This window comes from Ipomoea triloba, chromosome 14, assembly GCF_003576645.1.
Source record: "Ipomoea triloba cultivar NCNSP0323 chromosome 14, ASM357664v1".
NCBI classification, from domain to species: Eukaryota; Viridiplantae; Streptophyta; class Magnoliopsida; order Solanales; family Convolvulaceae; genus Ipomoea; species Ipomoea triloba.
In genome coordinates, this window is record NC_044929.1 from 495,807 (window position 1) to 556,754 (window position 60,948).

Below are 60,948 nucleotides of genomic sequence, written 5' to 3' on the forward strand. Positions count from 1 at the left end.
CAGTTTGTGAGCTCTGCATTGAAGGAACAAAGCTTGGAGTTTGAACTTCTGCATCCCGTGCTGATTAAACGCCGTGTAATACCATGTTTCCCTGCAGCGGGAGAGAAAGCCCGAACACTCGAGGAGGAGGATTTGGTTCCCGCTGCCCTGATAAAGTGCAAGCCTATCGAGACTGATTCTGTTGTCTTCACGGGTCTCTCCAACGAACTGCTTGTGATCAGTGAACCCCTCGTGAGTGAAAATGCAGTGGCGCCGTAGTGAGTCGATCAAAACTCGATTGAAAAACCGGGTTTTATTGAAGAAGCTATAGAGTTTATTACAAAAAGTACTGAGTGGTTGAAAGGTATATGATCTGATGACATGAGGATGGCAATCCCTTTATGAACTTTTATAGTTGACTTTTCATACTTTTTCCTTCTTTCATAAGTTGTTTCAACCATAGATCAAATGTACAGTTTAATTGCTTGATGCCTCCTTTTGGAATCAAAGTGAAACTTTTACTAAATCATCCTATTTTTTGTTGTATGAATTTACTTTCCACTTATCACCTAGCACTCTAACAGTGTTGTAAAATTCCCGCCTAGGCATCTATTAATCGACGCTTAGGAGTTAGGCGTCGGTTGGTTGCCTAATGTATCATATCACCATAATTGGTGGTCAAGGTGGCCGGCCGATTAGGCTGTCTAAGCATCGCCTAGGTTGCTTAGGCGTTTACCGACTAGACTGACAAGGCACCGATTAGGCCGCCTAGTCGGCCGATTAGCTATTGTTCTTTTTTAATGGGTTATTTCACTCAAAATAACGTCTTTTTGAATGATATAATCCTAAATTGTTCAAATTCGAGATTTTTTAGGTTAATATTTAATATTTTAACATTAATTATTAAAGTATTAAATAGTTTATAAGTATTAATCTTAAAAAAATTTAAACATATTTTTAAAAAATAAAAAATAAAATAAAATAAAATAATACACGAAACATGTGATACCGATTAATCGCCGCCTATGCGCCCTAGGTGCTAGGCCCTCCGGGGGCCTATCGTGTTTGTTACACGTTTCGAGTCATGCTTAAGGATTTTCATGCTTAAAAACAGGACAAAAACAATACGTCTCTATTACTGAACCAACATACACACATATATATACAGAGAGTTAAATGTATGAACTCTTTCAGGTTCATTTACATATATTTGTTAAAAGAAAGTAAAAATTTATTTGAGAAAATCAAGAAGACTAATGGCACTTTCCTTTAAGTTGGTGGCCATTATCTTTCTCTTATCTGCACTGCTTTCTTCTGCTGCTGGTATTTTTATTTTTTTTTCATTTTACAAAGTTCTTGATTAATGATTTTATTTTATTTCAGTGATTTACATTATATTCAAAAGTGTTTCATATATATATATATATATATATATATACACATACATACAGATGTTGTGGGCTTAAAAGTTGAAGGGTCGGTATGCCCTCCGCCATCAGTACAGAGCACCAGGTTCCTGGGACAATGTGAGGACGAGGCTAAATGCGGCGAGGCGTGCAAGAAGCAGGGCAAAACTACAGGCCTATGTTCAAAGCATGTATGTTGTTGCAAATAAGTGCTAATTAAGTCATTAATAATAAGCATATAAAGCTTGTGAAATTGTATCATTTCGATCTTCACAGAATAATATTTATCGTAAAAATAAAATAATAGATTTCTCAACTAACCAAACATTCGAATACAATCCTTTATGTAATTTTACGATCAATTCAATCTGAACAATAAAATATTATTTGTATTCTATTTCTTTTCTATTACATTATAGCCATATTTATATTCTTTGTATTTATCAAAATATAATTTCGTTTTACCTCTTATTTCAAAACCATTAATCATCCCAAATCCACAGTTAGTATTAGTCCGCATTTTTACTTCAGAGGTTATTCTTACATGAAACATCTCTCTCAATCCAACACTAATACAAGTCAATTAATTAATGATGAGAATTAGAGTAATTCCAAGAGAGGGCATTGTCTCTTGGGGGGCCATAATCTTAACTCTTTCGTGGAATCTTCAAAGATTCTTCCATTGATAGATATTCTCTACAAAGCATGTGATCAGCTTAGCATCTAGCAAAATTATCCACAAAAATTTATTTTTTGTCGTCCCATATCCAACGAACACCATTATTTTCCAACTCTTTAATTTCCAGAGAAATACTACAAATAAAATTAAAGATATAAGTAATCAACAAAATTTACATGTATTTAAGATGTATATATATTTGTAGGATTCTAATTAATATTTCCTTGTAGTGAGATTTTGTGTGTACATATTTACTAATCAAAGAAATTCTTTATTTTCTAAAAAAAAATTAATTAGAAAAAGAAAAATAGAAATGTATTTACTTGTATATTTCTTAAAATTGAAATTAGATAATGGAGAATGAAATACTAATGCTCATATAAAATTTGAAAAAAAAAAAGAAAAAGAACTAAACAAAATAAAAAAAAATGGAAAATAGATATGTTTTATTGTCAAATAATCAAACATGACAACACGACAGGCGAATAACAATAGTTGCAGTATAAAAAGACAATGTAGTAATCAAAGTGCTTATCCAATTCATTGGCCATACGACCACAAGGGAATAAGTGATTTCTTTCTGGCTCAATTTTATTTTTTGATGTGGCAAAAGATAATAAATTATCTTTATTTTGTAAAATATTAACACAAAAGTTTCGAGTGAGAGAGTAAAAGTAAGGAATAGAACTTGACAATCCAAGTAGTATTTTTATTTACTTGACCTAAAGCTATAAATGATTTATCTTAACAAGAAATTTGTAATCATGTCATTGTCACATTATATGTTAATTTCATTTTTATCATGATTACGTCACATTATTTTTGTCACATCAAATATCTTTATTTTTTTGGTAGTATATGTTTAATATAATGTTAACTCTAATTAAAATGAGGAAAGTAATTGTGATGGCATCAAGAATAAATTTAATTAAAATGTTATTGTTAAGAATTGTATACTTTGCCCACAATGATTTTTATACTTGGTAGCATCACAAAGTCCATAGTATTTGCACAAATTCACAATTTTTGGCTTTTTATTAATAGATTAACCTTTGTCAGAGCTTATTTAGGACCTTATAACTTATTTTAAGTTACTAATAAGCTATATTGTTATCAAAATAAGCTAGTAGTTTAAAATAAGAGCTTATTTTGAAACACTACACCTTAGGTGCGTTTCAAAAATAAGCTAGTAGTCTCTTAACTTTTTTTTCTATCTTTATCTTTATAATTTTAAATATTATTTTGAATAAATGAGATCATTTACCTCTCCCAATTAGAACACTTTTGGCATTTTCTCTTCTTCTATATTTTTATTCATCCCCTTCAACAACTCTTCATCACCCAACAACTCTTATCCTATATTTTTTTCAGGGCCGGCCCTAAGGAGGGTTCAGGGTGGCCACCTGTCCAGGGCCCATCTCGATAGGGGACCCATAGGCCATAAGATATACGGAGTATTATATATATATATATATATATATATATATATATATATATATATATAATATTACTTATTATATATTAAAAAAAAAAAGGGTTTATTGTTTCTGGAAGTCAAGAACTGAACTCACAAAGACTGAAAGAGACGTTGTCGCACACCCATCGCTCACGCTGCCCAAGAGTATAAGGGCTGTCGGTCGAGCCTATGCCACACCAACCACTCAAATACTTAAAGATTTTTATTGACTGATTCGGTTTGATTGATTCATATAAGTGTCAGTTGCTTTTGTTCTTTTTTTTTTTTTTTTTTTTTTTTTTTTTTTTTGTTAAGATCGATTTTATAATAAAATTTTTTAGGGAAAAGAGTCAAATAGGCCGTCGTCGGAACTTAAATGACCTGTAAATAACAGGTCATTTACCGGTTATTGGGCTTCATTGCTTCAATTTGACATGTAAAAGGGTTTAATTGACCATTTTCAAAGTTTAGGTACCTAATTGACTTTTGGTGTAAAGTTTAGGGGCCTATTTGACTATTTTTCCTTTTTTTTTTATTTTTTTTTATACAATGTTGCCTAAAAAAACATTCATCTGGAACTGTGTTAACTATACATAGTGTGACACTGGAGACTTTTCCATATATATATATATACAAACACACGCAAACACCAACAAGTGGATTATCTCTACGTTTCTAGCTCTAATTGGGCTGATTAATTAGTCCTTTTCTACCATATATGATATATCCTTTCTCTTCCATTTATCTACACTAAAGATTAAAGAACAATGGGTTCTGAGGAAATGGAGGCTCCGAAAATCTACGAAGAAGGCATAAACGAAGACGAACTTTCTCCGGTGGAGGAGGTCCGGCTAACCGTACCCAACACCGACGACCCGACCCTGCCAATATGGACCTTCAGAATGTGGGTCCTCGGACTCTTCTCCTGCGTCCTCCTCTCCTTCCTCAACCAGTTCTTCGCTTACCGGAAAGAGCCGCTGATCGTCACCCAGATCACGGCGCTGGTGGCCGCGCTCCCCATCGGCCGGTTCATGGCCGCCACGTTGCCGACGGCGAAGTTCCGGGTTCCCGGGTTCGGGGCCCGGGAATTCTCGCTTAACCCGGGGCCGTTTAACATGAAGGAACACGTGCTCATCACCATATTTGCGAACGCGGGGTTTTCCTTTGGAAATGGAATTCCTCTTGGGGTGGCGATTGTGAACATTATAATCGCTTTTTATCGGAGGAAAATTTCATTGTTCACTGGTTGGCTTCTTATTCTTACCACACAGGTAATTATTATCTAATCTTATCTTTTACATATATATATATATATATATATATATATATATATATATATATATGGTGAAGGTGTGTCGTGTTAAAACTTAAGGTGCCTGATTTGTGTTTGTATGCTTAAAGGGTATAACTGCACAACTCCACGAGAAGTTATACCTGCACCACTATTAACTAGTATCTGTAGTTAATATCGCCTCCATTAAGGCTCGAATCCCCTCCCACGAGGGTGCAATCGGATGCCACTAAACCACAAGTATCAACTAATTAATTATTATTATTATTATTATTATTTTTGCTTCATGTGGTGACTTATTATGGCAGCTTCTTGGATATGGATGGGCAGGACTTCTAAGAAAATACGTAGTTGAGCCAGCTCACATGTGGTGGCCAAACAACCTCGTCCAAATCTCACTATTCCGGTATAGATTGTCAATATATATCAATTGTTATACTATAGATGATAAACCCTAGTTCAAAATCATATTCTGATTATATATTTGCAGTCATCATATTATATACTTTCAATTAATAAATTATATGCTTACTATAGTTAACATATTATTCTATAGTTAATAAATTATGTACATGTAGCTAATTAACATATTACGTAGTTTCAATTTATTTATAGGTGCATATTCTATTTGTAAAGTTATATTATAGACGACCATGGTTCATCTTGTATTATAAACCTTGATCTAAAATGAAATTCAAATTATGCGTCTGCAGTTAATAGCTTATGCGTCTGATCTGTAAATAAATTGAAGACATATAATATGTTAACTTCAGATACATATAATATGTTAATTGTAAACATATATAATATGAAGTTAAGTGTTTGTAGTTAATAAATTATTATGTACCTTCAATTTATTTACAGACATATAATTTATTAAATGATCTTAATGCACGTAATTAATATGTTAATTGCAGATAGTACTGTCAAAGTGAGCGGAAACCCGCATTGGGGTGAGTTAGGGCTACAAAAAAAGATAGCTCGTGAAGGAACGGGCCTAGCTTGTAACCCGCGTTGTTTGCAGGCCAAGCCCTATATATATAACAAAACAAAAGCCCGCTGGGCCCGTCAACCCTTGTGGGGCGGGCTAGAGTTGCATGAACCTTAACCAGTGGGCCTAACAGGCCGGTCCGCAAAAACCCGTCAGAAATTAGGCCCGCGGTCAGACGGACGAGCCCACTTTGACAGTACTAATTACAAACACAATTTTTGAATTAGGATTCACAATACAGTGTGGACCATTGTCCATGATATAACAATTGATTTTATTAATTACAAACACATAATGTAAATGTCATTTCGGACCAAGTCACTAGTCCATGGTATAATTGCCTAGATTTAGCTTAAATGATCACAAAACTTATAGTGGTAATTTTAAGGTTCTAGTCCATAACTCCATTATATTTGATTCACAGGACCCTTCATGAAGAGGAAAACGAAGAAGATGACAAGAAGCAGTATATGTCCCGTTCAAAATTCTTTGTGATTGCACTAACTTGTAGCTTTTGTTGGTACTTATTCCCTGGTTATCTCTTCCAAAGCCTGCAAAGCATTTCTTGGGTTTGCTGGGCATTTCCCAGATCTGTGACTGCACAACAGATTGGTTCTGGGATGAATGGTTTGGGCCTTGGGGCACTAACACTAGATTGGTCAACAATAGCCTCATTTCTGTTCAGTCCTCTTGTGAGTCCATTTTTTGCCATTGCAAATGTTTTTGTTGGCTATGTGATTGCGGTGTATGTGGTGATTCCTATGTTCTATTGGGGGTTTAATGTGTACAATGCGAACAGCTTTCCAATCTTTTCCTCGGACTTGTTTACTGCAGAAGGGCAATTGTATAACATATCTGCCATTGTGAATGAGAAGTTTGAGCTTGATGAAGGTGAATATGCTAAGCAAGGGAAAATCCACTTGAGCATCATGTTTAGTACTTTGACCTATGGGTTTGGGTTTGCCACAGTTGCATCTACACTTTCTCATGTTGGAGTGTTTTATGGAAGGTAATGACTGTTTTCTTGCTTGTCAATATAATATCATCTCCTCTTTTGAGTGATAAGGAAAACGCGTTGCTACTATATCTATATATGAGTATGTATTAAGTAAATCAGCCTTGTGTCCTTAGCCAATAAGGATAGGGATGTCAACGGGGTAGGGCGAGACTGGGATCCGGAGTATACCCCGGCCCTCGTCCCCGAAACCCTACCCAACCCGTCCCCATCCCCGTTAAGGATGAGAAATCTTTCCCCATCCCCATGAGAATTTCCGCGGATGGGGTCAAATTTTAATTAAATTATTTTTTTATTTAAATAATAATCAAACTAGTATAATTCTTAATATTTTTAAAAAAATTAAATATTAAAATTTTAATCTCAGAATAGTTAAATCTTCATTATTTCTCAATAACAACCAAAATGTCATAAAATTCTATGGGCACCTTCAAATTTTCTGCACACACATTTATTACACAAAATCTTTTGAGTAACCAGGGTGATGGAAAGCGTGAAGAATGAGAAACGCGAGAAAAGAAACTAACTGAATCTGTTCATTGATGGTAAGAGTTGTTGCAGAAGCATGAGCGGGAAAAGGATTTATATACAATGGAGGGAATGCGGTTACAACCGAAAGGGTAGAAGGAGAAAGACTATTCTGTCCTTTTGATATCTTCCAACACCCCCCCGAAAGTTGGCGCGTGCAAGTCTTGGATGCCCAACTTAGATGAAAAAACCTTGAATAGGGCAACAGGTAAAGGCTTTGTAAGACCATCTGGTTAGATGATGAGACTGACATGAGCTTGATTAATCCTTGTGCCACCTTTTCCCGAACGAGATGACAATCGATCTCGATATGCTTCGTTCGTTCGTGGAAAACTTGATTTTCAGCCATGGCTACCGCTGACTTATTATCGCAGAAGACAGTGGCTGGCTTGGGCAAAGATAATTGTAAGTCTGCTAACAGATACATAATCCACTGTACTTCACAGACTGAAGATGCAAGGGCTCGGTACTCTGCTTCCGACGAGGATCTGGATACGGTTGCCTGTTTCTTGGACTTCCAGGATATAAGAGCGGATCCAAGAAAAACACAATAACCCGTAATGGAGCGCCGAGATTCCACACACGCTGCCCAATCAGAGTCTGAGAAGACACTCAGTTGCAAGCTGTTGTCTTTGGGATAAAACAACCCCTGCCTAGGAGTTCCCTTGATGTATCGAAGCACCCTATGAGCAGCAGTGAGGTGCTTGTCAGTAGGAGCATCGACAAATTGGCTTAGTTGTTGGATAGCATAAGATATGTCCGGTCTTGTTACTGTGAGGTACAGCAGCCGGCCTATGAGCCTTCTATAAGCAGTGACGTCTTCAAGAACATTACCGTCACCATGGGCAAGATGGTAACCTGGAACCATTGGAGTGTTGACTGGCTTACATTCAAGGAAGCCGGCTTCAGATAATATGTCGAGTGCATATTTCCTTTGGCAGATATTCAAGCCTGAATTATTCATCTGTGCTTCGATTCCAAGGAAGTATCCAAGGGTCCCCAGATCTTTAATTTTGAATGCATTGTCCAGAAATACTTTAAGATCTTCGATCAGACACAGGTCGGGGCTTATAACCAATATGTCATCGACATAAACAAGAACGCCAATGAAATTATTTTCCCGACCTTTAGTAAACAGCGACGGATCAGCTTTTGATTGGATGAAACCCATGCTGGATAGTGCACTGCTCAACTTTGCATTCCATTGTTGGCTCGCCTGCTTTAGGCCATAAAGGGAACGACGCAGCCTGCACACTTGGTTTGGCATTTCAGTTTGGAATCCGGGAGGCAACAACATATAGACTTCCTCCGTTAGGTCGCCATGTAAGAAGGCGTTGTTGATATCCAACTGGTGGATGTGCCAACCTCTTGCTGCTGCAGTTGCTAGGAATGTTCGAATTGTGGTAATCCTAGCTACCGGTGAGAAGGTCTCGACATAATCAATCCCCAATTGTTGAGTATAGCCTTTTGCGACAAGCCGTGCCTTATACCTTTCAACAGAGCCATCAGCTTTCAACTTGATCTTGTACACCCATTTACAACCGATTGGTGTTTTTCCGGCGGGAAGAGTGGTTAAGTCCCAGGTTCTTGTTTCCTGCAGAGCCCGAATTTCCGTATCCATGGCTTCCTTCCAATGCTTTTCTTTGACTGCCTGAGAGTAAGTTTTTGGCTCGTTAATTGATGTTACAGCCATGGAAAAAACTTTGTGTGCTGGGGACAAGGAGTCAAAGGAAATGACATTAGATAAGTGATGTGGAGATGATCCTCTGCTGATCACTACATCACAAATATAATCCTGCAATCTGCTAGGGGCCCGTCTTGGTCTTTCAGACCTTCTTGGCTGTGTTATACGAATGTTGTCATCATCTGCTACTTGTGAGGATTCATTTTGAACTATCCCTTGTAAGGAGTCATTGTGGAAATTGGGCATTTCATCAGAAAGATTCTGCCGGAATGATGAGCCATTAATGTCTGCTGAGTTCATGACTTCTCTGGATGCAGAATTATTGTGAGTGTTTTCCTCATCCTCATCACTAACTTCAGGAGGAATATTCACTTTGGTGTTCACTGGTTCATAGTGTAACCGGTTGTCAATGGGAATAATGGGAAGTGAGGGATCACTTGATGCAGTTTCAAGAGTACCTGTGGAGGAATCTGCAAAAGGGAAGTAAGATTTATAAAATTTTACATCCCTAGATATAGAGATGACCTTCTCATTGATATCATAGACTAGATATCCTTTGGTATGGGCAGGAATACCAACAAAAATACATTTCTTACTGCGTTGTGCCATTTTGTGCTTGTGACTTGACAGATTAACAGCATAGCACAAACACCCGAAAACCCTGAGGTTTGTTAAATCTGGTTGCCTTCCATAGAGTCTATAGTATGGAGTTGAGAGTTCAATAACCGGTGATGGCAGTCTGTTTATAAGATATACAACATGCAATATACACTGGCTCCACAATTCAAGAGGTAAGGAGGCTTGAAACCGAATGGACCTTGCCACATTGAGTATGTGTTGGTGTTTCCTTTCAACGATTGCATTTTGTTGCGGTGTGTAGGCACAAGAGCGCTGGTGAATGATCCCTTTCTCAGTAAAAAAATCAGACATATTGAATTCTGCTCCATTATCCGTTCGAATGGTTTTGATCAATACTCCAAACTGAGTAAGAACCATTGCATGGAACCCTTTCAGAAACTGTCTAGCATCACTCTTGTTTTTCATTAAGTGTACCCAAGTGAATCGGGAATGGTCATCAACTAACGTCAAAAAGTACCGTTCCCCTTGTAAAGAATAGACAGGGAAGGGACCCCAAATATCTGCATGGATTAGATAAAAAATAACCTTGGAGGTAGTAATACTCAAAGGAAAAGGAGTCCTTTTGTGTTTAGCAAAACTGCAAGCATCACAAGCAAAACTTTTATTATCAGGAATTTTAAAATTGTTCAACAGATGCAACTTGTTAACAGGAAAATGACCAAGTCTTTGGTGCCAAAGTTCACAGCTATTACATTGAGCTAATATGCCATTACGGCCTACACTTTGTTCTTTTGGTGACTCCTTCATCAGATATAAGCCATTGATTTCCTTAGTTGAACCAACTATCATCCCAAGAGTGTCCTGAATCAAGCACTGTCCAGATTCAAAGATCAGTTTATAATGATTGTCTTGCAATAGTTTGCTCACAGAAATCAAATTAAACTTGAAGGATGGGATGTGAAGAACATCTTTCAACCAGATCTGCTCATTCAATTTAACTCTGCCTACATGCTTAACAGATATAGATTTTCCAGTAGGTAAGCTAACTTCAGCATTATGAATAATACGAAAATCACTAAGGAAATCAGTTGAGCATGTAATGTGATCTGTAGCCCCCGAATCAAGAATCCAAGTGGAAGAAGACATAAAAACAGAATTTATATAAGACTTGCCTTCATCTGTGGGATCTTCCTCAGTGAACTTTGGGATTAGAGACACAGCTGCTGTGGTTTTTGATCTATCAGTTGATGACTGTCCAATCTGATTCTGAAGTTGGGATATCAGTCGTTCCATTCGATCCAATCGTTCCATTCGATCCAATCGTTCCATTCGATCCAGGGTCGAACCAGAACCTTCTGAGCTAGACGAGAAAGTGTTAACTGCATCTGTCTGTTTCCCTTTTGATTTATAACCAGATATCCATCCCGGTGGGTATCCATGTTTCTTGAAACATTTATCCACCGTGTGTCCGTTCATGCCGCAAAAATGTGCATTTTGCATTCCTGTTTGTGTTTCCAGTCCTCTTCCCATTGTAGGAATTGACAGCTGCTATAACATCACTTCCAATATCTTGAGTTTGATGAACTGCGTTGGCCTGGTTGATCTCAAGACTATTCAAATTTAGATTGGTGAACACATTCTGCCTTTCCACCTTTTCTGCCATAACAAAAATCTTATAGACTTCAGGTAAGGGATCGAGGACTAATACATTCGACTTTAGGGTGCTATATTCATCGTTGAGCCCCTGCAAGAATCGTATAACACGATCTGTCTCTCACTCCTCTAAAATCTGAGCAACTACTTCGCAATTACACTTTGGATTGCATCTAGAAATTGGAATCTGCCTCAAGGAGTTCATTTCTTCCCAAAGAGTTCTACACCTTGTGTAGTAATCATTCACCGACATGTTTCCTTGTTTCAAGTTATTTATATCATTCTGTAAAATAGAGATTTTCTGTGCATCGCATTGAGAGAATCTTCCCATACGTCTTTTGCTACATGAATATGCATAATACTTTGTGCGATAGAAGGAATGACAGACCTATAGATCCAAGAGCATACCATTAGGTTACATCGCCTCCAAGCGGCGAATTGGACGACATGCTCTGCGTTCGGCCCGTTGATAGAGCCATCAACGATGCACCATTTGTTCTTCACTTCGAGTGCGATTTTCATCGCATTGCACCAGGATCCGTAATTCGAACTGCCTTGCAGGGGAGGGCTGACGAGAATGATGTTTGGACCATCACTTGCATTGAAGAAGAACGGATTGTCCAGTTCCTCCATATTGTAACCTCTCTGTTGCTGTAGGTTTGTGCTCCTCTGCTGAGCGTTTGTGGACGAGGACCTTGCCGGAGAACGACTGACTGGAGTAGTCGCAACTCTCTCTGGATTCTGTTCGCCGGAGAGAGCGGCGGCATAAGAACCACGGCGTGGTGGCTCTGATACCATGATGGAAAGCGTGAAGAATGAGAAACGCGAGAGAAGAAACTAACTGAATCTGTTCATTGATGGTAAGAGTTGTTGCAAAAGCATGAGCGGGAAAAGGATTTATATACAATGGAGGGAATGCGGTTACAACCGAAAGGGTAGAAGGAGAAAGACTATTCTGTCCTTTTGATATCTTCCAACACAGGGAAACCCGCATACCGGGTAAATATAGTCTTATAAACTTAGCTAGTAAGGATCACGAGGAGGTAAACGACCTAAGTTGCTCATAACTGACTTGCTCAAATCAAGAAGACCAACACACCACTGTTTTGAAAGTTGAACTTCTAACTATTACTAAGTCAACAATCTGACTAACTTGACTGAAGTTGCTCCTGCATAATATGATCTTCAGTTTTGTGTTACAATAACTTGATTGTACTGTGTGCAGAGAGATTTATGATCGATATCGAGCTTCTTCAAATGAAAAGATGGATATTCATACAAGATTGATGAGAAAGTACAAAGACATACCTTCTTGGTGGTTTTACCTACTTCTTTTAGGGACATTGATTGTTTCACTTGCAATGTGCATCTTCTTGAAAGATGAGGTCCAGATGCCATACTGGGGGCTGCTTCTTGCAGCTGCTGTTGCTTTCATCTTTACCCTACCCATTAGTATCATTACTGCTACCACAAACCTGGTAATTCTGCTACCTAGTCCCTCAATTCTTTTAAGGTTGTTTTAGATTTTCCCTTCTTTTTCTTTTTTTTTTTTTCTTCTCCTTAGTATATCTTTTTGGTTAAGACAGACACCAGGACTAAATATCATAACAGAGTACATTATGGGTGTGATCTATCCTGGAAGACCCATAGCTAATGTTTGCTTCAAGACCTATGGTTACATGAGCACGGCTCAAGCTGTTTCTTTCCTTAGTGACTTCAAGTTGGGTCATTACATGAAGATTCCTCCGAGGTCAATGTTCTTGGTTCAGGTATATAGTTCCATTAATGGTCCACGTTATTGAGCATATATAATATAATATATACAAAAGCAAAATTTCTTATTAGATTGTTTCATTAATCCTCGGGAGATAGTCCAATTTTTCATATAAGTATTACACTTTTTCTCATAAATATTACATTTTTTTTTATCATAAGTAACTCTTCAACCCCTAATACTCCATCCATTCTATTTTGCTTGTTTTACTTTCTTTTTTAGTTTGTCCCAAAATGTTGTCCACTTTCATTCTATTTTTCTCAATTTATCCCCCTTATGAGTTTTAATTTCTTTATTATATTGCTTTTATTTCCAAAAGTGAGAAAAGTGAGGGGCATAATTGAAAAAAAAAAACACATAGCATTTACTTTAATTCCTTAAAAGGCATGCAAAAAGCAAATGTGACAACTAATTCTGGATGGAGGGAGTATTACATTTGATTTAAAAATATTACATATTTCCTCATAAGTATTACACTTCATCTCATAAGTAACAATCAATCAATCAGTCAAGTATTACATTTTTCTAACACATAATTGTTCAACCTCTAAATATTATATTTTTATGTAAACACATTACATTTCTCTTTAAAAAGTATTATATATATTTCTCTTATGAATATAACAAACAACTATTTCTGATTAGTAGTGCATTTTTCAGCCTAAGTATTACATTTCTATCTATATTCAGCCCGTCTCACAGGAGACTCGCCCTATATAAAATATTCAATTTGGTATGAGAGCATGATCTATATGACTATATATCAATAATTTTATCACTTACATGCATGCAGTTCCTTGGAACCATCATTGCTGGAACAACCAATATACTTGTTGCCTGGTGGCTCTTACATTCTATAGACAACATATGCCACCAAGACAAGTTTTCAAACAGTCCTTGGACTTGTCCTGGTTCTCATGTCTTCTATGATGCATCTGTAATATGGGGACTTGTTGGCCCCAAGAGGATTTTTGGCCCTCTCGGAGACTATTCTGCCCTTAACTGGTTCTTTCTGGGAGGAATTTTGGGTCCAATTCTAATATGGCTCATGCACAAATCATTCCCTTCACAAACATGGATTGCCCTCATTAACCTCCCTGTTCTTCTTGGTGCAACCTCCCAAATGCCACCGGCAACATCCTTAAACTACACTTCTTGGATTTTGGTTGGGACTATTTTCAATTTCTTTGTTTTTAGGTACCGAAAGAAATGGTGGCAGAGGTATAATTATATTCTCTCGGCGGCGTTAGATGCCGGCGTTGCATTCATGGCGGTGTTTTTGTATTTCAGTGTGGGATTGGAGAACAAAAATGTGTCGTGGTGGGGGACCAATGACCCTGAACATTGTGATCTTGCTACTTGTCCCACGGCTAAGGGTATATCGGTGGAAGGTTGTCCTACATTTTAGTGTAAACATTTGTGTGCCTGGGTTGCGACGATTCCCTGGGCCAGCTCCCATACCTGCCGGAGTGAGCAAGGATTAGTCGGGTGGACCCAGACGGTTAAACGGACGAAAAATGACCCAGAACATTAGTGGATTTACAAAAAGAAAAAAAAATGGATATTATAAGCTAGCTAGCTACCACTTATAAATATACATAGTGATATGATATTAGTTGGACATACAACAAATTAAAGTAGCTTTTGCTTAAATTGTATTATACTTTGCAGCACGATATGATATGCCCTTGGTGTAACATAATTTTTGGGGTGATTTTTTTTTTTTTTTTTTTGGGTTTTGGAATTGGGAGGGAGAAATCTCGAAGAAATGAAACTAGTTCACCACTATTGGTACTTTATGATAAAGATTTAATATTTGTTATTCATATATAATTTGGATCAAATAAGAGCTTGCGCGCATAAGAGAATTAGGAGCCAACCACAGCTGTCTATCTAACCGCCCGAAGGGAGGGAAAGGAAAAACGTGGTGACATTTTAATAAATAACTTAAATTTTAAGTGCAAGTAACAACACTATAGAGTGTACTTAGCAATATCATAAAGTATATCTTGTGGTACATACATATACGTGTGTGTGTGTCGTGAAATTGTTCACAATTTACAATTTATGATTTTGTTGTTTTTGTCTGATTTATGGTTTACGCTATCTAATTTGGTTTAGAATTCACTTTATAGTTTAGTAGTTATGGTTTGACTTTAAAGTGCACCTATCAATAATATAAAATATGTACACCTAGCCATAGTATAAAGTACACACCTCCCTTATAAAGTATTATTAATATTATATTCATTCATTCAAAATTATAGATATAGTATAATTACAAATATACCTTAATTATACACTCAACCTTAATTAGAAAATGAAATATAATTAATAGTAGTTACGGAGTATCAAATACTACGTAATACATAATAAAACCAATTCAACCACGTACAAGAATATGTTTACAACATAAGTTTCAACATGATTCAACCTAATTTCCATATTCATAACCAAAATATCGATCATCACATAGAGAATGAGAAATCCTATCAACTCTATGACTTTGAAAATGGATGTATATTGTCTTGCATTTCTGGATGAAGTTTGATCGATGACCATTTCTTTCATCTACTCCCTACAATTAAAAAATACAAAGTATAAAATAACAAGAATTGGAAGGTCTAAATTAAATGGGGTAGTGATGAAAGATTATTGTCTCTACCATGTAAGGACTAAGGAATATAATGCATGATTGGTTTAGCAAGACAATATCTATTCATTTTCAAGTCCTAGAAATCTACAACAAGTATATATACTATATTTAAGAAATCAATGTGACATGGGTATCATATATCGTTATACACTGGCCTTTCACCTAAAATGTCGTCGAATCATCGTAATTTACCTCTATCATTCTATCATATTGAAGTGTGAAGATCCTTGGAGCGAGGAATAATTTCACCTTTTGTTAACCAGAAATCAAAATGATTAGTCAAACAAATTAATTATACCACACAAGTAAATGTGCATATATACTATAATACACGTGTTTGGTTTCGCCAGGTAGCTAGCAAACCCTTTTGATTACAACAATAATCAAAGTTTTAGTATGCTTTTAGACCCACAAGCAATTAGTTTGTGTAAAATTACAAGCTAAAACAAGATCCATAAGCTGCCACCAAGAAGGAGATGATATGATCAAAACAAATTCCAAAGCATGAATCCACCATTAAATTAAAACCGAACCCTAAAAAAAATAATGAAATCATAAGCACAAAACAAACCCTAGGTGTGTAGAAGTGAATGAAGAAGAGCTGCTAATATGATTAGCTGCAAATTATACAACCATCAAGCTAAGTTGATAGCAAAAGTGACTCAGCGCAAAATAGAATACCTGAAAACATTAGGTATTTCGGCATTTCAGCATCCTGCCATCGAAACATGACGTTGATTGCTACACAAGTATAAGAAAATAAAATTAAACTTTCGCTACTAGTTATAACTTTCAGCGTTGTGACAAGCGCTTGATACTGACAATTGATACCAGAGTAAGCCATGAGGTAGGTGCTAGGATGAGATTGTTGGGTGGGAGTTTGAAAAGCCGACCAGGTACTGAGAGAAGATGGAGAGCAGAGTCAAGTATCCGTAAGAACCGTAGTGATAAGTATTTGATCTGACAAATTAAACATAATTCATGAGTTTGCGGTTTCGTATAATGTGTGTATCAAGTAACTCCAGGAGTTCCTCCAAACACTTCAGTGAGCTTCCTATGCCCTAAATTGAAGGCTAAAGGAGTAATCAATGAAGTGCCCGGAGGAACTCTAGGGGAAACCTGAAGAGCTGTGGCCTTTATTGGTTCACTCAACTCTCTTGGTGCTGTTATATATAAGTGTTTATGTGTGTGTGTGTATCACATGGCTGCCTGTACTTAGGCTAAAGCCTGAAGGTATAGAGCAGAAGCTGGTGTACCTAGCCCTAACTTTGGACTAGGTTACTGATAGAGAATCAATTAAGGTGCAGTGACACTGTTGCTTATTTGTGTTGGTGGCAAATTTTTGGGTACATTTGAGATAATTGAGAATTGAATTAACATCTACCTAATGGTAATGTGAAAAATTCTACTTGTTTTATTGGAAATATATATTCCAGTTACACATATCTGCCAAGATTAAGCACTTACGGCAATATATACCAGTACATTGTGATGGTAAAATGTAAAACTTGACCCTCTAGATTTATGCAAACGCCATGACCTATTTTGATACTAATCCACTACAAGAAAAATTAAATTTATCGGGCAAAATTTGTTAATAAAACCCGTAAGTATTTACCAAATATCCTTACATAAAATACTGAAATCCTTATTAGGTATTTAATCTGCTCCTAAATTTGATCGGTAAGTATTTTGCTATTTACTTATAGTGATTAATTGTCAAATCAGCTTTATCACTGCATCAAAGTCATACATAGTAGTTAATGCATAATTTTATTTCTTTATAAATGCATAACAACAGACGCTATATATAGATGGTAAAATGCTGGATTCGATCATCCAAACATTTGCCAATAGGATCAATCAACATAAATGTGGTTAGGGAGTAGGAACCAATTAATTGAGACTACCTATAATATAACTTTGCATAACAATGGTAGCTTAATTTTCAGCAACACATCAGATTAAAACAAGTTGATTTAAGGGTAGGGTTAGCCGTTAGCATAGGTACATCTTGTGAATTAAAGATCAGAACTTTGTTCCCAATTTAAGGATTCTAAACAGCTTTTACTACATGTGCAAACCAGAAAGCTAGAATGTCTGAAAGTTATGGAATATGCAACTGAAGATAAGACCTTTTTGATCACCAATTGTCTGTACATTTTATTCTCTTCAGCTCATTCAACCCAGAAATCTGACCAGGTTCATGCTATTCCCTTTATTTTACCCAGTATTTATTATCTCCTCTTTTTTTTTTAATGGTAACTAGTAACTAGGACAATACATTGTAAGACATCACTCATTATATATGTTCGCCAGCTCAACATAGTACAGAATAAAGCATAAGGGCATCTATAATGCAATGTTGCAAAAATCCCGCCTAGAAACCAATTAATCGGCACCTAGGCGCTAGATGTTCGCCTAGCGTATCACCGTGGTCTAGGCGACTAGCTGGCTAGGCCACTTAATTAGGCCGCTTAGGCCTCCTAGGCACCAACTAGGTCGCCTAGTCGGCCGATTAGCTATTGTTCCTTTCTTCTTTTTTTTAAATAGGTTATTTCACTCAAAACAACATCGTTTTGAGCGAAATAATCTTAAATTGTTCAAGCTCTACATGTTTTTTAGGTTAATAGTATTAACTATTAAAGTATTATTTTTTTAAAATAAAAACTATTAAAGTATTAAATAGTTTATAATTATCAAGTCTTAAAAATTTTAAAAATTTAAACAAATTTTTTAAAAAATAAAAAGTAAAATAAAAATATACGGGCGCCTAGGCGCCGATTAATCCCCACCTACGCGCTCTAGGTGCTAGGCGCCCCCGAGCGCCCGAGTAACGCCTAGCGATTTTTTCAACCATGCTATAATGTATAGGAATGTCAATCTTAGCTCGAAACCGTTGAGCTAACCTAATAAGTCCAAAAAATTTTAGCTGGATAAAAGATAATCTGATAAGACTGATGACCCGAACTGGTTAGCTCGAAATTTAGTGTGCTAGTTCGATAGCCCGAGCCACCTAAGGCTACTGTTTGCTTCACAAGTAATGTGGAACAAAATATATAGGGAATTTATATGTAAGCTAAGTTTATGTAATTTTTATTAAATTTATAAATAAAATTTTAATCAATTTATTGCAAAATAAAATGGGAAAAAAAGGTTAAATAGGCTTTTGAACTTTACTCAAAAAGTCCATTTAAGCCCTTAAAATTTCAAAAGTTGCAATTAAACACATAAACATGTTATTTGGAAGCATTTAAGCCCAGAAACCAGTTTGTAACCTATAATACAGGTTACCTATGATTTTGGCGACCCTTTCAACATTTTCCGGCCATAATCACCAATGACCAGCCGGTCGCCGGTGGCATTTGGAGGAGGCAACCATTGGTCGCCTTCTCCGGCATTTGGAGAAGACAGACCAGTTGGTCGCTTCCTTCAAATGCGAAAATAATTTTCAAGGTTTCTTATTTGTAATCTTTAATTGGATGCTCAACATAACTTTAAATGTTATGTATATAGTGTGGCTAAACATTTGGAAACAAATTAAAAACACCATGCTATAGCTGTTTTTTTTTTTTGAGAATCCATGCTATAGCTGTTTTAATTGTTAATAATATGTCTTTAATTTTATTTAATTAAACATTTGAAAACAATATTTAAGAAATCTATAATTCAAAGATCAATTACTCTCTTGGATCCATCCAAAATATGATGGGCCTAGCTTCTTTGTTGACGGTTTTAACTTACTTTTGTTTAGCTCCACTTCACACTAACCCCAAGCATTATAAGAGCCCTTTCTAGGAACTATATTTTAATAATATACTGTGATTTGATACTGGTAAACATCCGCTTATTACACCTCCAAATGATCTTGGCAAAGTTCAATGCACTTAACATTACAAGAGTCCTCACCATGAATAATATATTAATTAATCATAATATCATATATTATGATTTGATACTTGTTAAACATTTTAGTAGCTGTGGCTGGAGTAGTATCCAACGAGTATCCTGGGTCAAATCGTAATATCTAGCGAGTATTCAGAATCAAATTTTGTCAAGTCAGTGCAAACACTCATCAGTGCACCACCAAGGCACATTCTGCAATTTATCTCATCTCACAAGTCTCCAAGACAGGAGACGAGAAGGGGCAAATTATACCATAGACCAGGGTCTACCTCGCATTGTAGACCCTGATAAAAAAGGATCAGGGTCTACCTCGCATTGTAGACCCTGATAAAATATAACCTTTATGTATCTGTAGTTGACCCATTCTTTACTTGCAGTTCAGTTTCTGTATCTATAGCTATCATATTATGTGTCAGCAACTATCAAACAAAAATTGTTAACTGTACAGAATGTATTTCCTTATCTCACAAGTCTCGGCAATTTACCTCATCTCACAAGTCTCTAGGACAAGGGTCGTGAAGGACCCTTAGGTTTGGCGTTCAAATTTATACTTGTTAGGGTACAATTAATGTGACCAAAATTAGATGAAAAGACTAGTGTTTGGTGTCCCGAAAAATCTACAAAGGATCGATTTAGCATCATTGTCCACAGTCTGTCACCCAATAATCCACTAAAAACTCAAGTGAAAAGTGATACTAAACAATTATTTATTTGATATATATTATGCTCAACAAACGAGATGAGTTTTGCACAAAGTTATCATTACAAATCACGCAGAGAAACCCCTCATACCCTGGAAGTCTACACTGCTGATTTGAATGTTGATGACAATAAGGCCTGTTACAAAAACTACATTTGGGAAGCCTAAGCCAACACCCCAAACACAAATCATCCGCACAAGCCGCCTCACATTGCTCATCTTCTTCACCCACCATACACACCCCACATTCCTCACACCTTCGAATGCAGATGATGCATCCCCTGCAAATGCAAGACTCTCTGGGGCAGTCGAAAACTGCCCGAATTTCCCCGCACTTTGGGCATTCATCTATGTCGATGAAGGGATCATCTTCTTCGAGTCTGATTGCTGAAATGTGTTTGCGATTGTGGTAGAAGTTCTTGGGGTTTTGGTGGTGGTGATGGTTTTGGGGTTTTCCTAGGAGATTGCAGAGGGTTTGGAGGTGTTCTTTGGTGATATTGTAGATGCCACTGATCTTTAGGGTTTTTAATCTGTGGTGGTTAGTGTTTGTGAGGAGCTGCACTGCCTTGATGACTCCCTCAGGTGTTATCCCCGTGCACCCTGGTATGTATAGCTGCAGATAAAGAGAGAAATTTTTGAAGGCTGTTGGATGCCAAGAAAATGTCATTTTTAATTACTTCCAATGGTGACTGGCTGTAAAGTGACATAATTAATGGTGCACAACCAGTCAAGTTGGTCAATTGTGGACAACTTAAGCTAATTTACCTCGTGGCATTGTTCAAAAAATCGATATGCCCTTCTTGGGCGCTCGGGGGCGTTTAGACGGTGATTAATCGGTGCATAGACACCCATGTATTTTTTAATTTTTTAAAAATTTATTTAAAATTTTTAAATTTTTTTAAAACTTGATAATTATAAACTATTTAATTTAATATTTTAATAATTAATACTAAAATATTAAATATTAACTTTTTTAACCTTTTTTATTTAAAAAAGTTAATATTTAATATTTTAGTATTAATTATTAAAATATTAAATAGTTTATAATTATCAAGTCTTAAAAAATTTAAAAAAATTTAACTTTTTTTTTAGTACTACTAAGTACTGACTCTGTTACAACTTTCTCAACCTAAAGTACAAAGAGTCAACAGTTGCCTCACTGAGGCTCGAATCCACTACAATCATCCATGTGGTCGAACCCACCCCCATCATCTATGTGGGAGTGTAAATCGGGACACCGGGTGCCACTAGACTACAAGATTAACCTAAAAAATCATGTTTGAATAATTTAGTGTTATTTCGCTCAAAACGATGTGATTTTGAGTGAAATACCCCACTTAATAAAAAAGAAAACAATAGCTAATCGGTGGACTAGACGACCGCCTAGTCGGTGAGGCCTAGTCGGTCACCTAGCCGGCCAACCACCTAGACCATTGATTATGGTGATACGCTAGACTGCCGGCTAGCGCCTAGCCTAGATAATCGGCACCGAGATTTTTGCGACACTTCCTCGTGATGACCATTTGTTGGTTAGAGTCACAAGATACAGTTTACCTAAGTGTTTGCTGAAAAGACCGAATGAAGCTCAACTAATTTTCTCCAAAATGTACAATAAAAGAAAATTAAAAAAAAATAAATTCCCACCACCCATTCCTTATCTCTCTTCCAAAAACATAACTAGCTTGTGAATTCTTTAAACTCAATCCTCCTATTAGTTGGAAGTTAATTCCATATTTAATCTTAAACTATAGCAATATATATCTCGGATGATAATTCTAAACTTAATCTTCCGTTATAACTTGATATCATTCCGAATCGAGGTAAAAGAACAATTCGATAAAACCGAGAATGAAGTGAAAGTAATTTATGGTACATACCTTGCTAATACGAGGATTTTTCTGTATGACTCGTAGGAGCCCATCATCTGTAACCTTAAAGCAATTTAACAGTGCAAGAGTTGCAAGGCGGCCATCCGCCACGGCCGTGATCTTCATCAGAATATCATCGGAAAGCCGCGAGTGCAACGGCGCCTCCACGGCGATATTCAGCCAGGGAAGAATGTCTCCTTTGACAGCGTCTCTCAGAGACCTGCAAACTTGGCTCATGCATAGAAGTTCATATAAAGGAAGATAAGCCAAGACCAAGAACATGGCTTCTGGAGGGGGTCCAAATTGTTGTTCAGAAGTGCCTTGTTTTTGCTCCTCTTCACTCTCGTTTGCTGCGCAAATCTTCACCATCTTATCCTTTTGCTTTGCCTTTGATTAATTTGTTGGAATTGATAAGTTTGTGGGTTTTGTTTTATGGTTTTAGATGACCGGAATGGAGAGGAGTTGATAGATTATGGTTGGAGGAAATTGAAGAGCAAGTTATATATGGTGTGATAGAGATGGGAGGAACTAGGTAATAGTGTAATACTCAAACTTTGCCAACACGGGTTGAATCTGAATTAGTCTCATAGGAGTATAGGGGGATGGTATGAGAATAATGCCACATGTAAAAAGTATGGATTAATCTCATTTATTCATTGAGTTAAAAAAGACAATGACATTTCCATAATTACAAAGCTGCATTTAAAAACAGATGATGGTGCTGTTACGGCCCTAGATTGGACTATACCGGATAGGAAATCTTTCACGTCAAACTCCAATTTGTGAGGTCTCCAAGAAGAATAACTAAAAGATTAGAATAACAGTATATTTCTCTGTTTCCAATCCTCATATACAATGTATCTATTTATACTAAATTAAAGTACATATAATAATTAACCTACTAAAATTATACTAACTATACAAGGTAATGATTATACATGATTTTCTCCTACTAATCTACATTCAATCATCTTCCCTTTCCTTTCAAGCTCTCCCCTAAAAAGGTCACTAATTGATTCTTCCCTTTTATGTGTATCAGGTGCCGTGGATAATTAGCAGTACAAAAAGATCTATAATAGTGCACTCACGTGTATGAACTATTTGTTACCCACAAATACATTATATAGCGTTTCCATTATTATAGAAATGTCACCCTAATTTGCACATTTTGATGAGATTAATATGCACTTTTACTTGGGGCATTGTGTTGGGCGTTGGCTATATCAAGTGAGTTTAGCCCTACTCGATTTGAGACATAAGGCATTTAGTCCTACTCGATTCGAGACATAACGTTATGACTTATTATGGAGGGATGTCGTTAAATGGTTAATGTTCACCTATTCATCATCAATTAATTTTAAACTCTGTGGTTAACCATAGCGCAGTACATCAAAATTTTGTTATAATTAAGAAAATTTCATCAAGTTTTTCCTCTTTCCCTTATTTTTCAGCTATTGGATCTTCCAAATCAATGACTATCATTTGTCATTGGAACCATACCCTAAAGGCCTAAATAGAGAGAGATAGGAGAAAGAGGATGAAAGATGAGAATTTGTCTATTTGACCATATTTCATGACTTATCTACAACATGTCCACACAGAAAGAACAAGCATTAGGATTTCACAGTTGTCCTCACAAACTAAATCTCCAAAGGTGGTAATAAATTTCACAAATTCATAGGACTGCTGAAACCATGGGGCAAAATATGTTCCAAGAACAATGGTGGTTTAATACAGCAAGCTATCTATCTATCTAGGAACTCTCAAGTTGATAAAATGTATGCATTCCCAGAAATCACTGTTCTTTCACCTTTGGATGATTTACAATTCAAAACACACCCAACACAAGTTCTCAAAAATTACAAGGGGTGTAGGCTCGGAATTAGTACTTCTGTCAATGATTTAAGGGTTCTACAGCAGTCTTGAATAGAAGAATGTAGACCTTGTCGATCGAAAAGTACAAAAATCCCCCGTGGGAGTGTGTGACGTACGAACCGAAGCTCGTTCCCACGATGCAATGCCAAGCTGGACCAAAAGTCGAGTCAAATTCCTGTCAAGCCAACAACACAACTGTCATTGCCATGTTATGAAAATTAAAGCGGGTCAGGAATTGTCAGATGTAAAGCGCAGCAAGGCCACTGAACTTGGCTATAATGCACATGGGTCAAACCATACTGAAAGGCTGAATCTAATTAATTAGCTAGTCTAACTCATGACCTTATAAACCCATATATTCTCTCTTTAACAAAGAACAATGGCTCGATATTAACAAGAAGTCAACAATAAATGAAGAATATGTAAAGATATTTCACATTTCACGTTATGCACAGAGGACATGGGGATGGTAAAGCAGGTAGACCTATAAATCAGATATGTACAAATAATTTTATTTTATTTGAATACATAGAAAGGTACGGTACATACAAACTAGGGCATATTACCCTTCATATAATAAAACCAGAACTTCGAGATCTCAGTAAATTTGTAACAGGTGGGATATAAGAAAAGAAGAAAGGACAGAAGTAAAAGAAGAAGAAAAAGAAACACAATACTGCCATCATGACATAGCTTTTGTGAAAGAAGTTGATGGATAAAAAAACAAAATGTCTATAAAAAGAATTACTGTAAGAATATCATTATAGCTTTCTAGATTGCATTGTCGCAATTAAAGATTATTTAGAGATAAAGTCCAGTTAGCATCATTGCTCATGACAAGAATAGGTAGTGTTGAGGCTAAGAACTCGAAAATGGCGGGCCATATCATTCACTATGTGCATACTGCATCCTATGATCTTTAAATATCCCATCCTTAGTCTCTAAGACATCTATGGATGTCTCTATCTCTAGATGTAGTACTTCTTTTTTATTTCAATACAATGATACTATTCTGTGTTAAAAAAAAAAATCCCATTGTTATATACATTCTGGATTTGATAGGTCAAGTTTACCCGTTGAAGGTGAAATATAGAAAACAGATATTTCAGTTCATTAACAAGGTTCTACGTATGTTGCCAAAACCTATAGTTTAAGTTACAAATAAGCCTTCAATCACGAATCCACCATTTATATAAGCAATACTATATTATCATTCTCGAGGAAAAAAGGAAATGAAATAGTAATAACTATAGACCTAGGTATAAAATTTTGGGGCCAAGAACACAGATAGAGCAGCTGTGTCCTACGATGATCATATAATGTCAGTTCTAAAATATCAAAAGTTGCAACATTTGAATTTATCCAACAGAAAGCATCAACGGTGAACGGTCATTTGACAATGAAGAAAAGTAGACTACTTAAGTTGCTGATATAGTCAATTCACAAAACATCCAAACTACATACAATGTTGGTTTTGTTGCTATACAATATGTCCATTAAGTAATCTAACTTAACTGCAGCAATGACCACTAGATATATGAGACCCATAATCAACTAATCCTTTCAAGGAAAAAAGATTCAAGTATGAACAATAATCACCAAAAAAAACTTGTTTTCCAGCTTAAATTCTTGTTTTGTGTGGTTCAACTGTAATAATCACCAAAAAATACATCTTTTTATACCCGTTGATACCAATCCGTTATTCGCTAATCAATTTGCTAATCGCTAACAGCTGATTGCCAAACAAGGCCAATATGCTATTGTATTTTCTCATTCAAGGTTATAACTCAAACAGAGCAGTTCATAACCAAAAACTGCTGCAAATTTATCTTACTGAGAAAATAAATAGTTGTGGTCAAATAGTTAAGAAATAGACAAGGCTGGTTTTGCTAAACAACTCTGACAACCAACATTCTTGGACCACAAATTATACTAAAAAATAGGTTTAACTAATACTGCAATTATACTAGACCTATTTGAATCACACTAAACCATACACAGAACCAAAACGCAAGAAAGAAAGAGAGAAAGATTGAATCTTTCTTCCCAAAGGGTTGAATCCCAACCCAAGGGCCCCAAGCCCCGGCCCAACAGAGCATATGAGAAGATGTAAATCATGATAACTCAGCTACACACATTTGTTTACTAAGCACAAAGAGCCCCTCACTTTGAGAGGTTGCTTCCACAGCCCGACAGAGCATCTAGAAAGATATGTAAATCATGTTAACTCAATTGAACACAGAAGTTAGATATATATATTTGCTTACTGCTCACAAGGAGCAACCCTCACTTTGAGAGGTTGCTCCCAGAGTAATGCCGGTGAGAGTCGATCCTAGTCTTTCTTCTCAAACTTTACCAAATTTTACAATGTGACCAATTGAGCTGCTTATGCGGCAGAAAGATTGAATCTTTGTAAACAAGGCAGGTGGATTCAAGAAACCCAGAAACCAATTCCAAGAAAAGGCAACAAAATGAGGGCAAAGATAATGAAAAGAATAGAAAAAGCAGAGAGAGGGACCTTCTTGAGGGCAAGAGCGAGGCGTTTGCTGTCAAGCTTCCCAGAAGGCATGGCGTCTAGATTTTCCTTGGCGCACCTAAACGCCCTGCTCTGAAGAGGCGGCGGCATGTCGGAAGCCCTGACCCGGACATTTTTGAAGCGCTGATCATGCTGATTCTGATCCACGGCCTTCTTCCTCAGAATCAAGCTGTTCAAGAACTTGCTTCTCCTCTCCAGTTCTTGCTCTGCTTTCTCCATCATCACCCCTTTGCCTTTGCCTCCACATTCCTCAGCCTTTTTCTTTGACCAAGCTTTGGACAATTGGAATTGGTATTCTATGTGGACCCCACTCTAGTCTTTTCTGTCTCAAATTTTCTATTTCGAAGCTTCTTATAATTCCCATTTAAACGCCAAATAGAATTTTTAATTTTACCATTAACAGCAATGTTTGAATCAATTAATAAGTGATGGGCAAATTCTAGTACCATTTGCTAGAGATAAACCCTTTTCACGTAATTAATTCACTGGTCAAATTTTAATCGTTTTTAGTGAAATTTGAACCTTTATATACCTCAAATTTTAGTCGTTTTCAGTGGAATTCGAACACATACATTCCGCTCCTGTCATAAATTTTAAGTCAGATGATGAATTAACTACGTTAAGCACCGAGGACATTACCTTGCTTATTTGTCTAACTTATAAGTATTTTATTTATTTTGATTCGAGTTTCTATTTGTTTTCACACTGCTACTAAAATATATTTTTTTTAAGTATTATGGTTGATGTTAACATGTTATAATATATTTAGATAAACTTAATAATTCAAAGTCCCAAATATTATTAGATATTCTATCATACGAAGAAAGCTCACTGCCTTGATGATTTGGCCCACAAGAGAATAGTCAAAGTACGAAAACTTCAAACATATGTAACATATATCAAGAAAAAGTGTCAACTATAGTAGTATTGTGGGAAGTGAACTAGACTAATCATACTAGACTAGCTTGTCTCCTCTTAGTGAATGCAAAACAAACAATCTCTCTTGACAATAATATCAACTCTTCTAAAATTCGCGATATTTGTATACTTACAATCACCATTAAATCTTGGCATTCCTTATATAATATAAATAACCTAACCATAGGTACCAAATCCTAGTATCCCTAAATCCAAAACCAACAATTACATATTTAATTCTATTTCTGATTTTGATTCCAACTTTGACCAAGCATTGCTCAAATGTTGTATAGCTATAAACAGACATGTATAATAAATAAAATGATATGTGGGGATGGGCATATGATTTGCGGGCCAGAGATATATAGCAAGATAGATAGATATATAGCTCATGGTCTCATAGGTTTTATGCCTTTCGTTGTTTTACTCAATTAGTGTCTTTGTTCATTGTCTGCTACTATACGTTTGATGCGTGGCGTAGATTGCGTGCGGACAAGTCAATGTCGCACACTGTCATGCGGACTGCTGTGTCGTAAGAGGACAATTTAATGCTCTTATTTCCCCGGAAATCATGCCCCTCTTCCATAGCTTTGCACTTTCTGAGTTTGATCTTTGCGTGTGTTTGATGATCGATTGAGTACTTAACTGCTGATAGGAAATATTCTCCGGCCTTTTTTTAACTGTACGTATCACATGTTTGCTCGGTATCCAGACGTATTGTCGAGAGAAATTAATTCCGACCATTTACTGACCTTAAAGCAAACTGATCCAATCTAGGATAGAGGATCGAGCAAGGGGTTTATACAGCAGCAACAACATTTTTCCACCTTCTGGTTCGTCCCAACCATCTTAGGTCGAGACGAACCACCCGATCTTCTCCATTTTGAAAGTTGAGCCTTATTCCTTGTGCATGGGCCACATGTGGTGTGCATGCCGAGGTCTCGGCATGTGTCCCCTTTATTCTCCTATAAATACTGCATTAAATGTTAGAGAAAGTGAGTTTTGATATTTTCCACACATCTATATCAAGCTCAGAATCCTCTTACCCATTGTTGTTTTTGTTTTTTTAGAGTAACTTAAATCAAAAAGCAAATCGACGATCCAAGAGTCCATATACGATCCAATCTATTATTTATACGTATTTGTGGGAACAACCGTATTAACCACATCAACCACTATTTAATTTTGTATCTTACTTTATATGTATTTGAAGCTAAGGAAAGATTTTTTAATTTTCACACTTTTAGTAGTTGGGTATTTTTCTTTATTAATTTTTAAGTTTCATAATTTCAGTGTGCAATTTGTTTGTTTGCTTGTTTTTTAAATAGCGTTTGCCCTTTTAATTTGTTTTTCAGTAACAAACCACCGAAATCATATGTTTTGATTGGTTTTCAAGGGTGAAGCTCTCAATTCTTTATTAACATCGATTTTTCAAACTGATGAGATCATATTTTCTTCTTCTCTTCTTCCAAGAGATTATATTTTCAACATGACAACTAATGGTATTTAATTATTAAATATCTAGCATAAACTTAACTATATTTGCTTAAATTCTAGCCTTCAGTTAGCATTAAGATTAGTAAAGGGTAATCTAAAATCTTTTCTCAAAATTTCTTTGTACAAAATAAGTTCTTTTTCCAAAACATTTATTGTAAATTCACTATCTTCATAAAGATGGACGAAAATTCATTCTCTTTGTAAACCATTAATTACTACTTGGTTTGGTTTCTTGGTCATATGTTTTTTTATAAGGATTTGGTTTTTGAAGTTTCTGCTTTAGGTAATAGTTCATATATGGTTTTTAGAGGATGGTACGGTGGTGAAGACACTTCTGGCCTATTATAATAAGCATCAGCTATGGAATTCCTAGATGGTTTGTATGTTTGGAACCTAACTTCTACTAATCCATCTTCACATTGGATTATTTTTTCTATTTCTTTTCCTTCCTTTGGTTGGGCTCTTGGGACTGTATACCAATACTTATGGCATCTGTAGTCTCTTAGGGCTACATGTATACTTAGTATTTAAATCCTTCAATAGTTAATGGTTATAAAGCTATTTGTACTGAACCAATATGTAAAAATTTATAACCTTGTTGAATATATTTTATGCAGAAAGTGTTAAATAGGTTTCATTTACCACTTGTATGTAAGTGCTCAATTAATCCCTTGATCTAAAATAAAATCTAATAATTCCGCACATTTACTTTTAAAATTATGCTCGTTAAGCATTTTCTTCAGGATTTCATCAAATAACGCCCTTCCATAATGCTGGCATGGAATTTAAATAAAAATAATTTGATGACTTGTTTCATTGTTGACTCATTCAAACACAGAGCAAATCGTTATTCTCCTCCCTCCACATCCTCACCACCATCATCGTGATTGTCGATCTGAAAACAAAATCAACTTCTCTTTGTTTTGCTCTACCATTTAGGCTCTCCCTGGTGTGCTCGTGAAAGGTTGGTGAGTGATAGCACTATCGATACTCTGCACATCCAAATTGAACATAATAGATGCGCTCATTAGCTGTCCGGTTCAAAGTTTCCTGACAGATTTGATTTCAAACACCTCTTAGATTATAGGACATTTTACAGTTGGTGCACGCCCAACCGAGACAACTGAAGCAAACAGAAGAAATGAAATTCCAAATTGTGAATAGGAGAGCAAGGCATGAATAAGTTCTGCCTCCGAACATGTTTAGGAATTAGGCGAAGAAGAGTTTCAGGAGGGATGTCAGTGAGCTCTACAGCAAAGCATGAAAGGGCATGATAATAGGCATATAAATATCATACAACCATAGAAAGTTTTAGCAAGTAACCCCATACTAAAAGATATTGTGGGATTACTTGGGCACACAAATAACAAGTGAGAGACAGCAAACAATTTTCAGTTTGTGAATTTGTTTTGTTTTTTATATTAATAGTGAGATGTGCAGTTTATAATGTGTTTCAAATTTTTTATGAATTTTTTATTGTATTTTAATGTGTTTAAATTTTTTGTCCCTAATCAACAATAGTTATGATTCAATCACTGAGTATTTCATTTTTTATTTTCTAAAATACCTCATTTGTTTTAATCTGCTTTCACCCCACTCTAGTAAATACTATAATAAATTGTTGGCTCATATACTTAATGCTTCGTGGGGTAGCATGTTTCTTGTTTATTATCCTTTTGATTTAGTATTTTGTTGAGGAAGATATTGTTAAATACGCTACTAAACTTATTGTTTTTATGCAATTGAGTTATTGAATTAAAACATATACAATTGAACTATTAGTAAAACAAAATATGTGCAATTAGGACATTTTTTCTAATATTTTCCAATAAAATTTGAATTACAAATATTTCAATCTTAAATATTGGGACTCAATTACACAAAATTAATAAATTCAATGGTTTATTTTACACTTATTTTATAAAATGAAAAAGAAAAAAAAAAGTAAAAGGAAAATGGAATTGAGAATCAAAAATAAAAATATTATGGGGTGTTTGGCAAACGGCTGATAGCTGGTTGGTTTAGCTAGTAGTTGATGGTTGATTGCGTTAACTGGTTTGACCAGCTGGTTGTATTAGCTGGTTATAAAAAACTGTTTGGTAAATTAGTTGTTTACTAGTAGCTGATTGAATGTAAAATGACATTTAAGGGTATTATTATTATTATTATTATAAAATAATAAACACACCACCCATTTAAAAGTAAATCCCATTGATTTCAAAGGATAAAATAGTCAATATACCTATTGTTCCCAACCAGCTGGTACAAAAAGCTACATTTATTAGCTTTTCAATTTTCAGCTTATTGACCCAATAAGTCAAGGCAAATAAGTCATTTAACAAACACTTCAAAATAGCTTATTAGTTGGTCAAAAAGCTAAACTTGGTCAAATAAGCTAAAATTTGACTTATAAGCCAATAACCAAACAACCCCGGAGTAATCCAAGCAGGCCGTCGATCTTTGCAAATTTTCCAAAAGCAAAAAACCAACAAATATTTGGACTTTAATCATGAGCTGGCCGGTCTTACCCTAAATATAATTGCTAGATAGAACAAGTCTTTAGCTATGACATAATTACATGTGGCCCATTAATATTCAATGCCAATGCTTACAAGAAGAAACAAATAAATAGAAATCTCTATAGGGTAAATACAAGTTCAAATTCAGAGTAAGACTACATTGTTATATGCATTTTTAGAAAATGATCACAACATAAAATTCAACTACCTATGACTTCTTTAGTTATAACTAATGTGCTATAATAATAAGTCTAACTTGTTTAAAAATACGTAAGTCGACAACTTATTTCAGTGCAACATATCATAGGCCATAATTAGTCTAACTAGATGTGGCCAAATTCTAGGTCGGGCCTAGGTTAGCACTGATCGGGATCGACCTGGATCAGTCCTGTACCGGCCTACCCCGAGCTAGGCCCAAACTATTTTTATTTTTATATAAAATATTTATAAAATATATATTTTTGAAATGGGATTTGAAGTTTTGAACCATTAACCTTATGATTAATAATTAATATAAAGTTCTTTCAAATTAAACTACTTCCACCTTTTGTTATAGAAATGCTTCTATATATATATATATATATATATATATATACTCGCATGCACTTTTAAATATTTCTAAATTAGATTTTCTCTTAATATATATTGAAAAACATTAAGATGCCTATGTATCCTTAATAATTTAAAAAATCAAAACTTACGTATTTCTTTGCTTTTATAATGATATAAAGAAAATTGGGCTTGCTCTTAATATAAAATTCACGTTGCACTGCCCGATTGCTCGACAATAGCTTCCTAGTCTCCGACAGAGGCTAGTTGCAAAGTGGTAGACAAAATACTAACGTTATCTTGCAGGTTTACCATCCCAATAGGCAATTCCAACCGCTATGGCGAGAGATATTCAGACGATCCCAAAGTTTCTACTATTACGAGGTTAGGTTTCTCGTGATTCAAGTTTCCTTTAATTTGTGTTAGTTAATAATAATATGTAAAACCGACATCTTGTTTCGTGTAACATGACATAAGCCATAGCTAGTTGTCAACAATATGATTTCATTAAAATCACACTATACAATGTCTAACATACTCTTTACCTTCTCATTAATTACTTAGTATAAACTCAAACCCTAGTCTTGATCTAATTTGCACTATCAAAACCTCAACTAAAATCTCAATATTAGCATTAAAATTTTGTGTTTGAGATTTTTCTTTAAAAAGATAATATTGAACTCTATCTCTCCTTTAAAAATAGTCAAAGTTAGATGAACAACATCAAATTCAACTACCTATAATTTCTTTAATTATAAACAATTGATTATAAGAAAATTCATCAATGGGTGACCAGCATAATAACTATCGCCTGTCCGGTAAACCAACCATCCATATAAAACAACCACTATCGTGATACCTAAGTTTCTAACTAGTCAATCAAACTTTTCACTCTCGAACGTCTAGTCCAATTTAACATTAAAATTTTATGGTTGAAATAAAAAATATATATATAATTTAACTTCAATCTTTTTAAAAGTAGTCAAACTTACACACAAATTGTAAATTACATCCCATGATGTTTCTCAACTTCACTTTGAGGAAGCACATGGACCTAACTAATTAACCTAACTTTCTCACAACCAAAATGTCATTAGTTAACTAAAACACACATAATTATGAGTCATCATGGGATAGCAATCTTATTAGCAAAAGCATTAACCAAAGCCAACGCATTGCTAGTCACCTGCTTAACCTTCACAATCCCATCGTACACGTCGGACTTGAGGGGCCCTTCCGCCACGTCATCGAACCCATCAACACACGTGTCCTCATTAGTCTCGGCGGCGCTCATCCACGTCTGCACGTTGCTGAGCTGGAACCTCAGCTCCTCAGCCGAGCCGGCGGCTCCGGCGCCGGCGCCGGAGCCGAGCTGCTTCATCTGCTGCAGCGAGTCGCGCATCTGGTCGACGGAGTCGCCGAGCGTGGAGAAGCAGTCGTGGAGGGCGGTGGCGGCGCGGTGGTCGGCGCCGTAGTCGGCTTGGCGCGAGAGGTTGTTCACGTAAGCCGCCATGCGCTTGGCTTTCTTGAGGCTCACGCCGATGGCCACCCGCGCCAGCCGCCCCGTGTCCTGCTGCACGGCGCTGGCGTAGCCGGAGAGCGACGCGTAGCACAACTGCGGGTACATCGTGGTTTGACAGCTGTTGCGGATGAACTCGGTGTCCTCCGTGGCGGTCGGAGATGCCACGAAGGAGGCGGAGTATGGGTCGAGGAGCGCGGCGGCGGAGGGTGGCCGGAAATGGAGAACCGCCGTGACGAGGAGAAAGGCGGCGATGACGTAAGTTTTCATGGTGACTTTAGAGTTTAGAGTTCAGAGTTTAGAGAGAATAATGGTTTTGGGGTGGTGGAGTAGATGACGACAATGGAGGAGTTTAAAAAGGAAAACCTTCACGATTGGAAATGACTCTTTTACCCTCGTTATAGTGTGAATATGCTCCAATGATTTTGCATTTTTGGTGGTACGTATGTGTAAACACAACTATGGAGAGATACTAGTTATTTTTTAACCGAGTAATAATAATGGAAAGAAATTAAATTATTACCGTATTTATAATAGAAGCAAAAGAGTAATATACAATTATACAAATACAAGAGCTAATAATTATGGATTGAAAATAATCATTAATTATAGTAATATTTTTTTGAAAACATTAATTATAGTAATATTTAATTGTCTTTATCAAAAGTAGGGCTGTTAACGAACCGAACATAAACGAACGGAGGCTGTTCGTGTTCGTTTGTTAAGGATTTTGGAGTGTTCGTGTTCGTGTTCGTTTGTTAAAATTTTTGAAAATCCTGTTCGTGTTCGTTTGTTAAGCGTTCGTTAGTGTTCGTTAACGTTCGCGAACACGTTCACGAACATGTTCGTTAACGTTAACGAACACGTTCACGAACGTGTTCGCAAACATTAACAAACACGTTCACAAACATGTTCATTTACGTTCGTGAACACTTAATAACCAAACACATGCACGTTCATGAACACAATTTGTTCGTGAACAATAAATAATCTACGTTCACGAACAATTATATATATTTGTAAACATGTTCGTAAACATTATTAAACGAACACTAAACGAGCTTGTTCGCGAACATTACTAAATGAACACAAACGAGCTTGTTCGCGAATTCTTAGCAAACAAGTTTGACACTGTTTAGACTCTGTTCGTTTATTAACCGAGCTCTAAATTTTGTTTGTTAATGTTCGTTTACCTTAACAAACGAACATAAACGAACGCTTACCGAGCTCGAACACGAGTAGTTTGTCGAAAGCTCTGTTGGCTAACAGCCCTAATCAAAAGTTTTTACGATAAGGGTATTTTTGTCTAACAAAAATATAGCACATCAATGTATAATTGTTTTGGCACATGCAAACACATATTTTGGGAGTATAAGTTGTGATATATAGCTATGAGGAATAGCAAAAATTCCTAGATTTCATGTCGAGCACAACTTTGTTTTGTTTTTTTTTTCTTTTTTTTTTTAATTTGTTTTTAAGTATAATTTGTTCGTGATTAATTCATTAGAGAAATATGTTATACATACATGCTATAAATCTCATCTGACATGATAGCAATATATGTATCGTTTTAAAAATTAAGGATAATATTTACATCACTAATAATTCAAAGGTAACATTGATAATTGACATATTTGTGAGGGTATGAATTACAATTTTTTCATTTTAATTTCTATAATTTTGCATGACCAAGAAAGCATAAGCAACATGAAGAAATGAGTCCAAATTAATCAATTTTGAAAATGGAATATTATTTCAGAATAATAATCAATCATATAAATAATATTTTTAAAGACGGATAAACATTTTCATGTTAAAAACGAACATAAGAGGCATATATTTAATTTGGATAAAGTCAAATATAGATCTTCATAATATTCTTTATATGTTGGAGGTATCGCTAGCCCTATTTATGTTACAGGGTGATCTTGAAAATACAAGGAAAAATGGAAATACAACAGAAAATTATCCACGAAGGATAATATTACAGGCTACAAAACAACCTACAAAAGGTTGAAAACCTGAACTACGGTTGAGGATGAAATCCGGACGAACTCAGGTGGTTGGAAGCACGAGTCGTGTTGCCACTCTCCTTAAAACCTTATTTACCGCCTCCCAGGGTGCTGGAGCGTTGCGGTCTAGGTTTCCCAGGATAAAACGTACTACGATCCAATCGTTCGAGCACACGAACTTGGATCCGGCGAACTAGGAATGTGGGTTCAACGCAGGTGGCTAGAAGGAAATGTGAGCAGAGTTTTGAGGAGAAAGCAGTGTATGCCGTGTGTTCTTGGTGTGTTCCAAACCTGCTGCTCACAACGAATATATAGTGGAGGAAATGGATCATAGCATTAATCATGGCATTGATAATCCATTTCGTAACCTCCTCCCACTTAGCAGAAATTTAATTCTGCCACTAACCACACCCACTACCAAGTCCCATTATTCATGAAATAACTCTGAAAAAAATGATTGGAATTAATCAAATTAATTCCGTAATATCAAGAGTCATTTCTGAACGGACACAGTAGGTGAAACGTTGCGTTCGAGAGGTTACACAGTAGGTGAAACGTCGCGTTCGAGAGGTTACACAGTAGGTGAAACGTCGCGTTCGAGAGGTTACACAGTAGGTGAAACGTCGCGTTCGAGAGGTTACTGGAGTCGTAGTGCGAGACATGGTCCAAACTATGAACCATCGAGACATCGCCGTGCCGCGAGACGTCGAGAAGTGCAAGCTTCGAGACATCATGCCTTCTCGACGTCTCGCGGCAGCGAGACATCGGACGCGCGCGACCTTCGAGAGATCGACTCCGCTGAACTATGAACCATCGAGACATCGAGAAGTGCAAGCTTCGAGACATCATGCCGGCAGCGAGACATCGGACGCGAACGGCCATCGAGACATCGAGAAGTGCAAGCTTCGAGACATCATGCCGGCAGCGGACGCGAACGGCCTTCGAGAGATCGACTCGAGACATCGAGAAGTGCAAGCTTCGAGACATCGGACGCGAACGGCCTTCGAGAGATCATGCCGGCAGCGAGACATCGAGAAGTGCAAGCTTCGAGACATCGGACGCGAACGGCCTTCGAGAGATCGACTCCGCTGAGCTTCGAGACATTGAGCTGGCCAATGTGGTCTGAGATGGAAAACTCGTTCGGAAGCTGAGCTTCGAACTAGCAAGGCCAACCACTTTTCCAAACGACATTCGTGCCCGCAGGTGCCGACGCACACAAGTTCAAGCCTTTTCGAAGGCATTTTGGGATTTGATTTGCACCCCCTGCGCACGAGAGAGAGCCTCTATGCCATACAAGTCAATTAGCCTTAAAAAGGCTCTTGTATTTATAGTGGGGCAAATCTTCATTCCCAACCAATGTGGGACAAAGCTAATAAGCTTTTCCTCACTTAAAATTCCATCTCAAATGGGTCTACTTTGAGAACCAATTTCTCATTCACCCATTATCCATTTTGAGCGTATAATATATCGATCTCTTCGTCTTACTACGAAGAATCCGAATCCACTTTGACCCGACCCAAATCGGATGTGGACCTTACATATATTTATACCATAAAATGGCCACTTAAAATGCCATTTTATTGCTAATTTTTCCAACAATTTATATGTAGATATGAGTTCCCAAACTCAAGTTTAAACTCAAATCCCTCGACAACACCTTTTAATATAATAGCCACTTATCGTTTTAAGAATTAAGGTTGGACGTACATACGATTGACACTTATTCTTTTTACTGAACTATGAAATATATCAACAAGAATGATGAGAAAGAAAGTAAGGGTATAATCGAGTCTAGCCACTTGCCAGCAACTCACGAGCCGTTCAGTAAAAACTTAATTGAAGTTTGGTTAAATTGAAATTTGAGCTGAGCTTCAACCAACTCGTTAATTAATAGAACTAAGCTAAAGCTTAAAACTTTTTGACCTATGCCTCGTAAAATCACTCCCAAGTCTGACCCATACATACACACACATGGTTCAAGCTAGCTTGAGCTCAATTAGAACCAATTGAGCGCAGCTGAGCTTAAACTTAACTTATAAATAAATAAGTACCATGGCCTACACACACAAAAAGAAAAAAATAACAATAACGAATCCGATGTGGACGTCTTAAGCACCGCAAATCATGCCATATCGTCTCTGCAGCAAAGTATGATTGCAACCATTAAAACCCTCTCATTTTCTTTTCAAAAGGTATTTTCAGACTTATTAGATGTAGTTAGACATTAACATGGTTTGTTTTTAACTTTTTATATTTGACCTGTTGATTCAGGAGAAACTTGAAACAGTTTACATCGAAAGCGATTTACAATTTAAAATTCTAGAAATATACACCATAAAATGTTATTAATTTAGAAACATAAATTTGCAACCTTCAATGACGAGAATAGTTTTTGTTGTAGTCCAGACATTTAATTTGTAGTTGGGGCTATGACTGTGCGATTTAATTTCGATCAATTAACCAAATTCATTCAGTTGGTAATTGAAGTACATTAGTTCGATTAACAGTTTTACCTTTTGAAAAAAAATTCAGTTATCGATTTCTTCAGTTAAAATTTTTAAAATTCAAAAAATATATTGAATTGGTAATATTAATATTATGTATATTTAAAAATAAAATATATTTTCAGGATGGCCGAGTGGTCTAAGGCGCCAGACTCAAGTTCTGGTCCTTGTAAAAGGGCGTGGGTTCAAATCCCACCTTCTGACATGTAAATATCAAAAAAAAAAAAAATGAGAGAGAAAATTGTGCACTACAAAATACCAAAATAAAAACTAGATTGATTTAGTTTTGATTAAAATTAAACAAAATGATGTGGGTGCAACACGTTACGATCACGGCAACGAGAGGCTACCAATTATCAAGTTTAGACCAAAACCTAGATTTTCAATCTTCTTGCTAGTGTCAATACCAAAAATATTTAGTTCCCAATAGCCTTATATAGAGGTGTACTATATATGGGGTGAAGTTAGAATTGAGGGTCAAATCAAAATTAAATTTAATATTTTAATTTGGCTTTAAGGTAAAATCAAAACCTAATTGAAATGTTTGGTTTTGGTTAGGTTTATATAACAAAATGATTAATTAAAAAATTGTCATCCAATATTCATAACAATAATTCTTTTGAGTTCTTCCCCTCCCTATGATTCAAAAAAAAAATTTAAAAATAATTAAAATTCTCAGTACAATTACAATAAATAAATAAGGAGAGTTAAGTAGAAAGTCTTTGTCTATTTTATGGCATTAAAAAATATGTATACACAAAATAATGTGTACATTAACCCAACAATTTGAGACAGTTGATAAGTGGACTAATCATGTTATAAAATTCTTTAATCATTTGATAATTAACTAGTACGTGTAGACAAATTCAGTGTTGTAAAAATCAGTCTAGGCATCGCTAGACTTCTAGGCGACTTCTAGTCGACTGACAGATTAATCGGCCGACTAGGCACCCTAGGCGTGGACTCAACCGAGTTGAGTGCCTAACTCGACTGAGTTAGTGCGTCGAGCGATTTTTTTTTTTTTTGCCTACTCAGCTACTTCTCTCCTATATTTCTTCAGCCATGTATTCAACTAACCATCTAACATATGCAGTTGACTAATTTGGGAGATTATAACAATCTAACAACTCTTAATCCTGAGTTGAAAAAAAAATAGAGACAATATACTCAGATTACTAAATCGATTGGGCGCCCCAGAACGCGCACCTAGCGCCTTTTACAATATTGGACAAATTAACGTGTATACACTAACCATTTGAAAATAAGATTTTTAAAAAAGTGGTTTGAACTCTACTTTGAACACCGATTTGAAAATAAGATTTTAAAAAAGTGGTTTGAACTCTACTTTGAGCACAAGCCATGCCTTTCTCAACTGCAATAACTGCTAATTAAAAACAATTTATATAATTTGAGGTCCATATTTCTTGGTAAAAAAGGGGAAGTCCGACCATATTAAGGTAAAAATGATTTTGTCAAAAAATTCTTCCGTGATTTACTCGACGACAAAATGATACAACCTCATCACCTCAAATAATTGTCTTCATTGACAAAGGTGTAAACCTTAAGCGGGCCATACATTTGTTACATTACACCTGCCTGCTGCCGCAGATCTTGCACATAATTTGGGGAAAGGTGACCCATCAAAACACGACCAAATGAGAAACATATATGAGAGTCAAACCAAGAATTCGTCGAGTTGACAAAGTTTAAGAGAGACTAAGAATTTATTGTATGATCTTCGTTTTAGACGGGGTGACTGTTTTTCTTTCATTGGATCCTTTTAGGCGGAGATCGAGACTAAGTATTCGCCAACTGCTATGTAGTGTGATGGCACCCCTATTACCATTTCAAATTGGTGATCACAAAATCGAACCCCCGTGGTGGGACAGTGATTCTTTAGGCTGAAAAAGGTTGAGAAAGTATGGAACAAACTGTATGATCGTCATTTTGAGGTGACTATTTTATCTTTGTGTGAGTAGCTGTGCACTCTCGTCCTTTAAGAGAAGTCGAGAGTTCGAACCGTCTTTCGTATAGAAAAATTAATCTGACCAGCACTTTGCGTCGTCTCTTTAAACACCACTCATATGCTGTTTCCTAATGCTGTAACCTAGCAGGCATTCATATTTGTCAACAATTTCAGTTCATATTATACATAGTCTTTTCATATTTTGTCTCTCAACATGTGATTCTTCATTATCTCCTACGTTGTATGTCCCTACCATACTCTTTATGAAAATCTTATCCATGATCTTCAATTTAATTGTGGTCATAATTATTATCATGTCGAATGGATTATTTCACCTTTGAAATTTTGTATGTTAAGAACATGTTGACATGAGCAAAACAATACTTCACCCCTGTCTGGAGTGGATGTTCTAAATACGTATCATATCAATGATTATATTTCTTTCAGGCCCTATGATTTACAATTAGTACTCAAGGGGCTTATTGACTAAATGTTAATTTTGTTTAATAGTCCGCTAACCATACAAGAAAGGTAAATCGCACTAGAAAAATTATTTACAACAGGCTTAACTGAAAAAGTGTTGGCAATGATCGAACTTGAGACCTTCATGTAAGAGAATCACGCTCTACTCATTCGGTCACCCCTTTTCAGATAAATGATTTACAAACTTTGCACACAAAAGACGAAATTTCTTGTCCCAAGGGCAATGATTTACAAACTTTTTTTTTTGGGTGACAAGGGAAACACACAACTACTACCTAAGGGTGTGCACTCGATAAACCATGTTCCTGTATAATAATTCACAACGCACACAATAGAGGTAAATCGCAGTAAAAAAAAAAAAATCTTTACAACGGGCTCAACGAAAGGGTGTTTGCAAGAATCGAATCCATGACCTTCATGTACAAAAATCATTTATATCAAATACTGTTAGTATCCGTATTAATAATACATGATACAACGAGGTATACTATACGTTGCTATCAATTCAATACCCTAAATTACTCACTTTAAACACCACTTTTTTTTTTTTTTCATAATGCGGTAACGTAACTTTGCATTCATGTTTTCTAACTGAGTGTCCACAATTTCAATTCATAGTGTATATTTTATTTTCACATTCTGTCTCAACATGTAATTGTTCTTTTATCTCCAGCTAGCATTGTATGTCCCTACCATACTCTATATCAAAATCTATCTCTGATCTTCAAATTAATTGTAATCAAAATTATTATGATGTTGAATTATTTATCCTTTGAAGTTTTTGTATTGATAAGATGAGGGCTATATTTCACACCTGTTGATCTGGAGTAGCTGCTCTATATATGTAACATTATTGTAACATGCCAATATAATGATTATATTTCTTTAATTTCAGATCAAATGATTTACATATTGAAAACTTAGAATTAAATTGGGCAAGTCAAATGTTTGTTCGAAATTGACAACATAGACTTGCTAAGGTTTATTCTCACCCTCTTTTAAAAAATGCTCTCTTTTGATTCAATGAAGTTTTCTGTTTAATACTATGTAAGAAATTTCATGCTCTTGTTGTTTCATGCAGCATATTTGTAGCTCTCAAGTTTTAGCCATAGATATGATGAAAGAATTGAAGCTGCACTATATAGAAGAAACAATGCAACTTCTCTTATGAAGCCAAATCATTTGCCACTGAGTTACCTGTTGGAGAAATATGGCTGATATTGTGAAAATAAAAGAATATTGTGCCATGGAATAGCCACAGCTGCGCTATAGGAGCAAATTCGCCCCTACGTACAATACAGGTTCATAACCACGGTGTCGTCCCCTAACACACAACAATCTTAGCTTGTTTCTGTGGACTCAGACTCAGAGCAGGGATTGAAACTTACCCAACATACTCAGAATAATAAAGGGATAAGAAAGAAATCAATCTCTGTCTAATGTCTCATAATGTCTTGTTGTTTGATCTTTTATGCATGGGTATGCTTGCAGTTTCTGCATCTTCCTCAAAGTCCTCATCAGAATTCTCCATAGCTAGATGAAGCATCATTTGAAACACAAACCAATTCTGGTAAACACAAATCATGGTTTAATAATTTTATGGTGCATAAATTTCATTAATGATTTGTAATGCATGACTAATAGACTTGGACTTTCGGGTTTGGACCATACAATCAGGTTCTTGAATATTTGTTGGATATGTAGGCCTATTGGGCTAATTATATTAGGTATGTCTGATCTGCTACCCAATCTTTCATCACCTATATATCAAAAAATTAAAAGAGATCCAACAAGTAGTAGTTAATATTATAGAATTCTAAAATCCCTTTTCAAAATAAATAAATAAACTCTTTCTCTAGCTGTCTCTTATAAAAAATGCATACTTTCATTTATCTTTGTAACAATAAATTAGAGAAGTGGATAACATATAACATGCATTACATATCTTCTCCATCTCGATCAGGACTAGGGAATGGGTGGTGGCAGGCTACAAGAGACAAAACAACATAACATTTGTTTAACATGAATCAACTTCATCCACAAAGTTGGTTTAATCGATCATCTTAAAATTTTAATTTATTCCAAAAATAGTAACCTTAACCGATCAAATGAGATCAAGATCCCTTTTGCGCAAAACCCACAGGCATAGATTAAAACTTGGGAATTAACTGACCGATCGCACAACATACCAAGATATATACCTAATGTATCCAAAAAAAAAAAAAAAAATCATCCACAAAGCTGCCATATATGGTGGAGATAATAGTGAACCCAGCAACATAGTATCCACTACCCAACACCCATCATAAAAATAATCAAAACATTAGCATTTGCGCTGCTGCATGCATTTCAGATCGCACTAACCCTAAATATACACCAAGTAGTAAACGACGTTTTCTCTTTTCTTTGAGTAGACACATAAAACAACGTTGAATTGCCAACATGCCCATATTCCTTTCCAATTATTAGCTCACTTTAGTACTTGTAAACATGTAAGCTGCCTTACATAGCTGTATTAGTAGTCCACTTTCAGTCTTTTTTTTATCGGGACATCCTTATTTAGTCATAATATTATTGTAACACTGTCATTTTTTATTAACGTCAACAAAATCGTGAAATATCATTAAATACAAGGACATTTCAATATTTTTTATACCAGACTACCAGAGATACATAAAACTAGACACTTCCAATTCATTACCGCACAAAAATCCCTATACTCAACATACTATAAATACAAATTTTACTTGAAATTTTGCTTTAAATTAGGTATCATAAATTACTATATTTACCACTACGAACTCAAGATTCTTTAAGGACAACCTATGTCCCATATAAGCAGCAAAGTTGTTGGTGCATTTATTATACCTTAATTTTAAGAATAATACAACTGGTAAGATCACCAGGCCAAATCATATATTTCTCATTTCTATTTTTCCTCTTTGAGCGATTGAAGAGGTAAGATCAGATCTGACACCGCTACACAATGCAATGCATTCATTGAACAACCAAAATAAGGACTTTTATCACAAATATAAGAAAATACAAAGGACAATACTTTAAAACCTCATAAATTACAACCTCAGTTATCGTCACCGATTTCTCGGGTAAATTAATTTATAATTTTATTTACAAAAAAAAAATATGATATTGCATGTACTTATCTATGGCGACTATGAGAACTACATTCACATGTACTTGAAATATATGTAGGAATTAAATTTTTTCTTGAGCATTTAACCTTGATTACTTACACAATATTATTTAGTTTATCAATGTTATTAACGTTATACATTTATCATATAATTCAGTTGTGATCTGATACATGTTAAGTTCTTTAGTTATTTAGCAATAATCTTCTAGTCTAGTGGCACGAAGTGTTTCTCTCAAATGAAGATCGTAGGACCGGTATTACTGGTCGAGTCAAGACGAAATATTATACTTATAGACGATTTTACAGAAGTGTGAGTGAGTCATTAATTATTATATCAAATACCCAAAATTCTATTAAAAAAAAAAAGTCTTAAAATTCAACTCAATCTGCCCATACCTGTCCCACCTGAAGGCTTACTGGGTATGGGCCCATACCATACCTTTACTTTTCAGGCCCTCCACGTGTCCCCTCACCAAATCAGCGGTGATAACCCATTCATTTCACTTCACGTCCCTAACGGCAAAAAAGTCCCCATAACGGCTATAAACATTAACTCCGGTCCAACCCGAACCGGTCAAAACGGTTCCGGATACGGTCAAATATCTCCACATCGGGTTTCCAAACCCCATCCACTCACGTCTCGCCACGCGGCGCAACCCCATTGGGTGTCCCCCAAGAATCCAATGACCAATCGCGAAGTATCTTTCTATAAAACGGTCATCTCCCCTTCTCCAACTTGTCCCTCGAGCACCCAAAAATGGCGCGAAACCCCTCCCATTTTCCGGCGAGTTTCCGGCGACTTTCCCTCGCTTTCTCCCTCCTCTGTCTCCTCCCTGTCCCGCATTGCTCCGCCGGAGCTCACAACTACCACGACGCCCTCCGCAAGAGCCTCCTCTTCTTCGAAGGCCAGCGCTCCGGCAAACTCCCGCCGGACCAACGCCTCCGGTGGCGGAAAGACTCGGCATTGCACGACGGCGCCACCGCCGGAGTAAGTATACCAACATTACTGTTTTAGACTCTATTCGAGTCAAAGTGCTGACCATATTAATTTTTTCTAAGATTTTAAATTCCAGAAAGAGAGTAAACAACTTATAACTCATTTGTAGTATATGTATTATACTTTTTTAGTCCAAATAATCAATTGTCCCCATCTTATGACTAATAAATGAACACTTTAATTATATTATAATTATTTAGCACTTCACCTTTAATTTTATTATTTAAATATATAATAAAACATTAATTCGTGCCTTCTACGGTAATTTACTAGTTTAGAATGGTAACAATGTGTAGCTTTAATCATATTTTCAGGTGGACCTGACGGGAGGATACTATGATGCCGGAGACAACGTGAAATTCGGTTTTCCAATGGCGTTCACCACCACATTGCTCTCATGGAGCATCATAGACTTTGGCCGGAACATGGGCGGCGAGGTGGGAAACGCCGTGAAGGCGGTGAGGTGGGCGACGGACTATTTGCTGAAAGCCACCGCCAAGGACGGCGTAATATACGTTCAAGTTGGGGACGCATTTTCCGACCACCGGTGCTGGGAGAGGCCGGAGGACATGGACACTCCGAGGACAGTGTACAAGATTGATCGGAACAACCCGGGGTCCGACGTCGCCGGCGAAACGGCGGCGGCTCTCGCCGCCGCATCTATAGTGTTCCGGTCACGTGACCCTGCTTACTCTAGAGTCTTACTCGATCGTGCCGTTAAAGTAAGTCTTGTCACGTCCCTCTCCTATACCCTATAGTAAATATGTCTTTTTCGATTGCGTAAAAATATTCCATTCATTTTCATCAAAATATATTATTTTTATTCAATTACTTCGTATTATTGTACACCAAACATGAAAAATAAATTCTTTATTATTTTTATCAAATATGAAAAAATAAATGAAAATGCATTATGAACAGATAAGATCAATTATTGGGTGAAATATGATTTAGTCAGACATACCTTTTGCAACATTCCATGTACCTAATCAAGACATTAACTTAATAAATTGCCATTTTCGAGACAAGAAAAAAACATAAGAAAAATAAGCAAAAATGGTTCACTAAAACAATATTGTTTGGTTTTATTTTTAGGTTTTCGAGTTTGCTGACAGGCACCGGGGTGCGTACAGCTCCAGCCTGTACCATGCTGTTTGCCCTTTTTACTGTGATTTTAATGGCTACCAGGTAAATATATATATAATTTTACGATGTTATGTATTTTATAAAATTGTACATTATGTTTTGTAAGTTGTACTTTTTCTTTATGTATATTTGATAAAGTATAATGTACAATTTTACAAGATTGTTGTTTTTTAGCGTGGACAAGTGATTGAACATAGAATACTTTTTATTTTAAGAATATAACGTTTTTATGTATGATATTGTAAATTTAGATATTTTATGTGTTCGGATTAATTAATGATAAATATTTGATTATTTATTGGAAAAAAATTAAATTTGAAAGGACGAGTTGCTATGGGCTGCGGCGTGGCTGCACAAGGCATCACGGAGACGATTGTATAGAGAATACATAGTGAGAAACGAGGTCGTTTTGAGAGCTGGAGAAACCATCAATGAATTTGGATGGGACAATAAGCATGCAGGGATTAATGTCCTCATTTCCAAGGTTAGCTACTCAATATTATTTTAGAATTGAAATTCCAAAAGTTTAAAATGCATCGATCGAAAATATAGCTGTATTCCTAATTTCACATTGTTGTTGCTGGTAAAATTCAATCCTGAATTATTGTTCTTAAACATTATCTTTGTGACTAACTGAACTGTCTAACGGAAAGTATTTTTGTTTTAGTAATATGATAGATGTAAGACTATATTGTTAATGATAGAAAATTGGAAAGATTATGAGTTAATTAGGAGTGGATGTATTGAAAGATTTTGTCTGGTAGTGCACTCATAATCTAAGCCCATATTACTTGGGTGGGGAGCATTATTCTTCCTGTCCTGTCTTTGAGGATTCTTGACTTGTTAAGGAAGATGTCTCCCAATCACATGGTGGAGAATGGATTAGATCTGTGAATCATTGGGTGGGGTCCAGGGTGGATGGTGGCCCCTTCCACTTGATTGGAAAATAGTTCCCAACTTTTTTCCCTTGCCCATTGTGTTCTTGTAAGGTGTAAGAACCTAATAAGGAGTTTTGATAATGCCACATGATTGTTTTTGGTATGGGCTTCATGTGATACCCCTCCCCCTCCCCTCCTTCATAGTTGACAATCTTGGACAAATTCCTTAAATTGGTTGCACCATCTACATCCCAACTTCACCTGCTCAAAAATTAACCACCTTGGTTAGCGTGAGTGACCGTGCACTCTCGTCCCTTAAGAAAGGTCGAGAGTTCGAACCCTCTCTCGTATAGAAAATCCAATCTAGTCAGCACTTTGTCCCTTACACCGTGCGAACGATGATTAGTCTAAATATGGTACGGCTTAGGGTTGTCGTGTAAATTTAGTCTGAATATGGTACAACCTTAAAGGTGCCTCATACTATACAGTTAGGGTTGTCGTGTAAATTTAGTCTCTCAGTTGTTTACGACGTAGATTCAGTTTAATTTTTGAATGAAAGTGACAAATTCAGTTCGAAGTGTTCTCAGTTTCTAATATCGACTAAATATGTCACAAACACTTAGTTTGAAATCTTTAGTAACATAGCTGATATGATTTCTAAGGTTTTTGAAACCCTAATATTCTAGGGTTTAAAGTATCCTTCCTTAAAACACTAATACTACTTCTTGCTTGTTATACCGAATAATACTTCATTTTAAACAAACATTATAGCTCTATTTATTTAATTTTATGAATCTATTTTATTTCGGTCATAAATGATTGAAACGGCTAGTTTACATATCATATATTTTTGCAATTTACATTCACATTATTACTGTAGTAGTCACATGTTTGGTTTTTCCAAAGTGAATTTGACAAATTTTCTTTCATCTTTTTGAAAAAGAAAACTTGGGCCTTCTTCTTCTCTCTCTCTATCTCTTGATGGAAGAGAGAGAGAGAGATGAGTCTGTGAATGGCATGTGCAAAAAGATGGGAAAGGACAGTTTTCTTCTTATCTTACCAGTTTCCATACAGAGAGAGTGATGAGATCAGTGGCTTTCAGATCATCTTTTATTTTCACTTTCCCACTAACAAAATTTTATTATAAAGTGTGATTGGGACTTTACCCTAATTGGTGGCTCTAGATTCTGCACCTGCCACCCCACCCCCCACCCCCTCACATTTTTTTATTACTTTTTAACAATTTACAAAAAAAAAAAAAAAAAAAACCTCAATCATTATATAATAATTAATTTTTCGCCCCACCCATTTTATATGTTCGTTTTACAATAAAATATTTAATAAATATAATTTGCCGCACTATACACTATAAGAAGAATTAAATTTATGCATGGAAAAATTGATACGTAAATTACTAATCTGTTGGTGTTTAATTAACTTTATTCTTGTAGTGATATTGTTTTGGAAAAAAATTATTCAATTTTTGTATTTATGAATAAAGTTTATTATTAATAACTTTTTGTGATTATTATGATGTATAGGAGGTACTTATGGGGAAGGAAAATGATCTGAAGTCATTTCAGATTATGGCAGATGGTTTCATTTGCTCCATACTTCCTGGGATTTCCCATCCTCAAGTTCAGTATTCTCCAGGTATATTTAAACATTAAAATTTTTTAATTAATTTTTTTCCGAACATAACATTCAACGAGGGACGAGAGTGATAGAATTTGACCTGAAACCAGTTTATTTTCGGGATAGATAGGGTTTAATTTTTATGAAGTAGCCTAGTGATTTTTTGGCACGATTATTATTATTAAAAGTTGGACAGATTTATACTTGGACAAAAATAATTAATATTAGAGTATGGGTAAAAGGGGGGAATAAAATCTAACTAAATAATACTTGAGTGAATTAATTGAAAAATGCTAAAAATTTTGTCATTTTTGGTGGTTTGGATATGATAAAGGTGGACTGATCATCAAACCTGGGAGTTGTAACATGCAGCATGTAACATCCTTGTCTTTCTTGTTATTGGCTTATTCTAATTATCTAAGCCACGCCAATCGCGTCGTGCCATGTGGCCAGACCTCTGCTACCCCTGCCCTCCTCAAACGCTTGGCCAAACGTCAGGTTAGCTCAACTCAACTTTCATATTCATTTAAGCATTTTCATGATATTGTAATTTTAAAATAATTAAAAAGTTTTAAATTTATTTTGTTCTTGTAATATTTTGTCTATTTTTTTAGAAAAATTAAGACTATAATATCATGTCTTATAATAGGTGAGAATTCTCGAGTAGAGCACTCCTCGGAGAAGGGATCTTTTTGGTTCATTCTTGTCCCTATGTTGCCTTACATTTCAAAATGTGATTAGGGGGCATGCATGCTTTATGAACCCTAAAAAAGATCCAATGTTAATAATTTTGTCCATGGCACTAACTTTAATGATGAGAAAGTTTTCTTTCACTTTAATTTGATTAGATGGTCCATTTTACTATAGCCTAGAAATTAACATGTTATACGTATCGGCTAAAAAAGTGATTTTTTTAGTAGTTATTGAGATTTTCTTAACAATACTTGCAAATATATATAGCAGTTAAATTTTCTTTCCTCTTTCAGGTGGACTACATTCTTGGGGATAATCCGTTAGGAATGTCGTACATGGTAGGGTACGGTGCACGATACCCTCGAAGGATTCACCATCGGGGAAGCTCGATACCCTCGGTGAATAATCACCCAGGGCATATCGGGTGCAGAGACGGGTCCCAATATTACTTCACCCAAAGCCCGAACCCGAATACTTTAGTTGGAGCGGTGGTTGGCGGACCAAATATCAGTGATTATTTTCCAGACGCGAGACCCTTTTATCAGGAGTCGGAGCCCACTACGTACACCAATGCTCCTCTAGTGGGGCTCTTGGCCTACTTCTCAGTCCATTCTTGAATTTACTTTGTGATGAATGTAAAGAGAGAATGTGGTGGTGTGCAATTGTGCAAAGTGCAATGGCCACCCTCTCTATTATTGTTGTTCAAGATTCTAATTGTATGTTCCTTTTGAGTTATTATTATTAATATTATTAATTTAATGAAGAAAATTAGTTTGGTTTGTTTTACTCAAGAAACAAGGCTAACTACTTATACTAAAATGAAATTAAAATAATTCAAAGTATTTAATTTTCTAAAAAAAAAAAAAAAAAAGAAGAAGATGACCAGCATTCATTGGGTTTGTGATGGATATTCAATGCGTACAAATGCAATGAACATTAATGGCTCTGCCACCTGACTGAGATAGGATGATGTATTTTTTTGAAATAACAACACATCAGTTAATATCCAAATCAATGAAGTTTAAACATTTCATTCAGAGTTTATTATTGAAATAGCAAATTACCAAAATGTCCCTCGACTATGTCGATTTCTCCAATTTGGTCCTACTCATTTTGACTTGGCTAATTCCATCCTTCGACTATCAAAATTTTAACCGTTTTAGTCCTCCGGTCACTTAGACGGCTTATTTTGAGGGATATTATTGGAACTTCACTTAGCACCGACTGGCTTTCCTCCGATAATGCTTGGATTTTGGTTGTTTTCCGATTTTTATGGTTTATTTAATTAGTGAGTTTTTGTTGCTTTGGATCAATATGATTTACGAGACTACAAGTTTGTCTCTTTTGGCCTTCTCAAATAATAAACAAAGATGGCGCTTTCCATGCTTCTCGACGGTGACGACACGGCGGATGGATGCAATTCCATGTCTCCGCTAAATATAATCTGCATCCTATATTAATAGCTTGGGACACAGATAGTTAGGGTTTTTCATACCCTCAAATTTCTGTGCAGCAAAAAATTGAGTCGATTCACGGCAACCCTTTCTTTGTTCTTGCTCTCTACTTCTTTCATTCTCTCAAATTTCTTCCATTCTCCATCAAATCTATCTCCCTTCGCCATCTTCTCTCTTTGGTGACCGGAGGACTAAAACGGTTAAAATTTTGATAGTCGAAGGATGGAATTAGCCAAGTCAAAATAAGTAGGACCAAATTGGTGAAATCGATATAGTCGAGGGACCATTTTGGTAATTTACTCTTATTGAAATGGTCCCTCGACTATTACGAAATTATCAATTTGGTCCTCGATAATTTTTCGTGCCCAATTAAGTCCCTCGACTTTGAAAATTTTAACCAATTTGGTCCTCCATTTATTTTACCGTTAAACATCCATTAAAATCGGGACCAAATTGGTAATTTTTCTATAGTCAAGGGACCATTTCAGTGAAAATTTAATTACCAATTTGGTCCCTTGACTATAGCAAAATTACCAATTTGGTCCCAATTTAACGGATGTTTAACAGCAAAATAAACGGAGGACCAAATTGGTTAAAATTTTCAAAGTCGAGGGACTTAATTGGGCATGAAAAATTATCGAGGACCAAATTGGTAATTTCGCAATAGTCGAGGGACCATTTTAGTAATAAACTCTTTCATTCATTATTGGAGGGAGAAAAAATATTCATCTGCTAAAATAATATTAAAAGAGGAGAGAAAAAAGAAATTAATATTTATCTCGATCAATGAATATTTTTTCTCTCAAAATAAATAAAATGTTTAAATTTTATTGATTGAGACGGGAAACATAATATCTAGAGATATATATTATATTTCCCTATACTCATATGTATCAACAAGCAAATAATTATAGAGGGAATAGTCTTGCTTCATTGGCTTCCATCTCTCATTTGTCTTTAATTAGTCTTTAGATTTTTTTTAGATAGTTTAAGATTACATTTATCTATAATTTCTAATTTTTAAAAATAATATATATGACAGATCAGGTGAAAAACCTCCCTTTAGGTGAAAAATAGGGTTAATCTCACCCATTGATTCAGTCAAAATCAAGAGTCAGAATGAAGCTACTTAAAAAAAAAACTTGGTGGCATATTATAATAATTTTGTTAAGTAAGTTAATTTGTTTGTCTTTCAAAGTATTTTTTTTCCTTCTTGCAGAGCACAAAGTTGTGTCCTTCAGAGCACAATGTTATGCCTTTCAGAGCACACTTATGTATCTTCTAGTGCATATTGTTGAGCTTTCCAAAACATATTGTTGTGTCTTTCAGAGCACATTGTTGTGTCTTCGAAGTGCATATTGTTTTGTCTTAGAGTACACATTGTTAAGCCTTTCAGAGCAAATTGTTGAGCCTTCCAGAACACATTGTTGAACCTTCTAGAGCACATTGTTGTGTCTTCGAAGTGCATATTGTTTAAAATTTTATTTTTTTTTTTTGTAATTTTTTTGGTGATTTATCTTTATTTTTGGGGTTGGGGGTGGGGGATGGGATAGGATATGGCTCCTAAAGGTGATAGACACTTGACCTGTTTGTATATATAATGAATGCACATGGATAGATGGGGTGTTTCATATGATTTGCCCACACTATGCATCGCCATTCTTTCAATCAACAAATCATGAGAATTGAAGGAATAAAGAATCTTGATCTCATCAAGAGTTGGCCATGATAGGGGGTCACATTTTTCAAACTTTTTATCTGTAACCTGTCTATATACATACAATATTCAATATTGTGAGGAATAACGTACTACTACTTTGAATTCAACTTATTATTGCATCAAATCATGTTTCATACATGTCAATATTCTCATCCAACTCGAGAAATGATAAAAACATTGTTAATATAATTTAAGATTATTAGGTTTTGTGTCACAGATATAGATGTACTAATTGGTCGGATGATTTCATGGCAGACCTCATTTGCTCTTTGTTTAGAGGGTGTTTGTCAATGGATTGTCAATAATCTTTTAGTTTTTGTTGTCGCTTTTTGGCTTGTTTTGTTTCTCTTTTATGTATTTAAAAAAAACAAAAAAAAATCACAATTAGTATTATATTTTCATCTTAATCCGACCCGTCTTACGAATAAATATTTGTGAGACGGTTGCATAAGAGACTCACCAAAAGAAAAAAAAAAAAAAAACTAGATTATGATTAAGATTACGAAATCAAGATCAAATTTAGAGTTAATTCTTTTTTTTGTTCTAGATTTATATGTTCTATTTCACTTCTAGTCTTATTTTCTTTTTTCTTTTTTTTTTTTTTTTTCCAGAACATCCACCATTGATCCTACTATTATTGTGGCATAACTATTTTTGGTCATCCTTCAACAAATTTGTTTAAATGGTGTTAAACATGAAGGCATTTCAGTCTATTTAGCGTATCATTTTTCTCGCTCCTCTTTATTCTAAGAATTAATTAATTCTTTTTTTTCCCTAAATTTATATGTACCATTCTATTTTTAGTTATTTTTTAGAACACTTCCGTTGGTCTTAACATTATTGTGGCATGAGCTTTTGATCTTCCGTGAACAAATTTGTTTAAATTACGTTAAACATGAGGGAATCTTCTAATCTCCTCTTTGTTCTGATTTAAAATGTTTTGTGAAGTAGACTTGTAGATATTGTGAAGTAATCTTATGAACATTTTATGAGGTAGACTTATGTACTAGACTTAAGGTTTGTCATGTAGTAGGTTTGTGCTTTTTTGTAATTTCACTTTTTGAGTTTTGCAGTAAACTTATGTATTGCTAACCATTGTTGCTCCATTATGCTATCAATGAAATATTGATTGTTTATGCTAATTTATGATCAGTATATATGATTTTTTGAAGATGAATAAAAAGAGCTTTCACCTTTGTATTGTCTTATTACGAAGAAGGAAAAAGAGTAATTTTGAGTGGTTTATGAAAGAAGAGATTTTATGTATGAAATTAGGTATGCAAGGTTGAGGATTTATTAAAACAAAGAGTAGTTAAGAAGATGTCCTCATGTTTAATTTCATTTAAACATATTTGTTAATGGATGACAAAAAATAGTTATGTCATAATAATGCTAAAACCAACGGGGATGTTCTAAAAAAAAAAAGACTAAAAGTAGAATTATACATATAAATTTAGGACCAAAAATGAATTAATTCTTAGAACTGTAGAAGCATAATATGTTAACTAGATATTACCTTGTAAAAAATCATAAGTATTAAAAAAAAAAAGAAAAAAAAAGAGGATAACTCAACGCCATACGTACTTCACATACAATTGATCATTGTTTACAACCAATAGTTACCAAAACAATCCATAAGATTTTTATCATATAAGAAATACTAAAATTCTTTAAAACAATTTTGGGCTACTAGTTTATTCCCATTTCAGTATATAGCCCAACAATGGGATTCATGTTTTGGGCCATTAACGAGAGATTGGGCTTTAGTATCATGATTTTCTTTCCTTGGTATTGGGATCTTTTTGGGTTTTATTTTTTGTAAAACATTTTGGGTTTTTATAATTATTATTATTATTATTACTTATTTATTTGTTTGCATGTTGATGAGTTAAAGTAATCCAAGTTATTAATTTGTTAGGCTTATTCTTGTAAATCTGCCTCTATTACTTTTTGGAAGATGCTATTTGCACATCTCAAAATATATATTTTTTTCATCACACGAGAATAATAATAATAATAATAATAATAATAATAATAATTAATAATAATAAACGGGTCATCTCTTAAAATTAATAATTAATATGATGTTGGAAGTCTTTTTCTCGAAATTTTTTTCTTATTTTTTAAAATTTATGCTCTTTTTTTTTTTTTCTTTTTTTGCATATAAAAAGGAGGGGTGGGGGTGAAGGAACATTCTAGATCATATAGAAATCTTTTCTAAAAATAAAGTTGGAATTGACATTTTACTTAAAAATTGCATTTTGACCTAACAGCCGAAAGTGAAGCTAAGAGCTGCTTAAGTGATATCATTAAAATATAAATAAATATCAACATATATAAATTAAAAATATCAAGTTTTAATTTAATTTTTTTCTATTTATCTAATCTTTTTTTTTTTTTTGGCATTCCTAAGCTATCCATTCACATGGAATAATAATTGAGCAGGATCTATCCACATTGATCATCTTTTAAATTTCTTAATGTATCAGAACATGGCAGAGCAATGTCACATATTAAAATATTAATTAATTAATTAATGGTCATATAATTGCTTCAATCTAAAGATTTAAGAATATTCTTTAATCATTACCCACGGGATAAATGGGACTTTATACTCCGGATAATGCAGTACTAAAAATATAAGTTCATTTTAATATTAGTGTAAAAATTATATATTTAGAAAGTATATCAAAAGTACTATTAAATAAAAATAATTTGAAATTGATAATGAAATATTTTTTTAAAAAATAAGCAAAAGAACATAGTTGAAAATTTGCATATTTACAACCACCCAAAAATTGATTTGAACTTTTTAAAATTCTCAACTCTTTTGACCATCATTATCGTTCAAATTTTTCAAAGATCTTTGTCGATGTTTATGTTACTGATCACTTTAGATTAATGGTCAAAAATAGTGACATGTATTTTTCAAATTCTCAAAGTTGACGGATGCTTGATTTTCAATTGCAAGGACTAGGTTTTTGACTATTAACCAGAAATCTTGTGCAATAATATGATCAATCAAGTTTTTCTTTGGGTGGTAGGGTTGTGTACATTGTATGTTAGAGTTAGATACAACTATTATATTTCAACGTTTATAAAGGCCACTCAATGGGGGTGGGTGGGTATGGCCTAGATGGAAACAAAGCCAAACTAGTGGGTGACTTAATGACACTTCACAAAATACTTTCAAATAATTTTAGATTATATAGTAATTTCACAAGTCTTTTAGACTAGTTGCACACCAATAATAGGAGCATTGCAATGCAAATAAGATACTATCTATCCCCTTGTTTTTTTTTAGTCTATAACCTAGATTTCTGGACTTCATTATATTATCTGTCTCTAGAGTCTAGGCCCGAAAGAGGTAAATCAAGTCAATTTACTTTCAAGACTCAACATTAAACTATACACTTCTGCACATAAGGAAACCAATTCATACTCAATCTCAAACTCTCAATATTCGTGGCAAGAATCGAACCAAACATTATACCATTGACTATAGTTCACCTTACAAGATTTACCATTGATATAAGGTTCAATTTTAATATATTGAATGTTAATTTTTTCAATATTCATGTTTTTTATATACTAAAGGTTCGTTTTTACGTATACTGCCAAACAATGAACATTCAGTAAACTTAAAGTGAACATTCATCCGCGATCAGCATTGCAATGTGGACCATGGTCTATATTATAACTTGCCAAATCGAACATCCACTTTACCACCGGAAGCAAATTTTAAGTGCAAGTTCTCATCCAGTAAACCAATATTTGTAGAGTCTTTTTTCAATAAAGTTAAATGTCATTGATGTTAATATTATATTATATTTTGAGTGGTGATTTGAAATTGCATAAATGTACAGCAAAAAAATATAAATATAAATATGATGATATAATTCCATTTTTCTTGTTTGAATGGAAGCCTACATTTTATGGTTGGTGCCATTTCTCACCTACCAAACACCAAAACAATGTTTATGCTTAAAGCTAAAGCAAATAAAATCCACTTTGAAAGCACTCTTTTCCTTGTTTAATATACACTTTATAACAAAGAAAAAATAATAATGACCAAAACAGAAAAAAGACTCCAAAAAAACCAGTACTGCTATATATAAACAAAACACTCAACTTTATATATACAAAAGGATACAATGTAGTACTATAGTATACAACTCATGAACAGCTTGGCCTTGTACCAAAAGTAATAAACAGACATCATAAGATGAAATGATGCAGAATGTGACATAGGAAAACCCCGAGAGAGCGATAAGATCTGAACTTCGACTCCCGCTTTTCCTGATAACCTTCGTAACTGCCCCGAAAATAGGACTTCGACTCCAGCTTTTCCTGATAACCTTCGTAAGTCGTAACTGTCCCGAAAATAGGGAGAGGAAAAGGAAGTTGCTTACCCCCTTTCTTGCCCTAACCCTCCCACCCTCAAAATTTTTAAAACCCTAAAAAAAAAAAGACTAATTCTAAGCCCTAATTTACTCTCTCACAATGCAACATACAAAAGAGACAGGGTGGATTCACCCTCACTACACTACAACACACATACCATTCATCATTCTCCTTTTATCCTCAAAAGGAGGGTGGTGATGGGCCCAACCCCAACAAAGAAAAAAATAATTGGGTTTTAAACCTCTTTTTTTTTTTGACAACAAATGACCATCAAAAGCATGAGAAAAACAAAAGTTTGGCAAGACCTTAGTTTGTTGTCTGCCAAGAGGACTAAAAGGACTTTTCACATCTAGGAGCCCCATTCTCCCTTCATGTCCTTTGGTATGCAGAATAATGTTACATGATTATTCCCATTTCATCATCACATTGGCATTATATTTTCACTGCATTGCTGCCATATCACCTCTCAGATTATAGTCTGAAAGTTGAGAAAAATAGGGTTTAGAGCAGCTAAATAACACGAAACTAGCCGGTTATAGGTGTAGAGTGTTACCGGTATAATCTTCTCGATGCAATGGTCGAACGAAGGTGTCATACTAGGCAACCGTCGCTTAAGTTTCTCACGCGAAGGTCTACATTTCTTAGATCGCGAAGGTGTTGAAGAATCTCTTGAAGGAGATCCATGCCCTTATCGCCTTTCTTCAACGAGCTAATGCAGTGCTTTAGGAACTCCCTATCGGCCTCTAGGGCTTGTAGCCTTTCGTGCAGGCAATCCAATTCCTCTTCGAGAGCAACCCTCTTGTTGTTTTGCAAATCATAGTCTCCCGTGATGTCTGAATCGTGGTGCACACCGTTTGAGTAGAAGCCGTTCTCGTGTAGTGCAACGTCTCCATTTTCGTCACTAATGGCATCGTCGAAGAGAGGGAGGAGACTCTTCCCCATTGAACTTAAAATTTGGTGTTTGCCATTCGTTTCTTTAGCAAAACCATTCGCGTGGCCATTGGAATGGCCATTGATCTCCCCCGCTTTCAAATCCTCCATTTCCCCGACTTCCTCGTAATCCATGGTGATTAGCTTTTCCTCCAAGACTTTGAGCTGTTCGAGAATAGCCATCCTCTCGCCCTCGAAATCAGCCAAGGAATCCTCGAAATTCAGAACTTCATCAGCAGGTGTGGATTCTTGATGTGCATAAAAGCTCTCATCTTCTTTAGCTTCTTGATTAAGATCGATAGACAACCCATCGCTATCCTCCTCACCATTACTACAAGAAGCCGAGGAAAACGCACTTCTAGCACTCCCGTCTTTACTTCTTTTCAACACCGCAACCTTCTCTTTAGCCTCAAACTCCAACACCCTTTTCCTATACACCTCCAATTCTTTCTCGAGCTCCTGCCTTTCTTTCTCCCGCTTCACCATAAGCTCGTTTAGCAGCTGCAACGCCTCTTGGTCATACTCCGATTGCTCGTCCATCATCCTCTGATACTGAAGAGCCTCCATCTGCATTGCAGCCTTCTCTTCTTGAAGCCGGTTTATCATCGCCATCGTCTGATTAGCTGCCACCGCAGAAGCACTCCTCTCCTCTTCCAGCTCAGTGTACACAGCGTGCAGCGCCTTCCTTTCAGATTTCAGCGCTGTTTTCAATCGCTCAATCGTCGAAACTGGATCCAAACCATCTAAATCACCTATCACACTCCCATCCAACGACTCCTCGCTCGCAGAATCCTTCTTCTCGAGAAGTAGGAGTTTCCTATGCAAGCGATGGAGACTATCTACAGAACTCGGTGTATCAGGAACTTTCTCTTCCTCGGCCTCGTTTAAGCTCATTGCATTCTCGTTCAAATCAACAGACAAAGCTCTTAACTCTATCGTTTCTTCGGCCTCGTTTAAGCTCATTGCATTCTCATTCAAATCAACAGACAAAGATCTTAACTCTATAGTTTGTTCTTCATCTTGTTTACAACCTAAGACAAAGGATAGGACACTCACATTGTTACAAACAAAGGTACTAATTGGTTATTTACAGAATCTTGAGAAAAAATTTTAAGCTTACCATGATCTTCAACTTCAATGAAATTTGTGGAACTAGTGGAAGGGTCTTCATTGGAGCAATGGAGATCATCTGCAATATCCAAATCAGGAATCTCTGTCCCTATTGAGACTTCTGCTTCGGTTTCGTTTATTTGCATTTGAGAATATTCTTCAGAAACTACAGACATAGGAAAAGAAATTAAAGAATCACACTAATATAAACTTAATCCAAGAATGCAAAACTGGGGAAAAATGATGAAAAATTGTACCTTTATCTTGCTGTTCTTCTGAACCCAAGATTTGAAGTTCATTGTCAGATTTGGAAAACTGTGCAAAACCCTCTCTTTCTGAGAAGCAATCCTTAGCATAAAAAACCAAAGAATTCTCATCCTCTTCAATCTCCATAGACTCAAACACTGAAAATTTGTGTTCCTCCCCAGATTTTTCCAACTTTTCATCCAAATTTGCTTCTTTAGGATCTTTAGTCTCCTCCTCAGTTTCAGCCATGGAATCTATGAGTTCAATAGGAACCAGCCCATTCCCACTGCAATCTATGAAGAATTCAAGGTGTTTAGGGAGAGATTCCACTGAAAATTCAACTTGAACTCCCTGATCTTTCATTACCCTCTCTGAATTATTATCCTCCAAAACTGCATTTTCAAGAACCAAATCTTCTTTCCCTTCTTTTTCATCAAAAATCCCAACTTGATCTTCATTTTCCCACCTGGCAACCTCAAAATCAGACCATTTTTCCTCAGAATTCTCCCCCTTCTCCCCATGATCTCCCTCATCAACCTCTGCCCCTTTGATCATCAACTGATCCCATGAAGATTTTATCACAATATAAGGAGACCCAAAAGTGGTCCCTTCCAAACCCACACCACAACAAGAACACTTTTCCCCATTCTCCACTTCTTTCATCCAAGGAATCAGCCTAAAACCCTGAAAATCCTCCATAGATTCAGAGCAATCCCCACACATAGCCTTCGATTCAACCAACCTCCGGTGAGTCTCACAGAACCCTAATTTCGAAATCTCTCTAGAATGAGATTCACACAGGAGATTCCTGCTTTTCTCCCCCCTGCAGCACCAGAAACAGGGCGGTTTCAGCCCAAAATACTCAGCAAACTTGACGATCGAGTAGGAAAAGAGGGAATTTAGAAGGAGAAGACATATCAGAGTCCACTCCAAGACTGCGTAGATGAGAATCATGGTGATCTTGTTAGTGTTCCTGTGTAACATGGTCGCGAACTTGTTGGCCGCCATTGTTGAATGCTCTGTTTCTTGAAAACTCAGAGAGCAGTGGGGCTTTGAGGGAGCGGATGGGGATTGAGGATGGAAGAAAGAATCAATGGAAGAAAATGTTAAGAGAGAGAGAGGATTTAGAGAGAGAGAGAGAGAAAGATTGTGTGTTGATGTTTATGGTTTTGGAGATGAAGAAATGGGCGGTTTGAACAGGGGAAAGGAAATGGAGACTTGAATCATTAGAAAAGAATGCTATGCTGTGGCCTGTGGGGGAGATTTTCACAAAATAATTAAATTATAGAATAAAATAAAAAGTTGGCTAAGTCATTATTGGCAACCAGATAAAAAGGAAAATATATATATATATTTTACAAAGAAGAACTTATTGAAAATTTAAATTATATTTTTTAATTAGATTTGTATCCCTACTTTATGCATTTTAGTTCCTGATTATTCACTTTTGTAAATATAATTGTAGGTGACGATAAAAACCCGTAGCTTTTGTATAATTATATCCATACTTTACGCATTTTAGTTCTTGATTATTCACTTTTGTAAATATAATTGTAGGTGACGATGAAAATCCGTAGCTTTTGTATTCTTATTTTACACATTTTAGTTCCTGATTATTCACTTTTGTAAATATATAATTGTAAGTGACAATGAAAATTGTTGCTTTTGTATCCCTATTTTATGCATTTTACTTCCTGATTATTCACTTTTGTAAATATAATTGTAGGCGACGATGAGTATCCCTACTTTAGACATTTTAGTTCTTGATTATTCATATTTGTAATTATAATCGTAGGTGACGATAGAAACCGGTAGCTCATGTAGTAGATAAACCTCCCTAATACAAATATCCTTGGACTATATTGTAGATAATGTTATTTAGAAGAGAGTATTTATTTATTCTTTTTTTCTTGAAAGCAAACCAAGTAATATTCTGTCAAGTTTGCTGTAAAAAGCTGCTGGAATTTCACTAAGGAAAAACTGCAGTGAGTATAAAAACAAGTGAATGAAACTTTGGATGCTAAAAGATGGGTAGGAA

The 60,948-nt window shown here is 35.6% G+C and overlaps 7 protein-coding genes and 1 non-coding gene across 8 annotated transcripts in view; 4 read left to right on the forward strand and 4 right to left on the reverse strand.

Moving 5' to 3' along the window:
* LOC116003551 (plant UBX domain-containing protein 2) overlaps nt 1-508 on the forward strand; it is a 3,570-nt gene extending 3,062 nt beyond the window's left edge. The window contains exon 3 of the mRNA XM_031243445.1: nt 4-508. Coding sequence (XP_031099305.1) covers nt 4-258 — 255 coding nt within the window. The 3' untranslated portion in view covers nt 259-508. The remainder of the gene's footprint in view (nt 1-3) is intronic.
* A 3,678-nt stretch (nt 509-4,186) lies between these two features.
* LOC116003550 (oligopeptide transporter 4-like) lies at nt 4,187-14,861 on the forward strand. Its single transcript, XM_031243444.1, has 6 exons — nt 4,187-4,791; nt 5,120-5,217; nt 6,227-6,811; nt 12,487-12,739; nt 12,848-13,030; nt 13,829-14,861. Exons 1-6 carry the CDS (start codon nt 4,288-4,290, stop codon nt 14,441-14,443), a joined length of 2,238 nt encoding a protein of 745 aa, XP_031099304.1. The 5' UTR covers nt 4,187-4,287; the 3' UTR covers nt 14,444-14,861.
* Nucleotides 14,862-20,280: 5,419 nt separating this feature from the next.
* On the reverse strand, nt 20,281-22,744 carry LOC116004287 (F-box protein SKIP28). Its single transcript, XM_031244264.1, has 2 exons — nt 22,175-22,744; nt 20,281-20,910 (listed from the first exon to the last, which is right to left on the reverse strand). The coding sequence occupies exons 1-2, from the start codon at nt 22,532-22,534 to the stop codon at nt 20,305-20,307; spliced, it is 966 nt and encodes a 321-aa protein (XP_031100124.1). The 5' UTR covers nt 22,535-22,744; the 3' UTR covers nt 20,281-20,304.
* Nucleotides 22,745-23,755: 1,011 nt separating this feature from the next.
* Nucleotides 23,756-26,831, reverse strand: LOC116004286 (dynein light chain 1, cytoplasmic-like). Its single transcript, XM_031244263.1, has 2 exons — nt 26,559-26,831; nt 23,756-24,215 (listed from the first exon to the last, which is right to left on the reverse strand). Exons 1-2 carry the CDS (start codon nt 26,796-26,798, stop codon nt 24,060-24,062), a joined length of 396 nt encoding a protein of 131 aa, XP_031100123.1. The 5' UTR covers nt 26,799-26,831; the 3' UTR covers nt 23,756-24,059.
* Nucleotides 26,832-32,983: 6,152 nt separating this feature from the next.
* On the reverse strand, nt 32,984-33,893 carry LOC116004954 (pectinesterase inhibitor 7). Its single transcript, XM_031245157.1, has one exon. The coding sequence runs from the start codon at nt 33,846-33,848 to the stop codon at nt 33,186-33,188; it is 663 nt and encodes a 220-aa protein (XP_031101017.1). The 5' UTR covers nt 33,849-33,893; the 3' UTR covers nt 32,984-33,185.
* A 4,321-nt stretch (nt 33,894-38,214) lies between these two features.
* TRNAL-CAA lies at nt 38,215-38,299 on the forward strand. Its single transcript has one exon. It is a non-coding gene; the product is annotated as a tRNA-Leu (tRNA).
* Nucleotides 38,300-44,447: 6,148 nt separating this feature from the next.
* Nucleotides 44,448-49,832, forward strand: LOC116003628 (endoglucanase 8-like). The gene is made up of 7 exons (XM_031243528.1): nt 44,448-44,685; nt 45,009-45,416; nt 45,790-45,882; nt 46,163-46,324; nt 48,260-48,371; nt 48,688-48,851; nt 49,340-49,832. The coding sequence occupies exons 1-7, from the start codon at nt 44,455-44,457 to the stop codon at nt 49,661-49,663; spliced, it is 1,494 nt and encodes a 497-aa protein (XP_031099388.1). The 5' UTR covers nt 44,448-44,454; the 3' UTR covers nt 49,664-49,832.
* Nucleotides 49,833-56,306: 6,474 nt separating this feature from the next.
* Nucleotides 56,307-60,142, reverse strand: LOC116004507 (myosin-binding protein 2). The gene is made up of 4 exons (XM_031244584.1): nt 58,922-60,142; nt 58,675-58,830; nt 57,178-58,585; nt 56,307-57,102 (listed from the first exon to the last, which is right to left on the reverse strand). The coding sequence occupies exons 1-3, from the start codon at nt 59,916-59,918 to the stop codon at nt 57,216-57,218; spliced, it is 2,523 nt and encodes an 840-aa protein (XP_031100444.1). The 5' UTR covers nt 59,919-60,142; the 3' UTR covers nt 56,307-57,102; nt 57,178-57,215.
* Nucleotides 60,143-60,948: the final 806 nt, after the last annotated feature.

Bases quoted from the DNA above. Each gene is read 5' to 3' on its own strand.
- LOC116003550 (XM_031243444.1), top strand. From the start codon at position 4,288: ATGGGTTCTGAGGAAATGGAGGCTCCGAAAATCTACGAAGAAGGCATA. The intron at 4,792-5,119 runs GTAATTATTATC...TTATTATGGCAG, and splicing joins TTCTTATTCTTACCACACAG to CTTCTTGGATATGGATGGGC. The intron at 6,812-12,486 runs GTAATGACTGTT...TACTGTGTGCAG, and splicing joins GTTGGAGTGTTTTATGGAAG to AGAGATTTATGATCGATATC.
- LOC116004287 (XM_031244264.1), bottom strand. From the start codon at position 22,534: ATGGTGAAGATTTGCGCAGCAAACGAGAGTGAAGAGGAGCAAAAACAA. The intron at 20,911-22,174 runs GTATGTACCATA...CTTTATCTGCAG, and splicing joins AAAATCCTCGTATTAGCAAG to CTATACATACCAGGGTGCAC.
- LOC116004286 (XM_031244263.1), bottom strand. From the start codon at position 26,798: ATGATGGAGAAAGCAGAGCAAGAACTGGAGAGGAGAAGCAAGTTCTTG. The intron at 24,216-26,558 runs GTCCCTCTCTCT...TTGGCTTGACAG, and splicing joins TCGCTCTTGCCCTCAAGAAG to GAATTTGACTCGACTTTTGG.
- LOC116004954 (XM_031245157.1), bottom strand. From the start codon at position 33,848: ATGAAAACTTACGTCATCGCCGCCTTTCTCCTCGTCACGGCGGTTCTC.
- LOC116003628 (XM_031243528.1), top strand. From the start codon at position 44,455: ATGGCGCGAAACCCCTCCCATTTTCCGGCGAGTTTCCGGCGACTTTCC. The intron at 45,417-45,789 runs GTAAGTCTTGTC...TTTTATTTTTAG, and splicing joins TACTCGATCGTGCCGTTAAA to GTTTTCGAGTTTGCTGACAG. The intron at 46,325-48,259 runs GTTAGCTACTCA...TATGATGTATAG, and splicing joins TTAATGTCCTCATTTCCAAG to GAGGTACTTATGGGGAAGGA.
- LOC116004507 (XM_031244584.1), bottom strand. From the start codon at position 59,918: ATGGCGGCCAACAAGTTCGCGACCATGTTACACAGGAACACTAACAAG. The intron at 58,831-58,921 runs GTACAATTTTTC...CTATGTCTGTAG, and splicing joins AGAAGAACAGCAAGATAAAG to TTTCTGAAGAATATTCTCAA. The intron at 58,586-58,674 runs GTAAGCTTAAAA...CCTTTGTCTTAG, and splicing joins CATTGAAGTTGAAGATCATG to GTTGTAAACAAGATGAAGAA.